The sequence below is a fragment of the Manacus vitellinus genome, unplaced genomic scaffold, assembly GCF_001715985.3.
Source record: "Manacus vitellinus isolate BGI_N305 unplaced genomic scaffold, ASM171598v3 scaffold_11_pilon, whole genome shotgun sequence".
NCBI lineage: Eukaryota > Metazoa > Chordata > Aves > Passeriformes > Pipridae > Manacus > Manacus vitellinus.
The window spans coordinates 5,714,133-5,786,221 of NW_021938895.1; the positions used below are offsets into that span (position 1 = coordinate 5,714,133).

Genomic DNA, 72,089 nt, shown 5'->3' on the forward strand with positions numbered 1-72,089 from the left:
TATTTATAATCTCATTCAATTTCAGCAATACTTAAAGCTCCTAAGCGATAGCCTGTAAAAATTCTTAGACACCAAAATGAGAAAATAAGCATGTTCTGAGACTTTATAAAATATTGTTATACTTTGAAATCTGGGAGAGTGCATCTTATAAATATTTAGTGTGTAGCATTAAAATCTGAACCAGCTGTCCAAGAGAGCTTAATGTTCAGTGGAAATAAATAGGCATATTTAGCACAAGTCACCTGCTCTTTTTTTGATTTAGCTATAGGAGAAGATGAGTTTCTCGCATTAGCTATGAGAGGAACCTAGGTTCCAGATGAAATACATGTATTTCTGTTATAAATGTTTGGTCAGAATAATTTAGGTGACAAATATAAATTACAGATATCCCAAATTAGGTGAAAATAATCCTGCTTTAATTCCATACCTACCGATAGCTAAATGCCATTAAAATATTGCCTGAGGTGGCAAATCAAAAGAAAACAAAGCCATAGCAAAGTGGAGGTGTTTTAGTATAGTGTCTTGCTATACACTATTTAGCAAAGTGTCTTGCTATAATGTGGAATCTTCTGGTGCAAGATGTCCCTCTACAAGCCTAGGAAGTTTCAAGTAGTTGAAAATAAAATACCCACGCTTCAGTAGGAAAATACCCTCCCAGGTTAACCTTTAGCAGAGGACCACAAGGACTCATGGCACTGAGGAAACTAATTAAATAAACAAAGAATCTGGTCACACTTATTGGCTTTGATTTTTCTCTGTCCTCAGGTTGTGCTTTTGTCAAATGACAACCCCATAATTCAGAAACTTAACAATGTGCAGAGACTTTAGTTAGGCTTGCAGTGCATTTGACAAAAGTTAGTAGGTGAAGAACCATAATAAGGCACTTAGTTATCCTTTTGGGAGTTTTTTAGGGCACAAAATATCCTTATCTACTTATGGAACAAGGAAGTGGTGTTATATAAGGGTGATGAGAGTGTGTCATCTGTAATGGAGCCTGCCTTGATATCCCTTCAAGTTTTTTCCATCAGGTCTAGTTCTTATTTAACTAGTAAAACAGATTCTGTCAGTCAACCATAACATGGCAAGCTCCCTAATATCAAAATATTATTTGTGTAGTTTCTTCTTTTTTAATGCCTTGATTTTCTGTTAGGTTAACAAGTTTATGCTGCGTTTCTTTACTTTGATCTTTCTTCTTTTTATGTCATGCACTTTGCTCCTTGACCCCTTCCTCAGTCAGACTGAGCTTGGCTTGGCAAGTGTCTGTGTAGCAAGGACTACAGTGCATGGAGATGATCTTGAACTCAGTAATAGTGGTTCTACTCTCAAGCAGAGCCAGAGCAAGGCAGAGCTCAGAGTACCTTTGCTGCCAATCATTCATCCAGCTCCCAAACTGGTTTTTGCTGCTTTGTTATCATGACTGAGAAAAATCTCAAATTGCCCTTCCTTTTATTTTACTGTTAAAACCCGAAACTGGTACTTGGATTGTAGCAAGATGCTAGGAAATTATTATCTTAGCAGCTTTACTGATGCAGAAATAATTAATGCTGTGTATTTCTTTAATGTCTGTAATTGCAGAAATACATTGTGCTAAAATGAATGCATATTCTAAGACAAAGCATTCTTGATGGCACTCTTGTTTTCTAGGAAAAGCTTGCTTCCATGGAAGCAGCTACTGCTCTGTCCAAGAAGCAGTTGTTCTAAGCCAGTGCCTCGCTCCAGGGTTTCAGATGAATTCCCAGTAAACACACGGCAAACATTTTGCATGCAGTGAAATGGTATGTCAAGAATTATTACCTTTAAGCAATTTCAGATACTTGAGGAAATTTCACCATTGTGGCTTAGAACTCTGAGAACTGATGTATTCCACAGTTCTCCAAATACATTAGTGAACACAAAGCAGCTCACCAGTTCCTTTTAAAATGCACCCCTAAAAAAGAAGTTACCACGAAAAGTGAAGTCATTCAACATTTGCCCTAACAGCACCAAACGTTTTTAAAAAAGTTAGACTCCCAAGTCTGTATAAAGTATTGAAAACTAGTAGGCTGATTTTCATTCAATTAACTTTTCAATCAACTTTTTAAGATTTAATGTGGGCTACCAGATTCTGACAAAAAAAATCTTCGTGGTGCTTATTTTAATTGTTTAAATAGGCAATCATATTTAGCAGTTAGCAACCTCATCTTAATCACTGTCCTTTCAACATCTTCACTCAGATCTTTTCTGTCATTAACTTTTATGACTGTCTATATCGAAACCAATAAATACGTAATTTAAGAATGTCTCTCTTTTAACTGTGTTTATGACATAATGACTTTTTCACTGTTGAATTTATGCCTGTGCTAGTGAAACACAATGTACGTGTTTTCCCCCCACATCACTTGGAATTCATTCCTTGGTTGATATAAGTAGCTAACTGTAAGCCAGTGGAAAGAAATCTTTAAAGTATTCATAAAAATTTTCATGAGTAATGACAGCATAATAGATTAATAGACATACACACACACACACACATATACACAAATATGAGAATAGTCACTACTTTATACCAGTAAAGTATCAACATTCAACATTTAATGCTTTATTTGCCTGGCCATCACATTTCACAAATTAGAACAGAAAAATAAATTAAAGTTCGAAGAGAGTTTAGTGAATTTTGCTGTCATTCAACAGTTCATTGAAATACCTTATATTCCTTCTAATTCTTTTCTTGCCACAGAATGGTGTAAATTATATTCTAATAAGCAGTGATTAAAAAAGTTGGTTTTCTTAATGAAAAGCCCCAGTGAAGGGAAAAAAATTTTACGAGCATTTTGAGATAAAAGCCAGTGAAAGGTAAAATGGGACCTGGCAAGGTGTGAGTGTCAAGAGAGGTGGCCAAATCTGCTGAAGGGAGTTGGGATGATCATGGGTGGCTTCTGACAATGTTGAAATTTACATCCATGGGAATAAATCTCCTTAAATCCTGCTCACCACTTACTCCAGATCTTATTAAATAGTTTAGAGGAAATTATGTTAAACATCATTCCTCTACATTAATTAATAAAATGAAATGTTTAATAAAAACTGTGTTTTATACAGGCAGAGCTTTTGGGAGCAGGCTGACTTGCGTGCATCAGATAGTTTGGAAGAATAACATTGTCACACTAAACTAGATGCCTCATTGAGAACTGCTGTTTTCTACCATTTCCAGTCACTGTGGAAGAACAGGTTTGTTTTAATATTCTTTTGCATTATAAAAGCATTTATTTTTGTTGCAGGTGCGATGAGGCAAATGTATTTAGTCAAGGTAAAATTTGACTAAAGATTTTAAGGGAAATAATTTCTCAGAAAAAAAAATTTATCCAATTGTAGAGCAGTTGCTTTGGCAGAAGTCCCAGATTTATTACGATTGCTTGTATTTTTTGTATATAGTGGTAATCCTATGTACACCCTTAATTGCAGAAATTATGGAATCTATACACAAAGGGGTGATACCACTTAGGCACCCAATTTCCATTCATAAGTGGTTCTTGGTGTCTTTGAAGGTCTTGCTTTTTATCTTCCTCTATGTTTGTGCATTCCCTGACATAGTCATGTATCTAATAAGAAAATACAGGAAGTGCAATACTGGACCTGAGTACTTTTATGTCAGAAGACATTAATAATCTGTGTTTTTCTGCATAATTGTCAGTCATTGATGCGGTTCTTATTTTAGAAGCATTCCTGACATCTTTGGTGTAGGTTTTTAGTTAATTTTTTGTCTTTTTTTTTTTTTTAAACCCATTAGTGTGTGAGGAAAACTACCATCTGATGTTGCAATGAGGGGCTTTACCTTTCAGTGTAATGTTTAACCTTAGGTGTAAATGTACGCAAACAGAAAAATTTTTCTGTAAGAACTCTGTAGTTTTAGTCTAAGAAGTAACCACTGTGTATTTTCATCTTTCTCTTAATTCATTGCTGGTCAGCAAAGTTCTGCAGCATTTCTGAAGCAGAAAACTGGAAAGGACTATTGAAATCCTTAGGATCATAGTTTTGCCTTCTATCACAAGCAATTGTGGGTTTTTTTATGCTGGTCATAAATGTATTAAACGAGGCTCTCAAAATGTGTAGTTTTGGTTCCTTAAATACCAGTATTCTTCTGCTAAGGCTCATAGACTGATGTATAATTTCCAGTCTTCGGCCTTGATGCACCATTGGCTGCTTTATTTTGGGCCTGTAACATCATCACCCTTAAGCCTGTGTGGGTTTTCTCTCTTCCTATGGATTTACAGGGATCAGTCATAACCCTCTCAGACTTTTCTAGGACAGAATTGTCAGGCTGTTTTTTCTTGTCTTGAAAAAAAAGACTTTTTGTTTCCTTATTGGTTTGGGTAGTCCTTCCATTCCCATCTAGTTTGAGTTCTTGTTTGCTGAATATAAAGAAGTGCTTAGAATGTTTCACTTGAAATTCCAGCAGTACCAGGTAAAATAATCAGTAATTACTCCTATATTCTAATGAATAATACATCCTTACCACTAGTACAATACTTTCAGTTCCCTCTATCTGTTCCTAAATGAATTGCCTTTCCCTTTGTACTGCAGAAACTGATGCTATTCCTAAAGTTCTAATTCTTAAGATTATTTAGTTCCTTCCTGGGTGACCTGCTGATCTCTTCTGTGTTGACTATATCCCAGATCCACAGAAAGATATGACAGGATTCAGTCAAAGTTTTAGATTCACTGTATGTGCTGAGTTGCTCCCCATCTCTGATGGCAGTGTCATTGCAAAGTCCCAGCCTCTATCACTGGAAAGTGTTGCAGCAATTCTGTTCCTGCGTGTGCCCCAAGCTTTGATAGTGAGAATTGAGTTTGTTATCAATTTAATTTTCAGACCAAGCTTAACAGTATCTTTCTATCAATTCCTTATTTCCTATCCTTGCTTTGCTTTACGTTTTTCCTTGCAGCATTCATACATTCCCTCTGGGGTTTTGGCAGGTCTCCCTTAAACCTTCCAAGATCTAAGTTTTTTGCTGATATGCTCATTTTTCTTAATCATTGCTAATGTTTTGCTTATTTAATAGTATTTTTCTGACATACTGATATATTCAGTTAGGCTTGGAGTTCTTCATTTCAGGTTTTGTCCTCTTGTTTAATATGGAAATTCCAAAGTAACATTGCACTAAAGAAATTACATTCTTCTTCCACGTCTAAGATCATACTCTGAATTTGATCTTTTTTCCCCCAAGAACTGTTCTCTTTTCATAAATGGTAGTTGTTGGGTGATCATTTCTCAGTTTCCTGGGAATAATAATCAGTAATCTACCTATTTTCCTTCCCCTGTTAAATGTTTATCCTCCTCCTTTGAAGTTAAAAATTTCTGAAATTCCACAAGAGGAATTACTGGAAATAACACCACTTTCTTGACTGTTTTCCTTAAAATGCCATAATCTAGACCTGCTTCAGTAGAAGAAGCAGGATCAGCTAGACCAGCAGCTAGATCCTGCCTAAAAATTAATAGAAAGCTTTTCCTCACATTCATATCTCATAATCTTACTTATAGCTAGCATTGCATACTTTTGTTCACTGCATATATTTTGATGACAAAATATAATGCCTTTGATGGCTTATTAACTAATTCTTGGTAAGGTGCTTCTCAGGCTTTTAGGTCTGACCTGTCCTGGAGTTGAGAGGAATCCCAGCATTTTTCCTCCCTGCTTTTCTTCGGTCCTTAGGTCATGGCATTCCATTGCAGTTCTTTGGATATTATCTTCGTGTCTCCTTGGACTCTACTCTCCCAGGCTACACCTATGCTAGCAAACTAAACAGAACTATGGCAAGTGGGCCTTACTTTTTCTCACAGCTAAATAGCAGAGTCAACAGCACGGTTTTAGGCCAACCTGGCAAGCACTTTCTCAAATAATGCACAGGCACTGCTTCAGACTTCTCTCCAGTCAGGAACCATTCTCAGCACACATATTGCACGTGAGCACTTTGGTGACATGAGAGAATTTAACTTGATGGACATGGACTGTGCTACGACCCTTGGACTCTGACCCAGAAAATTATCCTTGGCCTATTTTATTTCTCAAGTACAAACAAAACCAACTGTACTCATCACCCTTTTTCCCTGGAATTAGTTAAATTTCTGTTCTTCTTTGCCAGAAATTTTCTGTTTGTGTCTTTTTTATTCTCCACTACAGCAAATTTGTTTGTCAAATAAACCTTTCTGTTGCAAGCGGTGTCTTAATTTCTTTTCATGAAAGCTACTGTCTGCATTTCTGAACATCTTTAGGTATGTGAATATTTGAGCATCACATTCCTAAATTATCTGTTCCATTCCTTTTTGAACACCACCTTTCCACTCCTCAGATATTTTTTCCCTTATATTCTACTTTTTAAAATACATAGTGTCATCCAGCTCCTCATACAAACATAATACACGTTCTAGCTTTCTGGAGCTACTCTCTCCTGACCATCATCATCTTCTCTCTCTGGACTCTAAAGAAATGGGGAAAATCCCATCCAAAGTAGCCTGCTTGTGGTCTGTTTGACTGCTGACCATTTGGTGTTTCAATCTAATCCTACTTTCGTGCTTTGGCTGAGTTAGATGTCCATAGCAGTGATTAAAAGCTCAAAGTTTCCAGCACCGACTCAGCTAAGAGCTGGTAAGTCCGTGTATGATTTCATTTCAGAATAATTTTTTACCAAAGCACAAAGTGATGGGAAAATTTCAAACACTTTCCCAACATAAATCTCAGATAACTGAAATTCAACATTAGGTTTGATATTAATCCAATAAAACTGAATAATAAAAATGTTAACCTGAATTTCGGAGCACAGTTGCCATTTCAAAGACTTGGAGTTTTACATTCTAAGCTTTACCTGTTTTAAACTTTACCATCCATTACCATACATTCTACACTCCACATTTTTCCTTAATCTATATTCTATACTCTTACTTGGGTGCATCAGTAATTATTTTACTTAACATACAGAAAAACAAATGTCTATCTATGTAAGCCTGTTGAGAGAAAATTCTATGTGTGAACATAATTGAATCTTTGAAACTTATTTTCTAGACTCAGTAGAACCATGCCTCATGAATTAGTACTCAGACTGAAAGATGGTTTTTTATAGAATATAAAATAGACTTACAGAAACTGCTACACTCTTTCCCCAGCAATGTCAGGTGATTCAGAAAGATATGCTAGAATCTATCAGAAGAAGCTATAGAATTACCTTTCTATGAAGGAAAATTCTTAGCTCACATGCTTAAGCATGAAAGTTTGGATCATTTCAAAACTTTGTTGTCTGTGATATGGGTATCTGCAGGTCATCTAAATGTCTAAGTTTCCATCACAGTCTGTGGAGATCTAAATGTTTAATTAGATGAGTGCCTGATGCTATCTGAGTTTCCCTATGTTCCTGAAGGAATGGCAGTTATGATGTATTACAGAAAAGTGGTTCTTAACCTTTTGATGTGGCAGCTGGAAATCAGACAAGATACTCTAGTATATGAAATTACTTAAGATGTCCAAATTTTGGCAAATATATAAATTGCATCCTTTCTGTATTTTTATATTGTGTCTGCCTGCTTCAGTGTCTTTTGGCTATATTCAGATCACCAGCTCAGTCAAGGAAAGTCTTCTTTTATATCTTTGTAAAAAGCAACTGTGATACTGTCACAGTCCAACTGGAATAGGATATCCAGGAGATAAGCAAAACCAGAAGGTACATAAATAAATAGACTTAAACCAGAGGTGTCCAAAGCTACCTGTGGATGATGTTTATTGCTTGTATTTATTTAGTTAGATTAGGTATTACACTCAGATATTTTGCCAACTTTCAAGTTCATTGAAAGCAAGATTAAATAGACCTCGACATCTAGTATAATTTTTTCCTTGGTGGGTTATCTTCTTTGAGCTTCAATTGCTAGCTGAAAAGGGTGCAAATCTCCTGTAAGATCCATGTATTATCTCCCATCACCGTAAAAATGTCCTTGATATCCAAGGAGTCAAAAATACGTTTGGATGGCACTGTGTCAGGAATGGATTTCAAACACAGGCACCCTCCAAATGTCTTCTAGTACTGCCAGCAAAGTAGATCCTCAGTGATTTTCATCTTTCCTGGTATTTGTAATTGGATTGTGTGCCTTTATCTTAGCTCTTCTTATCTCCTCTGCAAAGCACACAATTACAGTCTGGCTCTGACCTGTGTTTCTCTGATCCTTCTTACCTTCCACTACATGTTCTCTGAGTGGGAACCACAGGAACTGAATAATTGCTCTGTTTTCTTCTATTATTATTGTTGTTACTGTTGAGAACACACCATTGTTTGCATTACTATAGTACTGTTAGGATATTTTGATACTGTTCTCCGTTCTCTTCCTTCATTATGTTACTTATTGCTTTTTTGCCCACCTCTACACCTTGACCATAATCCTGAGTTACTCAACTACATGAACATTCCCTGCACACCAAATCTTTACCATTACAGGGGAATACATCTTATCTGAATTTAACATCTGAACATTTTAGGCCTGAAGTCTACACTAGACTAGGAAACAGCACAAACGTTGCATCATGAGCTTAGGAAATGGGCAGAGGATTATTTCAGGAAGCCCTACAGTAAAGCCCTGTGTGTGTGGTGTATAGGTATTATGCTGAAACAGAAAATAGGAAGCAGAAATGAAAGAATAACACTAGAAAATAAAATTCTTTAAGTGCAATTGTAGCAATGAAAAGTAAGACATACTGGATACAAGGGGAAAGATGGTGAAAGGTTGAGGAATAGAAAGGCAATATGTGGAGCAGTCAGCAGTAGTGTCTGAGAACATCAAATGGCGACAAAGAGGTGGCTTTAGAATTGAGACAAGTCCGCATATCAGGTTGATTAACATAACTCCATTGTGGTCAACCAATTCATTCTTGCAGATAAAGTGACCCTTAGTCATGTCTCTAGGAAACACTTCCTTTTTCATTAAAGTATGTCATAATTGTTGTGTTGTTGTGGGGGGGTTATGCTAAAAAGTATAATTCAGAAATCTTCATTCTTGCCAACTAAGTACTTACATGTTTGTAAAGAACCTTAAAAAAAATTAACTTCTGAAAGTTTTCTTTCTGTTACTAAATAACATCTGAACTTAGTATTATCTGAACAACAGGATGTTCCTTTTTTTTTTTCTGAGCCCTAGCTGCTGTTGAAAGATTAACCTTAACCTGTTTTCAGAGTTTATACCTTATCTTAGTTTTAAAGAGGTTTGGTTTCATTTGAGTGATTGACATAATGAATCATTACATTGTTTATAGCAGAGAAAATTGGACAGTCATGTACAAAAATAAAACAAAATGCTCCATCTTCACTGAACCCATTACATAAGAAGTTTTAGCTTAAGTGGCAACTGTCTGCAACCCATTATTATCCAGAGAGGCATAATTTCAATAGATGTCATGGACTGATTTTCAAACCCTCAGTCCCCAAAATCAAAGCTCTATACAGAAGGAATTCAGTGCCCAATGTGAGACTATGACCACATGATTTGATACTTAAAACTGGAATCATGTTGTGATGTCAATCTAGTCCCTGGGACATCATCAAACGTAGGCAGGGCCAATAAGGGGTAGCATGCATGTGGCCAACACCATTCTTTCTGACTGTGTGATTAAAAAAAACACAACATGATTTTACTAAGAAAAATGCACTAATATTGGAAATAAGTTTTAACCAAAACTTCAGATTTGGAACCTCCTTGATTTTGACAGGAATCAGTGCATAAAAGTGTGTATCCATAGACAAGTGAGGAAATAACCATTCCATATGTAAGATGTTTACAGCAGGACTCCTATTTGCTTTGTGAAATAATAGGGACAAGTTAGTATTCTGAATAAACACACTTCTCTTGTGCTGATTTATGTTCCATCACAGTCACATTTCTTCAAAACTGAATTTCAGTTGCAAACACATAACTCTTACTAATGTGGATTTTAGAAAACACATTTCCTTCTTCAGCAATACAATAACAACAACAAAAAAACCTCTCATCGTATTTATAAGATTGATACTTTTTTTTTAATCCTAATTGATAATATCATAGAACCATAGAATCACAGAATCAGTTAGAAAAAACCTGCAAGATCATTAAGTCCAATGTTTGACCCAACACCACCATATCCATTTGACTGAACACCATCAGGTCCATTTGAGAACAAGAGGAAATGTTAAGCTGAAACAGGGGTGATTCAGATTAGATGTTAGAATTTTTCACTGTTAGGCTGGTCAGGCATTGGAATAGGTTGCCCAGGGAGGCATCTGGATCTGACACTGGATGATATGGTTTAATGGTTTAGGGGTTACAGTGGTAGTGCTAGGTTGATGGTTGGACTTGATGATTTTAAAGGTCTCTTCCAGCCTTGGTGATTCTACAGTTCTATGATTTTATGCCAACTAAACCATAACACTAAGTGCCACATCCAGTTACTTTCAGGATGGTGACTCCACCACTTCCCTGGACAGGCCATTCCAATGCTTATCCATCCTTTCAATGAAGAAATTCTTGCTGATGTCCAACCTAAACCTCCCCTGGATTGGCTTGAGGCCATTTCCTCTCATCCTGTCACTAGTTTTCTGAGAGAGGCATATGTTCATGCGTGGTGTTGAACTCATTCTGCTGAGAACAATGAATTTATTTTTGATTATGGTCACATGCAGGTGTGGATTTAGGTATACATCACTGACCCACCACAGAGAGTACAGATGACAAAAATAGCCTTCTCCCCTCCCCCCCCCCCCCTTCCTTCCTTCCTTCCTTCCTTCCTTTCTCTCTTCATCTAGTCCTCCTTGCTTACCTCCTTTATCCCCTCATTTCCTCCCTTTTGCTTATTAATGCTGTATTTTTATCATCATCTATTAGTGCCTTATCAACTACAGGGGTATCTACTGTTAAAAAGCTGCTTTCTTAAGTAAATGAAAGGAATGAAAAAGTACTCAGGAAAAAGTAAGAGTTCATTGAATTATGCTATAGGGATATAAAGTCCTTAAAAAGATAATACAGTAGAATAGACAATGAGATTGACTTCAAATCAAAGTTTCTGGAATAAAAACAATACATGAAAAGGATAATATTTGTTGCTGCAATTTTTCTGGACAGTAAAGGAGTAATAAGAAATTAAAAAAGAACAGGAAAGATGACACCAGTAAAATAAAAAATTCATTAAATACAGCAAATGCTTTACTTAAAAAATACATAAAACATACATTGAAAATGTTTTAGATTTGACAGCACATTTTACATGACTTGTACCTGTGAAGAGGAAGTATGTAGTATTTCCCTGCACCACATTTTACATCTTTAAAATGTAAATTTAATTCCCATCAGTTGTATGTTGATCTAGGCTGGTATACTGAGTTTTGAAAGGAACTCAGAGAGAGGGTAAAAAGACCTTTCTTCTCAGATAGCTTGTAAAAATGAAGAATTTTGGATATCATCAGTAGAATTGTGCTGCTTAATCAGCAAAATACTCAGGTATATGGGTAAACTGAAGATATTTTAATGATACAATCCATCTTTAGGAATAAAAAGAAGGATTTTTTCTGAAATCTCTGTGACTCTTGGCCTGTCCTAGAATTTAAAATCACAACCACTACAATAATGTTTCTAATTTTGAAAACATTTTTACCCTGGGAAGGAAACAACCCACTGCTCATTAAGGCTATATTTACAAAGGTGACCAGAAAGTGAAAAGCCTTTGATGTCAGTACCAATAAGATGAAGGATATATCCCCTTTCTTTCTAACTTTTCAAAACCTCAAGCCCAACAGGTGCAGTTCATCATCCAGTAATGAGATTTATAACCTGGTCAATATGTAGATTAAAGTTCAGTCCCCACCTGACAGCCATATCTACTATCACTCTTGTGGCTTGGTAGGTTTTGTTTTCGTTTCTAGTAATATCATGCATAGTACTGACTCATTTTTCTTTTCTTTCTTGTATACCATCAGCACCTTAGTAAAACCAAAAAAATGTATATAGATATCTCTTTCTCCTCCTCAGATGAGACATCGGGCAAACCTATTTCCTTAACTGTCATGTGTGAGCTTAGTTCACAGAGACTTCCTTGTGGCCTTCAAGCATCTCAAGTGTCAGAGGGGGCATCTTCTGCAGTATTAATTATCTAACATTAGGAGGAAGTTAGAAGTGATGGCTTCCTATGCTCTGGAAAGCAAGTTAGTCTGTGGTTTTATCCCTATTGCTACTATGAAGGTGGATTTTTTTTTTCCCTCTCTAAGGAGAACAGTGTCCTAAAAAGACTCAGGAATGATCTAGTAAAATTCCATATATTATTGTGTAGAAATTGGTGTTGCACAATATCAATGCGTTAAAGCTGATGGATCAAATTGATGAATCAGCTCAGAGAGAGTGAAGACGACCTGTCAGACTCTTTGACTTTGAGTGATTATTGAACAGCTCTCAAAAGCAGAAAGAAAAATGAACTGTTCAGAGTGGTGGAAAAAATGAGCTCCCAGAACAACTGGAAAATATTTAAATATTACTCCTGGGTGTGTTTGTGAGCAGCAGAAGCCAGCAAAAAGAAAAACAGTAGTTCTATAAATGATAATTCCTACATTCAAAGCTTACATTTAATTGAAGTGCAGAGGGCTAAGTGTTTAACTGTAGTGTGTTTCTTTGAGGAATACAGTATTCTGCAGAAAATTAAGATATGACGGATCAATATTTGAAAAGAAATAATTATTTAAAAAAAAAAGAAACTGTTTCTATTTTAATGAATTCAACTTGTAAGTCTGGAAAACAAATTGAGCCTCTGAAAAGTGGCCAGATGTGGAGATGAGGAAGAGCATCACAGAAAGCACAGTGGTGGTGTGAATTAATTTTGGGAAAGCAGTTGGAACTTTGCAGGCAGAGATTGTATCCTGTGCACATGAAAGCCTCTAGAGACAGCATGAGCTCTAGCAGTATGAAGATGATGGAGGGTTGAGACCATGGGAGAGATGAAGTAAAAAGGTGCACAGAGTTTCAAGCTGGAGTTCTCAAAAACCATGGTTCACTGAACCCCTTATGTCATGACACTCAACTGGAATACAGTATTTTGGCAGGGCAAGCAATATTGAAACGTTACAAATGGACAGAAAGGATGACAAAATGCTGCTGGTTCAATGGAACAGCAGCATGTAATTTTGCTACAGAAATCCCCAGGTTGTCATTGTGAAAGTAAATGGGTTATTTCTTAGTCTTACCTTTTTCACAGATGCAGTGAACATCTGTACCAGAAACAGTATTATTAATACAGTACAAAATCAGTCTTCCAGTGGTGAGCTTAAAAGAAAGTGTTTGAATGGAAAGTGTGGACAAATAAGAAAGAAATGAAAAAAAAAAAATGAAAAAATGCTGGTTTATAAATACATCAAGCACTTCACCATGTCACCTTGTTGATGAGAGAGAATAAAGTAGAGGTTTGCAACATCTTTGTAGGAATCTCACCACAAAATTAAAAACTGAATTTAGAGATCCAACCTACTGCAGTTGAAAAGTACATTTCTTTGCCTAAGGACAAGACAAGATGAAGGAACTGGGAAGGTTTAATACTTTGAAAGGAGAGTATGAATAAAAGGTTCAACAGAAGTAGTACATTTTTTTGTTAGAGTTGAAAGAAGACAGACCCTTTTCCCAGGAACATACTCAAAAGAACTAAATAAATATGTAAAAAGGAAACATTTTCCACTACCTACAAGGAGAGAAATTCTGGAGGAGATGGCTTATTCCAAATATTTTTCTACTCTTGATGCCTCAGCAGGCTTCTGGCAGTGATTCGTAGACAAACAGAGGGTATGTTTATGCACCTCCAACACCTCCTTTGGGAGACAGTTTCCCCCAGTTGTCATTGGGTTATACTCTGCACCATAGGTGTTTCACCAGAAAATACAACCATTTTTCTCTGATGAGAGACATGCTAAGACCTAAACAGATGACACTGTGATCTGGGTAACACAGTAGAAGAGTAAGACCAAGGAGCTCCCAAACAAGCAGAAGTTCTGGTTCTTAACCTGAATGAGTTATTAAAAAAATACGAACATCAGGTAGTGGGTTTATTTCTTAGAAAAGAAGAAAGAAGGAGAAAAAGAGGAGAAAGGAAGGTGAAAGGAAGGAAGGTGAGAAGAAAGTAAAATAGAAGGGAGAGGACAGGAGAAAAAGTAAAAGGATTCTTTGGAATATAAGTAGCTTAGTACCAACCATAACAGGTTCCATGAACTGTCTGTTTTGTTGTCTTGCAAAAGTGTTTGAATGAAAATGAGGTGCAAAACTTAATAAAGTATCTAAATGAGTTAATTTAAGAAGATCTTATCCTGAGACAATGCAATGACCTCCTTCAACTGTGAAAACATCTGACCAGTCTCCAGTGAGAGAAAATCGGCGTCATCAAGCAGAGTAAAAGACTAAAAATAATCCCTCTTTGGAAAAGACAAATGTAGGAAGGAGTTGGTCCAGTTTCAGATGAGTGATTTGATGCCGATTTCTCTGTGTGGTTGTGGAAAAAGGTGAAGTCTGAAAACAGAGTTTCATGAAATAAATTGTTCTTAGTAGAATCAAATGTAGAGTCTGAATTTCATGAGAACTACAACTAAGACTTTTCAAAAAATTGCTAATGAACAATATGGCTTATAAGCAAATTTTAAGCACCTCCTCACTCTCAGAGCATAGGAAATTGAAAAGTCCTTGTCTTAGGGTAAGCACTACTTAGCAACAAAACCTCAGTGTGTTGTCAACATTATTCTCTTACTAAATCCAAAGCACAGCACTGTACCACCTATTAAGAAGAAAATTAACTCTATCCCAGCCCAAACCAGGGCACTGGGCAATACAGCAGTATAAATCTGTCACAGTAGATTGGTGCACTTATGTTACTTCTGTGCTTATGAGCTGACTCATAATTTTGGTAATCTTTATAGCCTTGCAGTGTGATATTAATACACTCAGGTTCAACTTCAGCCCAAATAACCACCTGAAGGCAATGAGGAGACACAGGCAAAATAGGGAAATAACCAACTCTGAATGCTGAGCATTCAAGAACTCTATTTATCTGCAGTGCTACAGTGAACAAGTAAATAGATTTTAAGAAAACTTTGATGTTTGAATGCAGAAAAAGATCAAATGCTATGGGCAAAATTATATCTTCATGCAGTCTCTTTAGCAGAATCATACTACAAAGTAAAATTGTTACATATAACAGTGCATATTGAGGCAGCTGTGGACACAAAAATAAACAGAAAACAATGTTGTTTTTTTGAAGTAAAAAATAATAATCTCTTATTGGTTTATTCTATCTGTGATTGGTATAAGCCAAGGACAGAAACTGAAATGATAAGGTCAAAGAAATGCTTTCTTCCTGGTGTCTCCAACACTGATGAATCCACAAAAGAAATTTCTGCAAGAAATCTCTGTGAAATTACATACTCCTGTTAATGTCATCAGACAAAATCCTGATTGCATGGAAGATGCCTTCCTTATTGGAAAGTGCATCCCATTGTACATCAATGTTTACAATTTGGTTGAACTGATGTTAGGAGTTACATGATCACAGTGCATCCTGGGAAACGTAATCCATTATGTCCAAGAGAGAAAGGGTATGAAGAAATTTGAGATTTAAAAGATAACTACCAATGGTGTATGGTAAAATAGCAACATTGCTAGGTTAAAGAAATTACTGCTTAGCTAAGCCAAAATTTGATTTTTGATTCAACAAGCTAGGGGAAAATATTTTGATTTCTGAATGTCAAAACATTTCCATTTGATCAGATATATGGAAATTAAATTTGGTGAACAAAATGTTCTTAACTGTTTCCACAGTCAATTTTTTTTACTGCCTTTAGTTTTGATAGGTATAAATAGAGAAAGAATTCAAACTACTACATTTCTCATGATATAAACCCAGTCTCCATATCCATAAAAAGTGGGGGGGTTTGTATTTTAATCATTTTTATCTTCTTCATTCAGAGAAAATTTAGTCTTTTTTTTTGTATTTTTGCATTAGCAAACATATGAAAATGAATATAAAAATAAGGAAAAAAAGAATTATACAGAACTTACTTTCAACATGGACATGACCTGATTTACCTCAATACTGCAAGTAAATTTTTTTTTAGGAAGGTATATGACAAATTTTGGTACAAAGGAAAAAACCCAGCTTTCATTCTCCTTCCTCTAATTGCACAATACTCTCATTTTCTCAAGTACTCATGCCCTTAAGCCTCTCAACATCTATACGACAGCACTGTTAGAGTCTGCAGCTGAGGGATCTTGCTTTTAAAACTCTGTTTAAAAAAAAAAAATCAACTGGAAGTTGATTTTTCAAAAAAATGAACTGGAAGAGTGACTTATCTCCAATACATGCTCAGTCTTCTGCCTTCAGATAAGCCTGGGGCAGCATGCCAGTGTTTGAGAGACAGTGTCCTACCAAGGCCCTTTGATCTATCCTCTTGGTGGAGGTAGGGAATGGAGATCTGCTTTTGAGGCACCAAAGGCACGAGAGTTTTCTTGCTGTGTTAGAAACAACCCATGCACCTGAGAATGGTCATGTAGGAATTAGAGCTTCTCCCCTCAGTGGGTGGCAGAACCAGCAGCACAACTGGAGTGTGTCTACACCAGTGCACGCAGCATGGACAACATACAGAAGGAGCCAGTAGCCAGTGGGCAATGGGATGTAGATGCCATCATGGGAACATGGTGGGATGACTTAAACAACTGAAGAGAGAGGCAGTGGCATAGCCCTGTATGTTAGGAGTGTTTTGGTCCATCACAAAATCATAGAGTTCATGAAATTACAGAGTTTTCGATTCTCAGAGGAGTGAGGATGGGGAAGTAGCAGACGTGCTCACTGGGACAATTTCAGTCGTTTATGAGCAGTCTTGACTAACTGGAGAATTCCCAGTTTACTGGAGGTTAGCTCAATGATCTCAGAGGTATTTTCCAACCTCAATGATTCTATGACTCCCAGTAACCAAAGCAGAGTGTTGTGTGGAGCACAGTGAGGATCTGGGACTCTCACCTTTGGACCTTTGGCAATTTGCTCTGAGCTTTCTAAACTATTTGACTCAGCTGCTTGCTACAGACTATATAAATGTAGGTCCAAGTCAGAAGGCTCATTCTTCCTCTGAGGCAGCAGGGAAGATTTGAAGAGGGAAGGAAAAAGAGGAAAAGAAAGAGCAGCAAGGGATTTCAGGGCTCACCATGGGCCCTGTGCAGCTCTTGCTGCTCTCCCTGCTGCTCAGCAGTGTTCTCACACGTAAGTACTGCCTTTTATATCAGTGATTTTTCCTGCTTTATTTATGAACCTGTTAAAACAATAATGTTGCAAAAAAATCAACAGAACATTGGCTTATAGAATTAGAAAAGTTCAGTGTGGCAAAGATATCATCCCTTCCCTTCACAGGAATGGGCAATCATAGGAGGATCCCAGTGTAGAAAAAGTCACAAATGTTGCCTGATGTCTTTTGTACAGATTTAATGTATTTTGCAACTTGTATGGCATTTTTCTGTAATCTTGTGCTTTTAAGCCCACTCGTGGAGCTACTGTAGCTTGGAGATACCATGCAGACTTAGCCCAGCTGTTGCTAACCTGTTTTGTGACAAATGTGAAGACAGAGAGCAGTAAAGCAGATTGTATTTGGCAGGCAATACTGGCCTTTGAAATAGAGTTTTGTGTTGAAGGGACATAGTCATCAATAAAAGTAATAAAAGAACTAGGTCAGTAGAGATTTTTTTTTGTAAGATCAGAAAAGACAGCCGAGATCGATATGGTGCTGTGGGTTTTGAGTTATCCTTGCTTCCCAAGAAATGGCTTTTTAGAACAGGACACTGTAATGTTACTTAAGGCTTCAGGGAGCTTAAGGACAAAAGTGCATCTGGGCAAATTGTGCAGGTCTGGTTTTATATGTAGATCTACTTAATCATAAATATATCTCTGTTTAACTAGTATTCTGTTGTTGGCTGATGTTATACAAATTTATTGTTATGCAATAAACCTTGTTTTATTGGTTATTAATAATTTTATTAATATTATTTTAATAGTAATAGTAGTATTTCTGTTGCTATTGGTGCTACTGTGACAAATGTTAGAGTCTATTTCTATAGAGTGATCTACCTTAGAATTCATAGAATGAATATTCGGAAAGTGTGTGGGGAAAAATACTGGCCTTCATATGTGATATCCCAAAAAATGATATAGCATCTAATGAATGCAGCAAATTTACTAGATTATGTTTAATTTAATTTTGTTTTTAATAGGGTCATATGGAACATACCTAAGACTGATTAGAAAAAATGGGTCTTCTTAACTTGAATAGGCTTTTCCTACAAAGAATGCACTCTCAATATTCAGAAAATATTTCATAGCAGAGAATTTTAGTACTAATCTTCAAAGGTGTTCTTTCTGAAATGTACAAAAACCAAAGTGTAGCCATTCATCCATTTAACAGTATTTTTGTGTGCTCAAATTGACTAAAATTTAAAAGTAAACTGTGTTATGTGGTACATTCATCTGTCTACCTCTACATTTTGTGCCTATCCTTTGCAAACTGTCTATTTACCTAACACAGGGCTTTAAAAAATACTTGTCAACCTAGAAGCTGACCCTTCTCAGTTTAAATCAAATCAATTTAATTCTGTGATTAAAGACCCTATTATGGGATTTTGGTTCACTGTATCAAGGCAACTGCTTGTAACTCCCTTTAGATTTGACTCTGTACTGCAAATGTTAATAGTAGCTTTGTTATTTACATCAGTCTTTCAAACTACATCAGAAGTTGGTATGAATTAAAAAGGTCTTACTATGAAAATGTAGTATTTACATTTATATATTCATAGCCATTGAATATATTGTATATAGCTATAAACTGCTTTGTTGTATAGCTATAAACTGCTTTTCTAGCTTTTAATTCTTGGGTTTTTGTGGTTTGTTTTTTTTTTTTACAGAAGAAGAAACACCTGAAAGTGGAAATCCAGGATGTTCAAGTAACTGATTTCTTGCATTTGCTTTTGTTATATCACTATTTTAACTGAATTCATTTCTCAAAGCCTGACTTTTCCAAATCTCTTCATCTGAAATAACTGAAATGAAAGTATTCGACTATCCATAAGGGTTGATTCGAGTAATTGTTAAAGTTTCCCAAGATTGGACAAGCTTAGAATGAGTTTCTGAACTTTTTTAAAGCTCCCATTAAGAAACTACTTTCCACTGGGTTTTTGGTTTTTCTTTTTTATTTATTTGATTGTCAGGTGCAAATTCCTTAATCTGAAAATCCCTGTTTACCAAATGTGAACCTTTAACTGTGAGGTTATGTACATTACACTTTACTGTGGCCTGAATTTTACATTTTATTTAGCCTTCACAGTGGCTGCTAAGCCCACAGAATTGCACTTGGATATCTAGCTAAATACCTGTAGAATAAATCATCAGCTCTGTTAGCAAGGACAGCAATTTCTTTAAACAAGTGAAGACTCAGGAAATGCTGACTTTATGCCCTATCTTTGTAATGAACTCTGACTGGCCCTGACTGCTTGGTTAGATACATAATGTTCAACCACAGGGTCAAAGTACTGAATGAATTGTTTTGTTCTTTGTCTTCAGGGGTTTTTTTTCCTTGTTGGGTGCTTTAGCACCATCTCCAGGCAATTGGGTTTACTTCAGATGCCTGAACCAACTCAAAGACTTCTGAGTTTCATTGCCAATTACTTGTCTATTTTTGATCCAGTAAATTATTTTGTATTATCATTTCCAATCTTATAATTTCCCTATTAATTTCTGTTTAAAAGCAGGATATGAAGCAATAATTAGCCTTTTACTTTAGCATGGTAGATACTGGTGTTGCAAAGTTCTCTGAGAGTGTACAGTTATTTTCCAGGATAGCCAAAAGTGACACAAATAGTGTTAAATTTTTAATAAAATTTAATTTTAGAGTTAAATACATAATTTAATTAAGTTTTCAAATGTTTTTAAGATGTTGATTATGGTATGACAGCTAGTATTAATTATAATAATTCTGTTTAGCAACTACATGAATGTGATCTCAGCTAAAATGTTATTAAAGTATGTAAAATTTATAAAAGTGATAGTTCAATGAGGAAATAAGATATGCATAGCACTATTTTGTTCCCCTCTCTAAGTATGAAATTCTGTGACAGGCAAGGTTATATTGTCATTGGCCTCTGACAACAAATATTTTATAAAAGAAGAAGAGTAATCTGCATTCATGCAAGTGTAGGCAGGCAAAATCATACAGATTTAATAGTGGGCATTTGGATTTACACCAGGATTACCTATCTTTTTTTTTTTTCTATAAAATAGATCAGGACTCTATTAAATAACCACAGAGGAGCAGTTTAGGAAATTGCTTTTCACTCAACATCACAACAGAGCCACAGACCCAGTGAGTTGCCCAGCCTAAACTGAGGGAACAGCAATTTCTGGTTCAGATTGACCTAAACTGCTTCATCACTGACACTTAGAGTACCTGATCATCCTTTTTCAGTTTAAAACAATGCCTGCACTTGCAATGGAAGTGAATTGGGTTTGAGGGCATTGTTTGGCCTATCTTATGCATTCCAGATACCAAAATAGTATCTTATAGTTCTGTATTTGACACCGAGACTGTTTTTTTCTTAATGTCTCTATTACCCCACTCATTCCTGCTTGTGGAGTTTAAAATTACAGATGAAGGCAACAGGGAGAGATTAAACACAGGTGAAGGTCATTCCTTTGAGGAAGCCTATTAGGTTTTGGGGCTTCCTTTGGCAGAAAGAGAAACACCTCTTGAAATACTCCCTCCTGCCTTGTTCTTAGTCATAATTTAAAGCTTTTCCCTTGTTGGATGCTCTTCATCTAACTAAAGTTTATCTCCATTAAAAATAGTCTACTCTATAAAATTTTCTGATTTAATAAATGAATTAGAGTAGATCATATTTCAGGAGAGTCTGGAGCAGAAAGATCGTGTGTAGATTCAAGTGAAATGGTATTGAGGAATTCTATTTTGGATGTTCTGTCTCTTCGCTTTCAGTCTCAATCATGTAACTGGTAAAGCAGCTTCTTGCATTTTCATTATGATGGAAAAATCTGAGCTGAAATGAATCACTTTATTACCAATTGGAAAACTACCATTTGATTGGCTTAATTTAGAAGCAACAGGGTAATTTTTAAAACAGTTCCACACCTTAAGTTTTCTCCTGGTTTTGTCATTTGCTTTAATGTGGCATGATTTGAAGGCCAAATGGGGTTATATTGGCAAATCCCATCAAACAGAGCAGTGGACCCCAAAATTTAAGCTGCCCCACAAATTTGGTCTTATGCTTCAGAAATAATCCAGCTGATATAAAGGCATCACGTTTTTTTCTGAAAGCTATTTTGGAAAAGGAAATAGTGGCAGGATGAGTCTTTGTGTTTCCTTTATCTGTGGCATTCATTTTAGTTACACAACACTAAGCATGTATTGTAAGGATTACATCTGCATATCCTACCTAAGTCATAAAACCACTCGTTTTCCCAATTGCAGAAGATGCAACCAGATTTAAACCCCTCCGAAAATATGTTTACTCATATGAAGCAGAAACATCAAATGGGATCACAGGAACAGCAGATTCTAGAAGTGGTTCAAAGATCACTTGCAAGGTAGGCAAAGAAGAGTAAATACAACTGATTGGGACTGTATACTGAACAACATGGGAGCTGGCAGCTGGGGAGCATCCTTCAATGTTTTTCCAAACAAGACCATTCTTCTGAAAGGCACATATTGACTTAGGCACACAAAGACTAAGCCCTTCCTGTCCTAGACAGAAGGCATTGAGGATGGCAGAAGTCCTTCACACCATTGTGCCAGTGCATTTCAAACCTGGCTGTACTTTTACAAGAGAGAGAGGCAAAACTTGGAAGTTTAGTTTTCCTTGGCTCCCAGGCTGAATCTACCGATGTCCATCAAAAAATTCTAGAAGTTCAATAACAACAGTGCATTGAAGCCATGAAGACCACAACAGCCTGTTGATGGTGACAGTCAAGACAATGCCAGGACTGTAGGAGTAAAAGGTCCCATAGGCCATTAAACTACTCAGTATCCCTTCATTTTGTCCAAAACTTTCTCATCATTGTGTTGTGGGGTTTTTTTTTTCTTTAAATTGAGTAATTGGGAAAAATATTTTTTATTTAGCACACACAGTTTTAATAGAGTCTAAACACTGATCAGTGTAATGGCTCAAGTTTTCATACAGTTCTAACATTCTAAATTCTCAGAAACTAAGTTGCTTGTTTACCATGTATGTCACATACTCCATGCCATTAGCCAAGCAAATACCTGCTCGCATATCTTCTCCCTTGAGTTACCTTAAGCTACTTAGAGCACTTAGGAATTTTTTCCAACAGCTGCTAGCAGGGGGATTCTGACACTTTACAAAATCAAAAGAATTTTCAAAGTGGTAACTGGATGATCCTGGAAACATGATCATGAAAAAAGATAAACATATTTGTGTTTTCAGGTTGAACTGGAGGTACCACAGCTGTGCCGCTTCATCCTGAGGACAATGCATTGCTCCCTGAGGGAGACGTTTGGTGTTGACTCTGAGGGAAGGGCTGTTCTGAAAAAGTCCAAGAACTCTGAGGACTTTGCAAGTGCCATGTCCAGGTAAGCAATATCAATTATCATCAGTACTTGTGACCTTTAAATGGAACAGGCTGCAGCGTTACAGTCTACCCTGACTCTGTTTTCTAGGCATAGAACACATTTCATGATAACATGGTAGATTTGAAAGCTGGTTCCACAGCAAAATTCTCCCTGATACAACTTACAGTTAACATGGCATAGTTCTCAATTGCTAGTAGGGAAGGCTTTTTTAGACACAGAATTTTCACCTGGAATGTTTTTGTCATTTCTATCATCTATATCAGGAAACTGTTGTGTAGTCTCCAAAAGATTATTGCAAGTGTGATGTTCCTTCTTGTAAGCACATTCTCAAATGGCTGCATGCAGGCAGTTTAAGATAACTTTCCTTTGCTAACTTGATGCAGACTGTGCAATAGAAAGGCATTTGAGACTGAAGTCCAGATTTCCAATCCCAGTCTTTAATGACCTATGCAGTTTATCTTTTCCTTCTTTATCTGCTTTTGTGACTAATGGCTACTACTCCCTCCACCCAACTAGTCTCTAGTGCTTGTCAGTGCATACTTTAGTCATGCATCTTCATGCTTGTTTCAGTGCCTTAGTATCCATCTTGTTTCACAAGCCATAAATCTAAAAACAACTTGAGACAGTATTAAAAAACGTAACCATCAAGGTTTTATTTAAAGACTGCAACTGCTAGAGAATCATCCCATCATTTTGTAGCCTATTGGAGTAGTTAATAATTACCTCATTCTAAAAATTTACTTATGTCCTCTCTGAATTTATGCAATTCCAACTTCCAGCCACTGCTCTTGGTATTTGCTTGTCCTTAGATAACGTAATCTGGTGATATCATAATGTCCTTGGTTAGAATTTTGCTGCTTTAATAGCAATACTTCCTATTAGTAACAGCAGTGAATATTAAATAATGATAGCCCAGCAGTTTATTGATAATGTTCTTTAATGTGTTTCTTTAATATTTCATTCTAATGTTGTTATTTTGGGTGCCAGGCATGAGCTAAAATTTAGTATTCAGGATGGAACAAAAGTCAAGCTGTATCCAGAGAAGGACGAACCTCTGAATGTACTGAATCTCAAGAGAGGGATCATCTCAGCTCTACTTGTGCCAACAGAAACAGTAGAAAATGAAAAAACAATTTCAATGGTAGGTGTTTTGAAAGTATTTCCTTTATTTCCTTGACCAATGGAAGAAAGCTCACCTGAGTAGAGTTACTCCTGAACATCATTTCCAAAAGGCCTGGAAATTCTCATAAGAAAAGGTGCCTTTTAACTAGATCAGAAAATGTCTGACAACATGAGCAGAGATGCTGATTTCTTTCTTCTTTCCAGGATACTGTGTATGGAAAGTGTGACAGTGAAGTTGAATTCAAGTCCAGAAAAGGAAATGTTGCAGAAGATATTTCAATTACGAGGTACCTGAAAGGCTGTGACAAGTTCAGTCCCATCAGAGATCATGTCAGCCCTATTGCCATTGTGAAGGGACTGGTAAGTATATGATGTAAGATTATATGATATAAGATTTTTCTCACCACTATTTAAAATGATAAAACTACTACAATGACTAAGTTTTGTATATATTTATATTTGCTAAAAATTTAAATGGTTTTTCTGCACTATTCCATTATATCAGACTGTGGTTTTGTTGGCAGTCAATAGAGAAAAAAAAAAAGATACAGAGAGCTTTTCATAGATGAAGTTAGTACTATTGATTACATGGTAACATATCAGATCATAGCCAAATTTTTAGTTCTGTGGGTCAAAATTTTCAAAATTCCAATTTCATGTAAAACATAAAAAACCCATACCATGAAGTGTGTGTGATGTGCAGGAGGAGAGGGGTCTAAATGTGGTTAAGCACACTGTTTGTTCTACCTGTTAATCCACAATGATCAAATGCAGTTGCTTGCATGGAAATTGTCAGATTTCTTTCTGGTATAATGGCATTTTTGCCTTAGAGTGTTTTAACTTAAAAAAGATAGGGTTTCATATAATGCTGAAAACACATTTTATAATTTCTACCACTGCTACAGTTTTTTGTAGAAGTCTTTAAAATTTGTATAATAAGAGTGAAATTAAAAAGAACATCAGTTGTTACAAGGGGACTGAACTACTCGGAAAATTACGAATTGGTTTTATGAAGGAGTCCTTTGTTGTAGGCAGCAGGGGATCAATCATGAAGTAACTACTAACCCAAACATCTTGATAAGGCCTGAGGGAAAATTTTGGTGGGATTTTTGCCCGTGAAGAGACTTAAGACTAAAGATTATTACTGGCACAATTTTGTCTTTGTGTGAGAATAATTCCAGTTATTCACCTTTTTTTCCAATATGCTTTAATTTTTAATATTACAGTAAAACTGTGTCAGCCTTTAAAACTATGATTGTTTCCTATTTTACTCAGTAAAATGACTGCCAAACGATTTATTTTACAGAACAGCCCATTATCTACCCTTCTAAAGAGCACTCAGTTCTGTCATTACAATATTGATGCAAAGAAAAGGCATATAAGAGATGTTGTCTGCAGTGAAAAACACCTGTTTCTGCCTTCCTCATACAAGTAGGTTGCTCACTATTTATCCTTATCCTTTATTCATAAATATTTGTTTTAAATGATGATGTATTACATTCTGCCCTGATTTCATCTCGAAATGTACATTTTGTTTTTAAGAAGGCAGGAGACATATTAAGACCTCTCAAGGGTACTTAGACTCAACTAAAGGAGTGAATTTTTCTTTGTTTCCTAGAAATCGCTATGGTGTGATGACAGAGGTCAACCAGACCTTGAGGCTTGAAGATACCCCGAAGATCAATAACAAAAATTTTGATGGAGGTAGAGCTGCAGTTCTCTATTACACAAGCATAGGAACAAAACACAAATACAGAGATGATTTTTTTAAACAGTGAATTAATTAAAGATGCCCCTGAGGGGACCAAATCAATTCATAATTTTTAAAGAAATTTAGTGAGGAAAAAGGTTGGGCAGAAAATGGGAAAACCTGAGAATTTTAAAAACCCCTCCAAATTAAAATAATCTTTAATTTTAAAATTATTCTTAATAAATAAAAATGTATAATTTGCTTGAAAAGAAATTCTAATGTTATTGGAAATTAGTTTAACGAACCCATTTCTGCTACCTATAATATCTTATACCCATAATTTCTTATACCCATAATTTCTTATGCAACTTTTATCTTCAACTGCTAAATGTAAGCAATCCATTATTACCGTATATTTTATTCTAAAACCTACCTTTTGACTTGTAATTGTTAGTCATAACATATTTCTCCTAAAATATATATTAATTAAAAGTTGAAAAAGCAAACTATGCTAATATAAAAGGTGTTAAGGAATTATCTTCATGAAAATGTAAAACAATTTATGCAAATATTCAACTTTTGGGGAATTATATTTAAATTCCATTCCATTATTTTTGTTAACTGTTCAGCTGTTCAACTTTAACAGTTATCATATAAAATAATCTACAAACTTTGTATTTATGCTGAATGTAAGATAGATGATAAAAATTAACGTAGCTCCTTGATAACAAATGCAATTTTTTTTTAATTGCTAGATGAACTGGAAGAGAAGGGACTTGCACTGGAAAGTACAGATGCCAAATTCCCCAAGCAGGGTGATGTTGTTCTGAAAACCCTTCAGGAACTGCAGAAACTCACAGCCTCTCAGCAGAACCAGCAGAGAGCAAGACTCTTTTACAAATTTGTTTCAGGGCTTAGAAATTTACATAACAGCACTCTTGGCTCTCTTGTACCAAAGATGATGGAAACCTCAAGGTATGGTACAACTGTGCATTGTGCAAGTACACCACATGTCAATGTTGTGGCAAAACCTTTCTGTAGTTAATTTGCTTAGTGGTTTTAAATTAGAGGTGAATTAGATATATAGGGTGTCTTTCAGAAAGATAAGTGTCATCAGTATTATCCAGAGAGAGAAATAAAGAAGGGAGAATAAAACTGTGGATTTTACATTTTTCTATCAGAAATGCTCAGCTGTTGATTGGAGCTTGAATATTAAATATATGAGAAAAGTAAAAGAATTCAAATAGATCTGAAATTTTGTCTTCTATAAAAAACTAATATTGTTTATATCATTCCCCCATTAAATATTCCAAATTTACTGGAGAAGTTGAACTGGAGTATAATACAGCCCAGTACAGCTCCTCCACCATCCCAGCTGTGTGTGCTAGGAGCAATCCTGTGGATAGTTATTATAGCCAAAGATCTTTCATGCAGTTTTGCTCAAGGACAGTGGCTGTAATTCCAAACTCCCAAGTTTGATTTATAGCAAAGAACAGAGTTTTGAAGGTGAGACTTTGGGAGACATGGAAGAACACTATTCTTTGGTCTGACCCTGCCCTCTGCTCCCCACCCTTACTCTTCTGTCTGGACTCGAGTCAGTCTACACATATTTTATGTCCTCAGTTTGTAGAGGAACTAGAGCCTCAGTCTGGTTTGATTATATTAGTTTATAATATTTAAAGTTGTGGGAACGTCTGTTGTGAAAAAACAACAAGGTATGCCTGCGTAATGGTGATATTCTTAATACTTTCTTATTGTTTTTATTTAATTGTGTTACTACTATAACTTGTAAAACATAAGAATACATATTTAAACACCTTAATAAACCTGTCAAACATTTGTTTCAAACAGTCAATATGCAGCAAAAACTGCAAACAGGGAATTAATTAGTCAAAGTCGTCTCTTCTCCTTTCAGTTCCATCACTGTTCAGGCCCTGACCCAGTGCGGGACTCCAGAGTGCTACAGTGCAGTCCTTCAAATCCTGAGAACTGGAAGTGTGAATCCACTTGTGGCAGACCTGGTGACATACACCCTGGGACTATTGCCTTCTCCAACTCCACAGAGAATACGGGAAATTCTTAACATGGCCCAGTATCAGCCAAGTAGAGCTTCTTTTTATGGCTTGAGTCATTCTGTTACTAAGTAAGTAAGGACAGCATGCAATTGTACAAAATAACCTCAAGGTTGCAATGCTTAAAGTAAACCCTAAGAGTGCTCACCTTTCAAGGATTTTTTTGTTGTTGTCATGTTGTTGCTCTTCAGGAACATAATATAGACATTTCCCATTTTCTCCTTTTGTTTCTAATGTGTTTCTGTATTTCTTTAGGTTCTACGATGAGAAGAAGACTGTGACAGAGGAAATCACAGATGTTGCAGACTTCATGGTATCACTGCTTGGCACTGATTGTTCTGGGGAAGATGAACTCACATACCTCACACTTCGGGTATTTTTATTTCCTTCTTTCCTTATATAGGATGTTATTATAAATTGTAGTGCATATCTGCTTCTCTTGGTGGAAAAAAAATTATTTGTCACCTTTCTGTGTCTTCATCACTGACAGGCTATTGGAAACATGGGTGCAGTAATGGAAAAAGCTAAACCCAACGTGAAATCTGTTCTGAAGACATGTATCAGAAACGAAGCTGCATCACTTTCAGTGCAGAAAGCGGCCATCCAGGCATTCAGGAAAATGACAATTACTGAAGAGGTAAATTGGGTCACAAGAACCAGAATAAACTGTCCTCAGTTCACCTTGGCTGTTCACATAAGTTACTGAATATGCAAAAACATTCTCATTGTTTCATAGTTCCAATATCTCCGCTTCAGCTGTCTCCAGCTTTTTTAGAACTCTTTTATCTAGTTTCCATACACATATCTGAGAAGTTCTGCAGTCTTCTTACTCAGTGGCTGTTGTTTTTTTGAGAAACAGTTGCTTTGTATAGGTAATTTAAATGGAAATTTTGATCTGTTCCTGTTAGTGTCTTAAATGGAGATGACTTATTCAAAGGTGGTGTTAACTAATGAATTCTTCCAGATTTAAATGTATTTAACTAGGAAAAAAATCAGGTCTCTATTTTATACTGATATTTTGTTACCATTATTGTACTGGTTAGATTTATGTTTACGTTACCGTGACATTACAGCATCTCCTACAGAATGGGTGCAATTATACAGAGTACTTCAGCTCAGTATAGTGAGCCAGTTCATCATTGTAAACCTTTCTCTATTTATATAGGACCGTTCAGCACTTCTCAAAGCATTCCAAGAGTTGGATGTACCTACAGACAAGCGCCTGGCAGCCTATCTCATGCTGATGAAAAATCCTTCCCCAGGTGATCTTGCAAAGATTTTGAGAATCCTCACAAAGGAGAAGAATGAGCAAGTGAAAAGCTTTGTTGCCTCACACATTGCCAACATCCTAGATTCTGAAGAAATAGGCATTGAAGAGTAAGCAAAATTTAGTTGTATATTGGTCTCTTAGGAAAAACAAAGTTCCAACCATAACTGCAGTGGTAGCTGTCTAGACATGAAGTTTTTCTTGTGTTTATTTGAATAAACATATCAACTGAGTAAACTATGACTTTGTCAGAGCAGTACCAGATTATAGTCTTTCCCTTAAGCCTTGTTTTCTGTTAATATGTGCAGAGAGCTAACCATTTGTAATCACCTCAGCTGTATGAATGACTGCAAGTGGCATAAAAAAATTAAGACTAAATGAGTGCTTGGAATATATACTAATCATGTTTTAATTGCTATCCTCTTCCCTAGTCTAAAAAGCCGAGTTGAAGAAGCTCTGAAAGGAAACGAGTTTCCAACAGCCAAAGATTTCAGAAAATTCTCACAAAATTATCAGATTTCCAAAAGAGTTTCTGTACCTGGAATTGACCCCATCTCTGCCAAAGTAGAGGGAAATGTGGTATTTGACCCAAACAGCTATGTTCCAAAAGAGACCATGTTAAAAACCACCCTGCATGTGTATGGATTTCACCCAAGTGATATTTTTGAGGTACAACAATTATCGAAAACATTTGCTAGTATTCAGCTGTTTTATTTCTCGTTTCTGTTTTCTTATAACAACTTTCTGTGAATAATGTATTGTTTTTACAAGCTTTGGGAGAAACCTAAGGATAACTATGACTACAAGGGCACTTTGATTTGATCTCAATGGGCTCTAGAGCAAGCCATCTGTTATGTGATGTCACTTGCCACTGACTGGATGGACGACCCTGTTGAAGTTATTAAAGGGCTCAGCTAGGGTAAAATAAACCCATTTGTAACAAATTGACTTCATGCTAATGAATCATTACTGGCACATTGAAGTACTCATAGTAGATTTTAAATGATACAACCTATGTGGGGGGTTTTTATTGAAAATCAGAGATAAAAAATGAATATATATAATATTATATATTATATATTATATATTATATTAATATTATATATTATATATTATATATTATATATATTATATATTATATATTATATATTTTATATTATATATTATATATATATATATATTATAATATAATTATATATATTAATATATAAATAGTATATATATTATAAGTCATTAATATAATAATAATAAATATATTATTTTGTAATTATTATAAGACATAGTATTCCATATCTTCCCTTAAGTGTCATAGACTACAGGATACACTTTAAACACATTGTTTGTTCCCAAGAAAGTCTGTTTTGTTGTAAAGTTCCAAAGAAGTGAGGGAAGTGTCTCAGTTATGCGTTGTCCTTCCTATTCATTTCAGCTTGGCTTGGATGGAAAGGGTTTTGAACCAACACTGGAAGCGTTGTTTGGAGAGAAGGGATTTTTCCCGGACACTGCAACCAAGGCCTTGTACTGGGTTGATGGCAAAGTGCCAGAGCAGGTTTCCAAGGCACTTTTTGACTATTTTGGCCTCTCCCAGGATGGGAAGCAGGATCAGGTACAGCTTGAAAATATTTTCTGTGCAGCACAGCATTCCTATTTTTACACAGTAATTACAGCATTTCCCTCTTTTTTCTATATTTGCCTTCTTGTCTTCTGGTGAGCTAAAATACAAACCCTTAGTGCTATTTAACAATGTGTTTTCTTAATTGTATTTGGGAGGGGTCTTTGCCTGGAGACAAATCTGTAAGAGCACATGCAGAGTAGCTGACATTCACTAAGTAACTGTTCTAGACATGTGATCTTACAGATTTCTTATAAATCTGTTTTACTGCTTTCTGACTGAATTTTCAGGATATCATGAAAGGAATAATACTTAACCTCGAAAAACTGATAAAAGAATTGAGCAACAAGGAAGCTCCTGAGGGAAGAGCATATCTGAGAATCCTGGGAGAAGAACTTGGGTACATGAAACTCAATGATTTCAAATTGCTGGGAAGCTTGATTTTAAAGAGTGCTAAAACTCTTCAGATTATTCCCGAAATGGTACGTTTCTGATACACCAATGTGCATTATTATTATACTATGAAATTTCTAATTATGAAAATATATGCTAATATTAAAAATTCATCTTTGTCATGTTAAATAGAAAAGAAGATATAGTACAGTTTAGGAATATTTGGTAAAGCTCTTCTTTCATTGAAGTAAAAAAAATGCTTTGCCGTTGACTTTGGGAAAACCAGAATTCGCCTTTATATGTGTATGTAAAGGTAGATAATACCAGTGTACTGAGGCAGGTAAAAAAATCTCGTATTTATTTAAAGTTCAGATTTTGCTAAACAGTCTTAAGTACATTTTTTGAAGGAAGGAATCTGTAGAATTTAGATTCTCTACTCCATATGAAATTAACTTTTTGATTATAGAGTTGCAACCATTCCCTGATAAATTTTTAAAGTACAAAATGCTCATATTCCAAAGTGTGTATTTGTTATTGTTCATTTCCTTGTTTGATTCACAGATTGCACAAGCCATCTCAAAAGGTGTTGACAGGGATTTATTTGTCCACTACATATTCATGGACAATGAATTTGAGCTTCCAACTGGAGCAGGTTTTCAACTGAAGTTTGCTTTGTCTGGAATAGCAACACCCGGGGCCAGAGTAGCTGTGAAGCTTCAACAAAAAAGCGTAAGTCTCAATAGCTGTCTATATTTATTTCTCCTCCTAATAATCTACAATCTCATTTATGGATAAAACTGTAACAACAGTAAAAATTTTAAAGATTACAAAATGTTCTTGATATGAAAAAACCCCCTCATTAGAAGTCTTTGGTTAATTTGTGGATGACATTTAGATTAAATTAAGAAGTAATGCATATAATAAATTAAGTATGAGACAATAAAATTTATTAATTAAAAGTGTTTAAATCACTCTTTAAAAAATAATCCTTTTAATCTCTGTTAATCTCCCTGCTCTCAAATTACAATGGTAAAAAAGCTGCAGTTTGTGAATTTGCCGTTCAAGCCAAAAAATTAACAAAACATTTTTTGTGGCCAATTCAAAGTGAAAAATTTTATTATCAGTTCAGAGAAATAATGAAAATTGAGTCAAGAGAAACATTTCTTTACCTGACAGGAAACATTTTAAAATTGTAACAATGAAAGAGCATATGGCACAAAATTAATTATCCAGTTAAAATTTTAAAAAGTTAAATATTTCCCTTCTTTTTTACACTTCTGTAATTTCTTTTTCTCTAATTTAGTCAATATTTCATAAAAATTTCTTAGCAGTTTCAGTTCATCTAAACTTTCAATTTTCCACCATGCATAAGATTTAAATAATAATAAAAAATAAATGCTGAAAATTAGCACTGGTTGCCCTTAGTTACCTTTGGAATTTTTCCAGAATTTTGCATTCTGTCACTTCTTTCTGTAATGGCCAAAACAAAAGCTTGCAAAAAAGCTGGTTTGTGTTTAAAGAAGTTCAGATCTTGGATCCATTTCTTTTTTTGTCAAATAGTTTACTCATTGTTTTTAAAAATTGTTAATTTTTTTTTTTACAATGGAAAACTGGCTCTTGTCTTCAGATTTAAAAATACATGCAAGTATCTCCATGTAGAAAATCTTTCTGAAGCATGAGTATTTTTACATTAAAGTAGGTAAGGATCCTTGGCATTACCATCTTGCTGTACTCATTACATTACAGTTATGATATATGTGGTCCCTCTGATTATGTGATATGAGAATCAGATTTTTTGAATAGCAAAATCAATTATAGAAAACTTACCTCAAGATTATAAAGAATTTTATGTTTGCTTTAAATAACCAGCAAGAATTGTATTGGGCAAATAAATAACCCATTTTGTTTTTATTAAATAGATGCAAGCAGACCTCATTGCTAAACCTTCAGTAGCAATTGAGTTTGTAACACACTTGGGAATAAACATGCCTGAATTTGCCAGAAGTGGTGTGGAGATGAATTCTAATATATTCCATGAATCTGGAATTGAAGCACATGTTGGTGTAAAAGCTGGACAACTGAAATTCAGCATTCCTGCTCCAAAGACTCCAGTAAAGCTCCTCAGTATCAGGTAACGAGAACTTTCAAGGCTGTCCTCTTCCTTCTCTTCTTGGCTTTTGTTGTGGTGGAATTGAAATGATAGGGCAGGTATGGAGAAATTTTCAGTTCAGAAAAATCCCATACATTGTAAAACTGGGATAACTTCTTTCATAAGATTGGCAAATAGCCCAAATAAGTGACGACTTGGAGTCATGGCTTAGAGATTATTTAATTTGTCATTATTTTTGAAATTTTATTCAAGACTTACCATTTCAATTATTTTATTTTCTTTCACATAAAATTATTATAATAGCAATATTATTTTAGATGGAATCTAAATGGACTACTTACACTAATTTTAGAGAAAGCAATGGCTCAATACATAATATTTATCAATAATACTAATAAACACATTGATCATTTAACCACCAAATGTTATTTCATTTAGCCCCTACATTAATAAGTGAGTTTTATTTAGAAATAACCTTGTTAAGAGGACAATGTCTGAGCACCTGTTCTGGGAATAAATGACTGACTTTTCTGTTCCAGCAATACACTGCATTTGGTGTCTCCAGCCAAAACTGAAGAGATTCCACCTCTGACAGAGAACCAAGAAACCTCAACTTCTTGCGAGCCTTTCATGCCTGGTCTAAACTTCTGCACCAAATTATTGTACTCTAATGCCACTTCCACAGAGGCAGCTCCATATTTCCCCTTGACTGGAGAATCCAGGCAAGTCGTGTCAACCTAAACTACGTTTATTTTGTGCTAACTGCTCTTCGTTCCCAGGGCCTAGTATCTACAGTACTCTCTTATGTAAAGCTTACCTTTTAAAATCTTTAAAAACAGACTAACGTCAACAGATCAGAAAGCTGTTGAGAATTATATGATTTCATCTATTTGAGGTCATGGACAAAATAGTTATTTACAGGCCATTTGTTTGCTCCTTCTTTAGATTTGAAGTTGAAATAGTGTCCACAGGTGAAGTGAAGGAATACTCTGCAAGTGCAAACTATGACCTACAGAGAGAGGGAAGTGACCTGATAGACACCTTAAAGTTTGCTGTCCAGGCAGAAGGTAAGAATCTGAACAAACCAATACAGTTAAGCTCAGTTTTGAAGTGTGTCGTTTAATAGGAAAGAGATTTTTATTAATAAATCATAATAGAATGTTTTACAGTATAAAATAGAATACCATTTTCACACCCAAACAGTCCAACACTTTAACTGCATTTTCTTATATATATACAATCCCAGTGCAAGATTTTCATGGTGAGAGACTGCTTTTGTATTTTATAATTTAACTAGAAGTGTGAAGTTGTTGAACGGAAGCAAGGAAGTGGAGATGTTACTGGGTTCTGTATAAGGAAGAGAAAAATACTGTTTCTGAAAAACATGAAAGTAAAGCATACAAATCATCTGTAGGATCATTTAAATAATAAAATAGTGATGGCATTAGTGGATCATGTGTTTAAGAAGATGAGAAGAAAAAGGATGACCCAGTTTCTGATTCAGACTCATCAAATGTTGTGTTAGATCTTTAACGTGATATAATTTTAAGTTGATCCTTTTTTGTTATCCTTTTAAGAAAAGTCCAAACAGATTCCATAGTCGTGAATGACCAAAGTACATTATATTTTCTAGGTGTAAATCAACATGAGGCCACATTGACCGTCAGGTACAACAGAGACAGAAAGATTTTGACCAGTGATGTCCACATCCCAGATGTTGATGTTGACTTTGGTACAAACCTCAGAATTACTGATGAATCCATTCCTGGGAAGAAAGCATACACCTTTGTCTTAGACTTTAACAACAAGAAGATTCCTGAAGTTACTCTTAGTGGCCAGATAAGGTAACATAGAAAACCATTTAGAATTTTACAGCTGCCTTTGAATAAGACTGAAAGTTTTATTGAATGTAGAAATGTGGGGAAATTTTATCCTATTTTGGAGGAATTTCTTAAACAGAGAAACATATAAGCTTCTCATTAAACCCCTCTTTAAAAAACTTTGAAATATTTAATTTGTAATAGATCAAATACATATATATGATACACCAACTGATCTTTCTTACTATATGCATATATATAATTTGTATTACAAGTTCCTTGAGCTAGTTCTTCCATATTTGCACACACATGACTACAAGAATGCATTGTACTAGTGTTATTGCAGGTGTTATATCCAAGGATATAAACAAGGCAAGGTTTGTTCAGAGAGGTATTATCTTTTACTGGATGTGTTTGGCTCTAAAAACGTTATTACATCTCCCCATGAAGAAATCTAATGGCACTCAATAAGAAACAAAACCAAAAATAACTGAGAGCTTCCTGTAAAAATTCCCACGCTTCATGATGAGAATATTTCCGGGAACACCTACAGGGGAGCTAACAAAAATGTTCAGCCTGCCAGGGTTTCTAAAATTGTCTGCCTCACAAGCCCATATTGAAATGGGCTGATCACATTCTTTAATAAACCTCAATCTTCCATGGAATTCTGTGATCTTGATGGTGCCCCAGGGAGTCTTTGTCTTTGCTGTTCATGCAGAATTGCCTCTGATATCAGTGGGAGCTTTGGACAGATGTCAGGGACCTCAATTCCCTTTCATTTGCACTAACATAATATTAGAAGTTTGCTCAAGTCAACAAAGTTACAGAGATATAAAATATATGGGAATAAAGGAAAATGAAGCCCAGTGGCATAATATATTTTGTCAAGTGTTTTGTTTCTATGCAATTCATGGCCACGGTCTGTATCCTTAGTAGAGAATTCAACTAGAGTAAGGCATTTCAGAATGTGGTTCTGGTACATCATTACCAGGACAGGTACATATTTCCATCCTTTTCAGTCTTATGAAGTTAACATATTGTGTGTATCTGCATAGTAGTATTATAATAGTTTACCACAGGTTTTCCAAAGTAACTAGCAGAAGCTGAAAACATCCACTGAATTGGAACAGAGTTTATGATTTTGATTCAACATGTTATAACACCTATTATGCCTCTGCTATAGATTTGTATGCTGAAATTGTTCCTGAAGCATAAGTAAAAAAGTATGGTGCAATATTTTTATTCACATTTGCTTTTTTCTTTCACAGATATGCTGGAGTGGAAGAGGCAATGTTAAGAGGCACCATTTCTATTCCTCGCCTGCAAACTGAACTTAGAAGTGAAGCATTGGCTAATTATTCACCAAACAAAGCATATGTTCAGATCAACTCAGCTGCAACAATTCATGGAAACTCAATTTCAGAAAGAGTTCTTCTCAGATATGGTAGGGGCAAAAACATGATCCACATATACAACTTATAAATTTAAATGTATTTTTACATTGGTTTATAGTATATCTCTCAACAGAATAAGAATATGACTGATTTTACCCTTTCCTTTTAAATTCGTGATTTTCAGATTCTGAGAAAGTTGAGCTAGAGTGGAATTCAGGTGCCACTGCTGCTGTGAAAAAATTGTCTTCTGGCTTCCCAGTCGACTTTTCAGACTACCCAAAAACTTTAGAGAAGTACGCCAACGAACTGCTGGATCGGAAAGTGGCTCATACGGACATGACATTGAGACATATTACGTCACAATTTATTGTGGTATGGTTCAACCTACAGTACATATTGCAGCTCCACCACATAGCCCTGCTGAATTCTTGCCTCCCCAAGGAAACCAAAATAGGAGCTACTTGTAAAAGAACTCATCAGATTGAATAAGCTGTACATTTCCAACTTGGATTGAACCAGTTTATCAGATATCTAGGGCTCAGCGTATGGATAGTTACAATGACTTCTAGATAATTTTACTGGGAAGTCCTAAAACTTGTTATTTACTTTGAAAAACTTTTCTCGTTGCAGGCAACCAATACTTGGCTGCAAAAGGCATCAAAAGATGTCCCCTATGCCCAGATTCTGCAAGACAAACTAAGTGGACTGCAGGAACTGAACATTCAGAAATTTAACCTGCCTGTTATCACCATTCCTGAAGAACTTTTCCTGAAAAGGTGGGGGGTGAAATTGAGATAGTGACACAGGAAATTTAAAATAGTTGTTTGCTCATATTTTTGTGTTATTTTATTTTACTTTGTTTTTATAAGACAGCATGGAATTGCTGTAAACAAGAGGATAAAATTGGAATCATAATGAAGAATTTTAACACCAGAGAAATTAAATTATAGGGAGGAATTAATGCATGTCTTTAATGTAGATTTGACTTTACAGCAGTCACTTATGCAGTATGTGAATATAACATGAAGTATTGTATTATATTGTAAGAGTACTAAATGAAAATGCAACATTCAACAGACTTTAAGTCACGGAGCTACTGAAGACATATTTCCTATAAATCTGTGTCCTGCAGCTCTACAGACTCTTTATCTTTGACCATAACCCTAGTAGCTCTACATTTTCCTGTGCAGTCCTATAGGACAGTTCTTCCATCCCCTACACATACTGGTTAACCTTCTCCAGTAGAGTCACCTGACCTCTTTCCTTGTCTGACTTGCATTTTGTCTGCCTTAGGTCTGTTTTTCCATGTATTATATTATGGTAATATGAATGTTAATGTATGTTAATGACACACAACTCTATTGCTTCCATTGTGTTCCTGAGCTAAGTATAAGCAAGGAAGAAACTGTTTTTCTCCTATATTCTTATCATCCGTGATAATAATAATAATAATAATAGAATTTTTTACTGCTCAGTTATGTTGCTTTTTAAATTTTTTATGTAAAGGAACAAATTTCAAAAGTGTTTACTTAATTTTCATCCTAGGATGTAGCTCTAAGTGTAAAAAAGAAGATTTTGCAATACAAAAGACCACTTAGGCAAACAAGAAAAGTATCTTTGCCAGCCTATTGTTCATTCACAAATTAAGGCCAAGTTTCCTTCTGTTTTGCCTTTTTGTAATTACACTTTTTCCCCACAAACTTTCCAGTTGACGATCCATTTTTTCCAGTCCTTGCTCTTAGTCAAGTGGTCAGATTTTTGTTACTTCTTACTAAGAATAAAATAAATGCTGAATATTCAGATTAAACTTTTGAAACACTTATAACCAGAAAGACAATTTTTTAATAATTTAGATTGTTACAGTATCTAATGCTAATAAAAATTCCTAAATTTCTATAAGAATGCCTCGCTTTTTTTAGGAAGATTATAATTGCCTTTTTCTGGTACTCAACATCCTACAAGTGAGGCAGTGTTTTTGGAGAATTTTTTTTTACTTGACCTATAAGTCTCCCTGATTATGAAATGAGGGGAAAAAACATTGACAGAATTCACTGACACCAAAAATGCTTTCAGTACGTCTTCTGATGAACGAGTGCTTAAAAATATTGATAACAGATATCATTGCATTTCTCTCTAAAACTAAAGTCAGGACATTGGTATAATCATGGTAAGTAAGCTCAGTATAATGGGCAGGGTAGGGAATCATGGAATTTTCTGTATATGCTTTATGAACTTACAGTTTCTAACAGAGTTATCTTTATTTTCTAGTGAAGGCCGGATCAGACACTACTTAAATAAAAACAGTTTTGTAATTGATATTCCATTGCCCTTTGGTGGAAGATCATCCAATGACATATGGATGCCACAGACTGTTAAAACACCTCCTCTGGTAATGGAGTCAATGGGAATAAGTGTGCCATCTCGGGAATACAGAATTCCAACATTTAGTATTCCAAAATCCTATCCCTTCCGTGTGCCTTTACTGGGCAAGTTGGAGGTCTCTGCTAATGTGTACAGCAACTATTACAACTGGACAGCAGCGTACACTTTGACCAACAGCACCACAGAGAGAGCATCCGGCACAAAAACTAGTTATAACATGAATGCTGACTCAGTTTTTGATCTACTTTCCTACAGTGTAAAAGGTAAGAATCTGTGCTAATACTGCAATACTGGCAAAACTACTTTAATTGCTTTGTTTTCCCTGCATCAGGTACAACACATGAATTTGTCTATGCTTGTTTAAAGAAAGGTGTTGCATAATCTCAAATCACTTTGTTTTTAAAAATACTATGTGTGTCTGTTTACTCAGGCAGTAAAGGTGAAGTCAATTTAATTCAAAAAGTGTTTTAAGGTCCACATTTTTCTGGATATTCCTTAATGAAGATAATGCCCTTCAAAACTGCAGGCAAGATTCTACAAACACTTGTGTAGCTGACAAGTCAAGTGTTTTCAAAAACAGGTGTACATGTGCATGCGTAGATATGCCCAAAATTTATTTCTCAGTCTATTTATATGTATATATGTATATATTGATATATATATGTACACATATATATGTATACATATGTGTGTATGTATGTATATATATATATATAATTGTCTTATAGTTGATCTATGTCCATGGATTGCCGTAAGATGGTATTAAGTTAGTTACCCTAAAATTGCAGTTTGAGTTTTCAAATTGCCAGAGGACAAACTGACTTCAGTTTTTTCCTTAACTCCTCACCATAACTGAAGAATGATAAAGGAAACATTAAAAAACAGGAATGGGCTATTCTTGAAAGTCCGTCTTCTTAATTTAGGTTTAAATACTGACATAATTTTGTGTCATTTTATAACATTATATGTAGTAATGTAAGGACTTAATTTATTCATAGTTCAAAACCTTAGCTTCAAATATCAAAAAAATAGCCATTTTTACAGAACTATTCAGGATTTATCAAAACACTTAGGCCTTTAAAACAAAATGATGTAACAGTAATTGCAATTCAAGCAGTAGCATAGAAGTTCAGTGGCATCAGACAAATTGTTAGAGACAAAATGGTATAGATGACACTTATCTTTCACCTCCTTTTTCTTATTTCAGGTTCTGGAGAAGCATCATATAACAAAAATGGATTCATCGGTGCATATGAAAATCACCTAAAACACAGAGTCTTAACATCAGTTCTGAAGTTCTCTGGCAGAAAGAGTTATGAACCTGATCCAGTTGCAAACTACACCTTATCACTTACAGCATCAAGTACTCTGGGTTCTCAGCTTTCATTTTCCAGTGATATTATTTCTGAGAAGATAAATAACATGAATATCAATAACGTCAAAATGGAAGGGCAGCTGGTAGTGGCCCCTTTCTTTGCAAGAAGCATTTACACTCTATCAAGCACATACAATGAAAAGAGACGGGTTTTAGAAGGAAAATCAAATCTGAAGATGGATTCCTCTTACTTTGAGGCTACCAATCAGATGTCTGGCAGATACAGTGATGGTTCATTTTCCATTACTTCAGTTTCTGATGTACAAAGCGGACTATTAAAGAACACAGCTTCACTGAAGTATGAAAACAGCCAGCTCAAAATGTCATCTGAAACCAATGGGAGGTATCTGTATACTGCAGGTGTCCATAAGCTTGAAATAATTTTGTCAAAGAAGCTGGCAGCACTTCGATCTGAGTACCAAGCCAATTACGAGCAAATCCAGTATTCTGCCTTGTTTGCAGGTTCTCTCAATTCTCAGGATCTTGTTTTCAACACGGATGTATCCCTGACTGATCAAAGAAATCGAGCTGCACATAAGTCGTCACTCAATATCAATCGGTACGGTCTGGCCAGCAGCGCAACCACAAACGTGCAGTTTAGTCCACTGGCAATGCAGAGTGAAATGAATGCCAAGCTTGACAATGCGGGAGGCTCCATGTCACTGTCCTCTTCTGGGCGCTATGGTAAAAACAATGCAAAATTCAATCTAGGTGGGAGAGTGAGCCTGAGAGAAATAACTCTGGGAAGCGAATATCAGAGTACAGTTCTGGGTATGGACAACAAACATGTTTTAAACTTCAGAGTTAATAGAGAAGGACTCAAGTTTTCAAACAATTTGCAAGGATCATTCAAAGATATTAAGCTGGAGTACACAAATGACTTGAATATTCCCGGCTTATCCTTAACATTTGCTTCAAAGTTAGATAACAGCTTCAGCACTGACAAATTCCACAGGCATGTTTTTGACCTACAACTGCAGCCTAGCTCACTTACAGCTAAACTAACCAATAATCTTAAATACACTAAAACAGAAGTTTCCAACAAAGCAGAACTGCTCCTTGAGCCTCTGAAGATGACCTTGGGTGGCAATGTCAGAGGAGCCCATGGAGCAGATGAAGTAAGGCACACCTACACCCTTACATGTGCTGGTCTAACTGCAGACTTGAAAACAGATACAGTGGCAAATATTCAAGGCGCAGCGGTGAGTCACAGAGTTAACCTGGATGTGGCGGGACTTTCTTCCTCAGTTACTATGAACACAAACTGTGATTCCAAATCTCTCCGTTTCAGCAATGCTCTGCGTTCCACTATGGCCCCATTTGCTGTCACCGCTGACATACACACCAATGCTAACGGAAAGCTGCTTGCTATGGGCGAACACACAGGAGACCTGTACAGCAAATTCCTGTTTAAAGCAGAGCCTCTTGCTTTCACTTTCTCCCATGATTACAGAGGATCTACCAGCCATACCTTGAAGTCTAGCAGAAGATACACTACGCTGCTTGACAACAAAGTTCATGTGCTTTTTACTCCATCGGAGCAGTCAAGTGCTTGGAAATTGAAAAGTCAACTAAACAATAATGTATATACACAAGATCTCAGTGCTTACAATGATGCAGAAAAGGTTGGTGTGGAACTTAGTGGAAGAGCTTTAGCAGATCTCTCTGTAATGGACACATCAATCGTACTGCCATTAACATCTGAAGAAGTTAATTTAATTGATGTATTGGGCCTCAGGAGCAGCGTGTCAGAGCCTCAGGAATTCAGCATCTCTGGCTTTGTGAAGTATGACAAAAATAAAGATATGCATCTTATTAACCTACCCTTCTTGGAAAGTTTGCCAGTTTACTTTGAAAAGCTCAGAGGCACCATTCTATCCACGCTGCAGGCCATACAAAGTTACCTGAAGAACATCGACGTAGAACAACATTTGAGAAAATACAAGGCAACTTTGGATAAACTCCCACAGGACATTAATGATTATATGGACAAACTGGATATGAAAAGCAGAGTTAGCAGCATGAAAAATAATTTTGTTGCTTTCACAAAGGACTACAGAATAACATCTGATGATATGCAAATTATGCTGGAAAAAGCCATGGAAAATCTTCAAGAAATACTGTCTCAGCTGCAGATCTATCTGATAGAAGTTGAACAATACATCAAAGACTGTTATGAGCAGTATGACATTAAAGCACTTATTGTACAGCTTCTTGATCAAATAGTTGAAACTATGACAGCTCTAGATAACAAATATAAGGTAAGAACAACTGTAATCAACATCATTGAAAAATTACGGGTTTTTTTCCGACAATATGATCCTAACAAAATCGGAAGCAGCACTTTGGCTTGGATTAAAAATGTAGATGATGAGTACAGGATTACAGCTAGGATACAGGAAAACCTAGAACAACTCAAGATTCAGATTCAGAATATTGATGTCAGAAGCATTGCAGAAAATTTGAAACGGCAGATTAAAACATTTGATACTAAAGAAATTTTAGAAAAATTTAAGCATTCCTTGCCAATCGAAAAAATTCATGAAATTCTTGAACAAATCAAAGACTTTATTCTAAATTGGATAGAGGAATATGAAGTATCTGAGAAGATCAGCGCTTTCCGAGGTCATATGCACAAACTGATTGTAAAATATGAAATTGATAAGCAGATATATTTTTTAATTGACAGAATGATAGAACTGCTTAACAAGTACAGAATAAAAGAAACCGTCCAGAAACTGACCATCTACCTGCAAAATATTGATGTGAAGTCATGCTTTGATAAAGTTGTTGCTTTTGTTGATGATGCTGTCAAGAAAGTGCAAACCTTTGATTATGAAAAGATGATAAAAGAAGTCAACAAGTTCCTTGACATCGTTATTAAAAAGCTCCAGGCTTTCGACTATAACCAATTTGTTGATGACACAAACAAAAAAATCCGGGAAGTGACCCAGAAAATAAATGAGGAACTCAGAAATCTAGAACTTCCACAGAAAGCAGAAGCACTGAAACAGTATATGAGAGATTTTAGAGCTGTGATTTCAAAATACATGGAACAACTAAGGGACACCAAGCTCACTGCGCTAATTAACTGGTTCAGGGAGCTCATAAACTCAACAACATTTGCTAATCTGAAAGCCAAGATAAATGAACATCTGGAAGACCTGCGAGATAGGATTTCTGAAATGGATATTTCCCAGGAATTGCAGTGGTGTCTTCAGAAGATAAGCCAGTTCTACAATTCTGTTGTCATATACATATCTGACCAATGGAACATAGCTTTAAAAAAAATTACTACCTTGGCTGAAGAGTATGATCTGAAAAATTGGGCTGAAAATTTAAACCAGTTTGTTGAAACAGGATTTATAGTCCCTGAAATCAGGACTGTTCTAGGCACTATACCTGCCTTTGAAGTTAGCCTGCGAAGTCTTCGGGAAGCAACATTTCAAACACCGGACTTCTTTGTTCCACTGACTGATCTGCATATCCCCTCCTATGAGATCAATATTAAGAAATTAAAGGATATGAAAATCCCAATGAAATTTACTACCCCAGATTTTAAAATTCTAAATGCCTTTGAAGTTCCTTCTTTTACAATTGACTTGATTGAGATTAAGCTTCTGATTGTGAGAACGATAGACAAACTCATGTCTGGCGAATTTCAGTTACCAGCTATTGATTTCTATTTGAAAGATCTGAAGATGAGAGATATGCCTTTTTCCGACATTACTTTCCCAGAAATACAAATGCCTCAGTTTCAAATACCAGAATTGTTGATTCCAAAACTAAATCTAAATGAGCTCCAGATTCCTAATGTGAAGATACCAGAGTTCCAGCTTCCACGTATCCCACATACTGTGGCTGTCCCTACATTTGGCAAATTGTCTGGTGCTTTCAGAGTTACCTCTCCGTTCTTTACGCTGTCTACACAAGCTGAGCTTCGTAATGCTACAACATCTGCAAACAGTCCAGAATTTGTGACCTCCATTTCAGCTCAAACAACGTCCAAATTAGACTTCCTAGTTTTTAGTGTTATTGCAGATTCACGTCTCTTGGCCCCTGACATGAAGCAACTGAACCTTAAAAATGCCATGAAAGTCAACCATAGGTTCCTTAAAGTTGATCACTCAAATGAAGTGGTATTTCTAGGAACTTCAGTATTAGGTGAAGCTGAAACCAGAGCAAACTTACATATAGAGAAAAGTTTAATAGAACTACAGAATAATTTAATGGTCAAGCTGCAGAGAAAAATTTGGATGCAGAGTGGAACAGCGTATTCCCACAGACTGAATATTCCACAAGCCGATTCCTACAGCCATGCTGATCTGTTCAGTAATATGACAACAGAGGTAGAAGCAGGACACATATCATTTACCTCCACTGGTAAAGGAAACTGGAAATTGGTTTCACCTCTTTTCTTTGATGAAGGCACTCATGATTCACATGCTGTTTTCAAGGTTGAGGGCCCCACTATTACATTTTCTGCCAACAACAGAATAAATGATAAACACCTGAGAGTCAACCAAGCTATGAGATTTGAATGTGGTTTCCTAAATTATGCAACACTTCAGATTCAGTCTGAAATTGAGTCACAGCGCGTGGGACGTAGTGTTCTGAATGTGAAAGGCACGGGACAGCTTGGAGAAATGAAAGTAGAATTAACAGGCTCTCACAATGCTCGACTCCATGGACGGATTACTGGAACTGTAAATAATGAGCTTTCCTTCTTGGTACAGCCTTTTGAAATTCACCTTTTAACAAACAATGATGGAAATGTGAAAATCAGCTTCCCTATGAAAGTGACTGGCAAAATTGACTTCCTGAATAACTATAGGTTTGCCCTCAGTTCATCTGTTCAGCAGATCAGCTGGCAAGCTACTGGCAGATTCAATCAGTATAGATATTCCCATAATATGTCTGCTGGCAACAATGATGACAGAATTGAAGCTCATGTCGAAATGAATGGTGATGCCAACCTGGACTTCCTAAATACTCCTCTAACCATTCCTCAGATTCAGATCCCCTACACTGGACTCAAAACTCCTCAGCTAAAAGATTATTCACTGTGGGAACAGGTAGGCCTGAAGGAATTATTGAAGACAACAAGGCAATCCTTTGATTTAAATTTGAATGCTCAGTATGAGAAAAACAAAGACATGCATGTAATCACCCTTCCTTTAGCAGCAGTGCAAGAAGTACTTAATAAAAACATCATTTTGTTCAACAAGCATTTTGAGAAAGGAAGAAATGCTGCTTTAGATTTTCTCACAAAGTCATATAATGAAGCCAAAACAAAATTTGACAAATACAAAATACAAACATCACTGAACAAACTACCACGGACTTTCAGAATTCCGGGATACACCATTCCAATTGTGAATATTGAAGTTTCTCCTTTCACTGCTGAGATGCCAACCTTTGGTTACACGCTCCCAAAAGAAATAAGCACAAGAGGATTCACAGTCCCGTTTATTGGCTTTTCAGTTCCATCTTACACACTAGTCTTACCTTCTCTGGAGCTTCCAGTCCTTCATGTCCCACAGGATCTACGCACTTTAAAGCTTCCTAGATTCAGAATCAACAGCCCAGCAATCTTAATTCCTGCCATGGGTAACATTACTTACGACTTCTCATTTAAATCCAGCGTGATCACTTTAACTGCAAATGCTGGGCTGTTCAATCAGTCAGATGTTGTTGGACATCTCAGTGTCTCATCCTCTTCTGTCATTGATGCACTGCAATTTAAGCTGGATGGTTCAACAAGTTTGACAAGAAAAAGAGGGTTGAAGCTGGCCACAGCACTGTCCCTGAGTAATAACAATTATCTAGGAGGAAATCATGATAGCAGTATTACTCTTTTAAAGAGGGTCATGGAAGCTTCAGTGGCAACAAATATAGAAATGGATACACCAGTTTTAAAAATTAATTTCAGCCAAGAACTTTCTGGAAGTACAAAATCTAAACCCACTCTTTCCTCAGGCATAAAATTAATATATGATTTCAATACTTCCAAATACGGCACCAGTGCTAAGGGAGAAATTGCTCACAAATTTGCTTTAGAGAGCCTTACATATTACATATCAGTAGAAACTTCTACAACAGGGGATATTGATGGAGTATTTTACACTGGAAATGCATTTTCTGGAAGTTTAGACCATGAGGCAAACACCTATCTAAATGCTAATGGGGCTCGGTCAGCTCTCAAGTTTGAGGCCCACTCTAAAGCAGATGGACTCTGGAACAGTGAAATCAAAGAAATGCTTGCAGTTGAAGCATCTACCCGTCGTGTTTATGCAGTCTGGGAGCACAACGGGAAGAACTATGCACGATATACACCTCTTTTCACAACAACAGGGGCTCAGAGATGCAAAGCAACCTTGGAGCTGGCTCCTTGGGAAGTATCAGCAGATCTTCAGATTCAAGCCACTCAGCCAAATTCCTTCCTGGACACAGCATCAGTTAAACAGGTTGTTGTAGTGAAAATCAGTCCCGCAAACCAGAAAGTTGGCTGGAAGGGTGAAGGCCAAATTCAGTCATTATCCCTCAGTCATGATATGCAGTTATCAAATGAAAAATCAAAGGCAAAATTTGATGTTTCTGGATCTTTGGAAGCATACATGGACTTCCTCAGAAACATAAGGTGCCCCATTTCAGAGAAGAGCTTATGGGATATCTTGAAGTTGGACGTCACTACCAGTGCTGACAGGAAACAGTATTTGAATGGCTCGGTATCCCTCGTGTACACAAAGAGTGAGGATGGTTACTTTTTCCCCATACCTGTGAATAAGCTGACAGATGGTTTCACTGTCACTATTCCTGAGTTACACCTAAAGGCTCCAAGCCCTGTTCTCAACACTCCAGAGTTCAGACTTCCTTTCACCACTCTCCAGGTCCCAGCATACACCATTGACCTGCGCAACATCAAAATTCCACAGACGCTAAGCACAGTGCCATTTGATATCCATTTACCCACACTGCCAAAACTAAGATTCCCCAAAGTGGATGTAGGAGCCAATTATATTACATTAGAAGAATATAAAATGCCATTTTTTGAGATGACAATACCTGAATACCAAATAACGGTGTCTCAATTCACTCTTCCAAAGAGTATTTCACTTGGCACTTTCCATGTAGATCTGGATGAAGTAGCTAATAAGATTGCAGATTTCGAACTGCCTACAATTACAATTCCTGAACAGAAAATTGAGATTCCCCCTCTCAAAATATCCTTGCCTGCTGGAATTTACATCCCATCATTTGGTGCCTTGACCGGATCTTTCCAAGTTGCTTCCCCTTTGTACAACGTCTCCTGGAGAGCCGACTTGACAAACAAGAAGGACTCTTTTGAATATTCCATTGACTCTACATGCAGCTCAACATTGCAATTCCTGGAATATGACCTGAATGGTAAGACATTAAAATTCTATATGCCATGATTTGGGGGGAAATACTGTATACTGCACTTTTTCAGATTTATTTTTTTCCCCAGGCTTTGCATATGAAGGTGTTGTTCTCTACTTAGCATTGACATTAGATGATACTTCTTTTAGCAGCAACACCATTTTTTCATAAATTATTATCAGAGTCTCAGTCAGTCATCTTGAAGAAGATAGATATAGATATAATTACATATTGTGAAAAAATAGGAAAAATGGGAAATATCTTCCTAGCAGTTTCTTACTTTAAATTGTAAAACAGCATAGCATTCCCCCATTACTTATGGTAATACATGTAAGGGAGAGAAGGCAGGTTGACTTTTTAACTGTTTCAATTCAAATGAAGAAATACCTGTTTTTTTCCTTAGGAACTAAACGGATTTGATTTCAAAATTTTTTTCAAGCCAGAAAATTGAAGTCCCATATAGCATTGAGTTCTAGACTTTATAATAATACTAAAAATATAGATCAGAATAAAATTCTAAACTCTCAAGAAATTAGAATACCCACTTATGATCTGCATTAATGCAAAATATTGTATCCATGTTGAGATAAAAAAATGTGAATTTTAAAATACTCCAGTTGAACAAATATTTTCATATCTTTTCATTTGGGACATTTTGGGCATTCAGTTTCTTGAAGCAGAATTTTACATACCAGTGAAACACCTCACAAATGGCTGTCCAACATGCATGTAGTTTGTATTGTTTGCTGGTATGTTCTGGTAATACACATTTGAAATCTTTTTCACAGTTGTTTCAAACTATAAATACAAGGAAGATATGCTTGTTGTGAAGACCACTGGCAGCTTTTCTCATCGTGACATGAGTGCAAACTACCAGGAAGATTTTACTCTTTCGGAAATTGGGTAAAGATTTGCTCTAATAATATTGTTTCTAATAGGTATAATTGCCAATGATGTGTTGTTACTTTGATCCCTAATGTCCCAGAGGGCTTTGCTGTAATTAATAAGAATCTGTGTAGCTACCCTGTCATTATTTCCCTCTCAAGTTAGCTTGAAAGCTGTTCTCTCTCAGCATTCCTAGAACAGCTTTTCTCAGCAGCCACATTTCAGAAAGCTGCTGAGATATAAACACAATAGTTCATATTCAGAGCAGTTTTAGATCTGATCATCAACGTAGTTTTTTTCCCACTGGATCCCTCTGTCATCACAAGCCATTACTGAGTAATTTTTATTCACGAGCGCTGGCACTAGGGTTTACAGAGTTGGCCTTCTCACTGCCTGTTTTGATCTGCAAGTATTTTGTTGATACATCCAAGGGACAGAATCTGTGAAGGCAAGTACAAATGCAGAAAAACAGTAGTGCCTATGCTTGTGTTGGTGAAAAAAATTGCATTAGCTTGTAGAAATCTATAGAAACCTGATGGTGGTACAGCTACAGGTTTTGTTTTGCTGCTGTAATTTAATGAAAATTCCCAACAGAGCTCAATATAGTTTTATCTAAAACAGGAAAGTTGGAGTGACATGAACTTTTGAATGTGTCAGGCTAAATTCTAAGAGATGTGGATAGCAAAACTCTACATTTTCTTTTCATGATAAAGACATTGTTTGCATACATATATATAAAGTAATAGGTGGTATTTTATGCAGACATAGTGCATTGGATTTGTACTTTGTGCATTTCTTCATAGCTGTGTATTTACTGTTGTTGTAGAGCCATGGAAAACAGTGCATCACTAGATATCATCAGCCCCGCTTTCACAGATGTCCATATGCGTTACCATGAGAATGAAAGGAGGTCATCCCTCTCAGTATCTTCACCCTCAGCTGGGACCCTGGGTTATGTCATTGAAGTGGATGACGAAATTCTCACTGGCAGAGTTTACTACCAAACTCAGGTAAGCTTGATAGAAGCAATAAAAAGCAGAAAGGTTCAGTGTGGTCAGAGGAAAAGTTTCCTTTAAATTTTGTGTGTGTTTATGTTGAGATATAAATTAACCACCAAATAAAAAGTATATCATCAGTAATTAAAGTTTTTATTTCCCACCCTGGCCTTTCTGCTACTAAAAGTAACATCTGCGTGAAGAGGCTGTTTCAGCTTCTCCACACAGTCATGTTTATCCTCTCCTATGGTCAAGAAGACACACTCACTGAAAGTCAAGAAAGTGCAAAGTCAGTTTTAGATAAGCCACCCATCAGGTTTAATATGTAGCCGTCAGGCTACTTAGAATTAAAATAAAAACTAAGTGGCCATTATAGGAATCAGGCCAATGGAAGGTGTCAGACCATCTGTGAAGTGCCTTTCTTAATCCATTAATATGTTACAACACATAATGAGAATTAAAAACCTTACTAGATTTGCTAGCAAAACATACTTCTTATTATTGTCATACTACAAGAATTTCAGAATCAAAATCTTACCTTCCAAAATGATATACTAATTTAGGGTTCGCAAGTGACTCATAATTCACTATTTACTACTAAAAAATGGTAAAATTTTACATGTAAATAGATTCTTATTTGAGGATTTCTTAATTACTCTGTAAATTGTCTCATTTATTTAAATAATTGCAAAATTAAATCTTTTAATATTTCTATATGAAAAAATTCTTTTTGAATTCACTTTAAATCATTTCAGGAATGAGTAAAAAGCTCATTTTCCAAAGTAATTCACCTACCTTATGAGACATGATAGGCATTTAATACAAAAGAAGGAAAAATCTTATTTAAAGTCAAATTTTAAAAAAGACCAGACTAAGTTATGTTCTGGCCCTGCTGTTTGAAGAAGCTCAAAGTAGTTTGTCTTAATATATGATAAAATTAAAGATGCAACAATGAGAATATTGAAATATGCTCAGAGATAATATTAGATTTGTTGTATATACAAGTTACATTTTTCTTATCCTGTTTTGTATTTTCAGTCTGCTCCTCAGAAGGACATTGACATATTAACAAGTGAGATATCCTTCAAGGAACCTAACTGGACTCACATGAAATTCAACTGGAACAAAGACGCTGCCAAAGACTTGCTGTTGGGTCTGAAAGAAAAAGTGCCTAAAATGACAAATGCAGTCTACAGGTATGTTAATCGGTATCATAAGGAGCATATGGGAATAGAAATTAGTGCTGCCACCTTAAAGATGAAGAACATGATGCAGAATAATGCTGACAAAGCATACACGTTTGCTGTGAAACAAATAGATGAAATAGATTCTCAGCTTCGCACAGCTGCCAACGAGGCCTCTGGCAAATATCAGGAGTTGAAGTTCAAAGCTAAAAGGCTGTATCGAAGAGCAGCAGATCAAGCTGAACAGTTCAACTATCAAAGAATAAAAGCAAAACTTTTGGATGTCACAATTGACATAATAGAAGATTATCACCAGAAAATTAAACACCTAATTGACTCAGCCATTGAATTCCTGAAAACCACAAAATTCCAGGTCCCTGGGCTGTCTGAAAAGTACAGTGGTGAAGAAATATACCTCATGACTACAGAGAAGGTAGCAAAAAATGCTGATTTATGCCTTTCAAAACTTCAAGAGTACTTTGATGCCTTGATTGCAGCTATCAATGAGCTGGAAGTCAGACTTCCTGCTTCTGAAACAATTCTTAGAGGTCATAATGTACTTGATCAAATTAGAGAAATGCTGAAAGACTTACAGGACAAAATCAGGCAGACATTTACTACTCTTCAGGAAGCTGACTTTGCAGGAAGACTGAAGCAACTGAAAGAAGTAGTGCAACAAGTTTTTCAGAAGGTAGAAGAAATGGTTAGAAGCTTGCAATCCAAAAATTTTGAAGACATCAAAGTCCAAACACAACAGCTGTACAAAGATGCAATGGCTTCAGACTATGCACAGAAACTGATATCCTTGACAGAAGATGTTAAAAAATACATTTCTCAATTCAAAGATTTTAGTCAGAAGACTTTCCAGGACCTTTCAGAAAAGCTGCACCAGCTGCTCCTCTATATAAAGTCACTGCGGGAGGAATATTTTGATCCAACTACACTTGGACAGTCAGTGAAGTACTATGAGGTGGAAGACAAGGTACTAGGATGGCTGAAGAATGTAATAGATGTTCTTGTGGATTGGCACAACAAGAATGTTGGAGATCTTGCTGACTTGGTTACACGCCTGACAGACCAAATAAGAGAATTGGTGGAAAACTACAGCCAGGAATATTATGACCTTATAACTGATGTGGAAGGAAAAGGAAGACAGAAGGTCATAGAACTCTCATCTTCTCTTCAGGAAAAAATCCGATATTGGTCTGCAGCTGCTAAAAGGAAAATCGATGAACATAACAAGCAAGTCAAAGAAAAGCTCCGGGAGATCTATGGGCAGCTTACTCATTCCCAAGAAAAGCTAATCAGTGAGGCCAAAAGGTTAATTGATCTAACTATAGAAAATTACTCTGCATTCCTGCAATATATCTCAGAGCTTCTTCGTTGGTTTGAGCAAATAACAGCTGAGAGCATAAAGCCATACATAGCTGTTCGTCAAGGAGAGCTTAGAATAAATGTGCCCATGTGACTGGCAGTCAATTTACCAAATGCCCCAAAACAGCAGAGAGGAACTCAGAAACAAAGTGGAAATGATGCACATACTGATTCAGCAAGCCTTTGAGAAAGGCTCCAGGGAATGGGAAGAAATGTAGCAACTCACTGATGAACAACTTGCCACTGAGCAACTGGTCTTCAGCAGGTTATAGAAAATATTCGGCAGCACATGAAGAACTGAATGTACATGCAGAAGAGGAGAAGTAACGAGTTTGTACCACAATGTATTTAAAAAAACCAGCAGTCAGTATACTGGGGCTTCAGGTAGATACTGTTTGAATCTGAATTTGTAAATGAAAACTTAATAATCTACACTAGGTTATTTTAATAAGCTTAATAAGCCAATAAATGAGTTCTTTATTACATTTTTGTGTCATTTATTACAGCTACTTTTACTTGGACCATAGTGCTTAATCCAACAGTTGTCAAGGTCAATGGGAAGTCTTTTCTTTGATTTCATTGTATGTTGGATCAAGCCAATAATGTGCAATACATATTGTAAATAGTCACAAAAGCTATGAAGTTCATAGAATAAACAGGTTTTAAGATAAAGGTCACATTCATAAGCCAGTTGAAGAAAGACTTGGAAACACATCTAATTCGCAGCATAGAAACACCTTCAGAGATAAATATGAGAGAAAAAGAAGAGGAAAAGAGCATGTACAAGATAAATTCTGGAAAAAACATCAAAAATTGAAAAATAACATAAAAATATAAGCATATGTAGAAATCTGACTCCTGGAAAACTCCAGATAATAATATCAATGTTCTGTTAAGCAAAGTTAATTTATGCCTATATCAGTTTTCAGAACAACTATGCCAAGAATTTTAGATGGGTTTTCTTTCTACTGGCTAATTTATGTTTCAGAAATACAGGGGTTTCTCACCTGTTTCCCCATGATATTTCTGTTTTCACATCAAATTGTCTATCTTTTACTTATTGTGAGTTTAGTTAATTGTCACAGTTTCACTGGCATCATGTATAATGGAAGTCAAAAAGTTTTCCCCTTCTAGGCTGAAACCTCAACCTCATTTAAATGAATTCTCAGTTTAATGATGAATTTAGAGAATTTTGAAGTCACTCACAAAATAGGACTGCTTTTGAGTGGAAAATATGTGGACCTACTATGGTTTATTTTCAGCTGTTGGAATACTATATAGACAGTCCTTGAGAAAGGCTTGCTAAGGCTGAAACAGTATTGCCTCTTTGAGAATAAAGTCTTTGACAAACACCACTAGAAATTTTGTGTACATGTCTGTTTTGATGCAATCAGTTCAATCCTGTGATATGGTTGTCACTTGTTCATTGATGGGAAAGCAGTCTGTTTTCATCCCATGGTATGATGAAGTACATACATGGCAGAATGGAGCACCACGACTTTGACATCCCTATTGATAAAGAATATTATTACCTGAGTAACTCTGCCAGTAATGATTCTTATCAGATAAGCTACATGAACCCCAAAATCAGAATCTGACAAGCATGGTAGGATACACACACCTATCTAGGTGTCAGCAGAGTGGGCATCTCTTAGAAAGTAAGGTAAATCCATTTCCTCCTCAGAGCTTTCAGCCATCACAATTGCAGCAATAATTCTCAGAATAAGAGATAGAACAGTCCCCTGTGAACTGTAAAATAAGAAGTTTTGATTCTGAATAGAACTAATCCACGTACGTCACCCTGCCTGGGGGACCTAAAGGTATAAAAATCCCTGTTTACATGTTCCGTTGAGTATCCCAGTAAATAAAGATGTGGCCTGCAGAGCCCTTTCACCTTCATTCACAAGGAAACTGAAGCCTATGGGTCATCTGATCTTTATTTGATGTCAGATTGCACAACTCTTTTCCCTGAATTTCACAAATGTTTAAGCACAACCAGATTTCTCAGACACTGTCCGATTCTTGCTTCCCTTCGTCATGACAAACAGCTCTGTGAAACAAAGGACAGTTAAATAAATTATGAAAGTTATGGGAGAAGAGAGATTTAAAGTTTTGTTTTCTTTTGTTTTTCCCTCATGGCTGTTTATTTCTGTCCATCATCCATAATTCTTGGAAGGATTATTAATTCTAAAAAAGGATTTACGTGTAAGAAATGGGTTAACTGAAAAATGAATATGCCAAATAGCATAAATACTGGCTCTTTTTGGCAAGAGTGAAGCTTCCCAAGAGCAAACACAATAGTTTGCACACTAAACTGTGGTTAGAGGTTAGAGGAGATTTCCAAGCCTTATAGCAGCATTGCCGCCAATTGGATTAAAGCTCTCGGTGCAGTGATCGATGTCACAGCCGTCTTGCAGTCATCCCACAGTTGGTTTGGGGAGGGCCTGGAAGCACAACGTTGCTCTCAAAAATGAGGTCTTACTGGAACTTAGCTGTTTTGTAAATCCCCACAGCAGAGAGGCCATCCCAAGCATCACTTTGAAAAGTCAGGCAATATTTTGACGCAGGAAGGGGTTGTTCATGTTTGCGTGTGTACGTCCCACAAGCATGAACAACCAGGTTTAGCTTTGATTTCCATAACTTTTCTTGTTGTTTGGTTGTTGTTGTTTTCTTCCAGGACACAGCAAATTTTAGCCTTATTTTCCATGTGATATGTTACAGAAATATGGACAAACCCACAGTTATTCAAACTGTGTTGCAATTAATTCCACTTATGAAATATTTGCAATACAGTAATTTCAAATATTATTAGTTCTATTTTGGCCTCTTTTCAGTCTTGTTTATATAATAGGAAATACTATATTTCATTAAATTGAATTGTGTGGAAGATAACAGGGTATCAGTAACTATCTGGGGCTCAGTGACACTGCTTCTTTTCTTTTTTTTTCCTATAGTCTTCATCATCTGAATTCTCATAAATGCCAGAGAGGCTTTTCTTTATAATTTACAGCAAGTATCAGACACAGAGCAGAACTGGTTGTAAAAGTTTAATTAAGTGAAACATTTTAACAAGAAATTGAGAGAACAATATGCCCTGCTCTAACTAAGTGATTGTAGAAATAACATTGACAAGAAACGTGTGTGTTCCTAAATGAAAAGCTTTTGCAGACGTATGACAGCAAAAATGTTCCAGAATTTTAGATTATGCAACCAACTAGAGCTGATCTTTTATTAAGTGATTTAAAATTACATGTATAATTTGCTTCGTATACAGAGGTTCTACACACGTATCCACATCCACACACAACATCATCCGCCTCTGTCTCTAAATTATGTTATTGATACTTTTAGAGCAACTGCCATTATGGCCTACTGATACCTTTCAAAATTTATATTAAAATATTTAGTTGTTCAGTAAGTGACACCAAATTCTGTACTACTCTTCTGCTGGCAGATTTATTGCTCAGGTGGGAAACCAGAATTTATTAAAGGCCATACGGACATACAGAATTGCTTGTATTCCATTTCTACACAGCCAAATCCTGCCCCAAATGAAATCGATAGCAAAATGTCTATTGGCCTCAGCAGGAGCAGGCTTTGGCCAGTTAGGTGTATAACTTGAGAAGCACTCTGGGATCCTGTAGGACAAAACTATATTATTATCTATAAAACTCCACACAAAAATATCGTTGAAAAAGCATGCAGACAAGAAAATTAATCACTAACAAATTCAAGTCAGATCAGAATGAAGTTTGCCTGTGCAACACTAACCAGAGCCTCTTTTATAAGTTTTTAATCAGTTTTACCTAGTATCGCAGACAAAGTGTGCCAGGGCCAAGAATTCTGGGTTCTGGTCCCAGGCCTTAGACATGGAAGTATACATATACCTCTCATCACCCTTTCCCTTATTTCATTATCCATCCAAAGCATTAAGGGAAACTGGAACCTTGTAGAATAAAAGCCTATGCTGGAAGTTTGCAAGACCAACTGAGCAAAGCCTTGAGCAACATGATCTAAGGTAATGCTTGCCTCGCTTGGAGCATTGGGTTGTACTAGAGACCTCGCCAGCAACCCAACAACCTGAGTTACTTTGTGATTCTCTTGTGACTAAACTGATACAGCTCTAGGTTGCTATCCCTAAAACTGTACCTAACACTGTAACCCTTCGGTAAATGGTTTATGGGTAATTGGCTTCATCATCATTTTAATATATCCACATAAAAAAAAGTTTTATGACATCCCTGCATGTAAACATATCTTCATTCTGATTGCAGCCATGAGGCACAGTCCCCAGTACCACACTCAGGTGCGACCAGCAATCTGAATACTTTCTGTCATGAGCTTGCCTCTGTTCTGGCACCACGCACTGGAGTATTTCTGCTACAGTCTTTATATCCAGCATTCAACAGCCCAGTTAGAGGATTGCCATAAGTTTTGAATGCAAGTGAACTGGTATGATGGAGGCGCATTTCAAGGGCAAGAAATGGAAATAGTGTGGTCAAGGCAAACTAGATCACATCTGTCCATCTTTTATCTCTGGATAAAGCAACCCGGGTTCATCAGAGATGAACTAAGGGGAGGTAGGTGTCAAGGGGAAGGTTTGATAGGCTACAATTTCTGTTTTTAGATTGGCAGTAAGATATTGCAAGAGCTCTTCTACCATGTTTCTCTTCCAGCTGTCTCCTCTCCAGGAAATAGCTTCATCCTTAACCATATATAAAACACACAGACCCCCTGGCAAAGTGCACAGTTCCCAGGGTGTTTCCTGCCAGTTATCTCATATCTTTTATATAATAAATAATTTCCTTTGAAATTCAATGCGTATAATATTCATTTTTTATCCATCTGGACCATCTTCTGGAGAAATCTTCCCCAATTTGTCTTTAATATTTCTGGATTCTGGGCCCAACAGAATTTGTGAGTCCAGGGGATTTCAAACTTGCTTTAACCTTTAGTGCTGGAAATCTTTTCTTTCACCTACTCTTGCACAAGAAGCAACACCTCACTGTTTGTCTTACTGATAAGAATCTCTCTGCAGTGGGGATGGGCCAAGGCATTCCCTCGCCTTTACTTTCTTTAAAGTAATTTTTCTCTGTTATCTTGCTCAGCATTTGGATATGGAGTTGTATCCACAGCCAGCCAGTAAGTCCTACAACACTGGGTATGTACCTGCATGAATATAAGCTTCCAAAATTAAGTGGATAGGATAGTTAACAATGTAGGACAAATTCTTCATGGCTGATGTGATCATTCCCCACAATCATATCTCATACTGTTCATGTGGTTCATACTCACTTTGCAAGCATCCTAAAATACCCTGAAGCATTCCAGAAATTGAAATCTTCTCAGTTGGTTCTGCATCTTTCCTCTCATAGATTTTTCATGTCAATTTAGACAGAAGTACTCCTCTGCCTTACCAAACCACAGACACTTTCCCAATATGCAGGAACTGAACACAAAAGCATGTTATTACCATTTATATTCTGCAATGATCTTGGTAGCTGTTAGACTAACAAACAGCAGCATTAGTTCTTCTCACAATGGCTGGAGAAGGGTCCTCTGCTAGTCTGGGCATTGGCAGAGAGAGAATCAAGCACAGTGAGCAGCACTGCCACCACCAACTTGGGGAAGTAACAGAGGTCATGCGAGATGCTTTCACCACTCTTCTGTTGTGAAGAATTTGTCAGATGTTTGCTGTAAGCAGAGACCCACCACAAGTTATAACCTAATATTGATTTCCCAGCAAGTGAATTCAAGGGGACATGCTACAAACAATCTTGAATTTATGGATAAATCTATTAATCTATACTGCCTTTGGGACTCAAGGAGCATGTTCTGGTCTCTGAACAAGTGATATGAGCTAGCTCAAATGTTATATAGCCTATAGGAAATGGGACTTGGAACAGCTCTCTGTTCAGTGTCCAAGTTTCCTTAAAGAAGAAGCCAAAAGCCATATGCAGCATAGATGCCTGGGGGACTTGAGGCTTGATCTGAAGCAAGGAGTGAACCAAATGGGCAGCAGAGAGAGCATGAAGAATGAAAATGTTTACTACATCTACCCTACAAATGGCATGGATAGACACTTAGAAGAAGCTACTGGGGTGAGTAAAGGTGGTCTTAATCAAGGCAATGCATGGGGAAAAGTATCAGACCTGCAATTCTCTGAGTGCTACCAGCCACTTCCATAATTAAGCTACTGAAAGATGCTGTGGACTCCTGGGTTTCTGGGCGACCTGGTCATTCCTACTTGGACAATATTCTGCTCTTATTTGTGCTCAGCTTTGACCAAGGATGGAAAGCAAATGCTTAGCTTCCATAACATACTTTTCTTTCCCCACACATTTCCCCTGGTAGCACTACCTCTACCATAGTTAAGATGTATTCCGATGTTGTTGCCAAGTAAAAGAAAAAAGTTAACATACCTGCTATTTTACTGTAGTATATTTTCTGGTAGTTACTCTAATTGCAGGACTTTATTTCTAAAAAGCTTGAAAATGTTTTTATTCGGAATTGTTTTCTGTAGAAAGTGGTTGTATTCAGTACTACCACTGCTCTGAAAGCACTAGTAATTATAGCTCCATAGGTAGGTTTTATCTATGAAAGTTTTTTGTGCTGGAACACTCAGAAATCACTTCATGTACTAATATATTGTTTTGTTGCTGGTCTCATAAACAGCCCCACACAGCACCCACCAGTGACTCTAAAAGGTCATTTGTTTCTTTCCTTCTAATAACTGTAATATTCTTAAGTTCTAAATCAGTGGCTAGACTGGGTGGAAGCGAAGATCCAAAGCCTGTTACAAGATGCTATTAGACACCTATGCTAAGGCCACCAGAGCTGTAAGAGGGTGAATTTATGCTGATACTTTTGGTCTGTGTTTGGCCCCAGCCACCTGCAGTAGTTTATATTCTCCCTGCCAAGTTCACTGACAAAACAGTGAATTCATCCTTGGAGGGAGAACTTCTGTATAAACTGTTTTAATTGGTGTTCTGTGATTGGCTAATTGTCCTCCAAGGTCTCTCTAAGTAGAATTTGAGGAGGAGGAGTGTCAGTGTAGAGTCGTGAAAACTGATAAAGACACAAGGAGTAGTTATGTGCAGAAAAGAAAGGATGAAATGAGCTGCAAAGTAACACTTTGTAGAGGAGGATGAAGTAGCGCCCCCAGACTCAATTAAGACAGACCCCCAAAGCACACTGCACGTGCATGAAGGGATTGCCAAGGTTTTCACGCGTGCGCAGAAGAGATGCACTGACATAACCGGGAGGTGGGACTGAGGGCCTCTGGCTGGGCGGTGCTGGCCACACCCGGGACGTTGTGGTCACTCAGTTAATTGTATAAAAGTAGATAGTGCCTTCTTGGAAAGGAGCTAACTTCACACCAAGGACAACGTTGCCTTTTGGCAGGGATGCCTGCCAGTTTGTGAACTTACTGACTCCCCAAGGATGCAGCTTCTGCTATGGGTAATTATAGGCATGCTAGATAACTTTATGGGCAACAGCTGGGTAACTGGGGAGGTCGTGCTGGGGGCTTATTTCTCTCCTCCTTCCTCACTTTTAGGTTTGTTCATTTTGTTGGCCACATCTTGGTAATAAATATTGGTTTTTGTTAAGCTTTTGACGGTGTCATAGTTTCAAGTTTCAGTATGTCTCAAACTCTCTCTAATACAAGAGCAAACTTCTGCATTTAGCCAGAAAGTCCCCTTTTCCCAGGTATATGCTCACTCCCTCACACTTCACACTCCCATTGAGACTGCATCACATTATTCTGCAAAAAAAAGGAACAAAAGTGGAGTGGTGGTATCACTGTCTCTGAGGTTCAGCTTAGGCATCAATTTAATTTATTTCTAGATTACTACCTTTGAATGTTCTCAAAGAGATGTTGGATAAAAAAAGGTCTCACAATCATCTACTACCTTTGTGTTGCATGACACTTTGGACAGATATTTCCCATTGTTTGCTGGCTGTCTCTCCATAATGCTCTTTCTCTATTGTTACTATATTTGTTTCTTTCTTTTTCTCTATGGTAATGACTGCCCTATAACTATTTACAAACAATATGGACAGTTATGCAAAAGCATTTCATTTTAAAGCTGCAGAACAGGAAACCAGCCAAATCTGAAGGAACACACATCCCTCACACATAGCCCATATTACAGAAGTACAACCCCACCTCGTCTCTCTCTCTCAGACACATCTGTCTGTACGTGCACACATCCATGCAAACACACGCACACGCACTTTGTACATTACTGTCAAGTTAAAAGCCTAAAGTTAATCTTTAATCCTTAGGTCACCCCCCTCATTTCAGCACGTTGAGCCAGCCAAGCCTTCCCAACATGCCTGTCAGCAGTTAGGTGACGTAAGTCTTTCCACTCAGGTCCCATTAATTCAACATCTTCACCAATGGTGTTCCACCAGGCTCATCATCTAAAGCTTTGACTTTTTTTTAAACACAAAACCAGAAAGTTATATTTTTTAGATGCTGCAGTGAGGCAGCTTGCCTTTTTTTTTTTGGTCTCTATTTCAGCTGAAATGTGCTGATGAATTTGAGGTACAATTTTGTGAAGTGATCTTATTTGGTCTTATTCAACATTGGCCAGTTTCTCCTCCAAAAGACTTGAGCTGAAATTTTCCAGTCTGTTTAGAAAAACTTTAAAAAAAAAATGTTCCTTAATATTTTGTTAGTCCAGTAAAGACCTGTTGACTTCTTTGTGGCCGTGTGTATGTGTGTATCACCTGGACTCTATGCATTCCCTGTAAGGTTTCCACTGAACATCACTATCTTTTTGCTTTTTATAAATCTTCTTAATATATGCCCCATGTCTGATTTCCCTTAAAACATGATACTCATTACAGAGACAGGGTCGAGTTTTAATAGTTCATGTTCTGGATTGGGGTTCAGTTCCTAGGCCAGTTTTGGATCCACTGTATCATTCATTCACCTCATTTTCTCATATATTAGTTTTCCAGCAGAAAAATAGGAATTGTATTTCTCTGCATTTCAGTGGAGCTGTCAGATAAAACTAACTCATGGCCTGGAGATAATCTGATAAGTCTCATAGCGCTGAAGACCTTGAAGTAGATAGACACACTGTAATGGCAACAAGAAATCAAGATACACGTATTGACTTTTCTCTCCTATCATCATGTTTATTGTTTTAGAAACTTGGAGTTGATTTCATGTGTTAAATCACTCAGAAACACTCTAGTCCACCCCAAAACCATCATACATACCAGGCATCAAACATATAACACTCTCATACAGATAAATGATCCGAGGAATGGACTCAACGGCTGCTAGCAGTTAATTTATATCGTGGTTTCGCTATAAACTTTTACCTTTGGAAATAATCTGCCACCCGTTTCAATTTCTGGCTACCACATAATGCACCTTTGTGAAGTCACTTTTCTGTCTAATAGAGATGTTTCTTTTTATGGGTGAACATTTTTTTAAAAATAACAAATAGTAATCTCATTTACTGTTCACAAAGAGCATGCCACTTAACCGTATGTAACCAAGTCCCATTTCATCTGGTTTAATGTTTAGCAAGGCATGCAAACTAGTCAATATTACAGAGAGAATATGATTTATTTAATAAAATTACATTACTTCTTTTTCCATTAAAAAATCAAATAATTGCAACAAAAAAAAAAATGTTTAAATTAGAAAAGCATAGCCTGCAAAGATTGATACCGAAAAGTCAGCACATATTGGAAAGTCTGATGCTAAGCTCAGCTGCTTCTTCACCCTGTTTCCACTTCTATTCTGGATCTGGTGTGCAGCCAGTGTCTGTTTCTGAAGTCGAGTACTCCCACAGTGATTACTGATATCCACCATAATGTAGTTAGCAGATAGCCCATTTGTTCCGCTGTGGATAAGGTTGCAACAGAACTTTTTAAGCACATTTTGTTCCCTTGGGGAGGATAAAATGTAGGATATATATAGATAAAATATGCAATGTGCAATGTCTAATATATACTTTTATATGTTATATCTAACTATCTGTACTCTCTCCCTGTGACAAGAAGTTGAACAGGAGTCAACAGTATGGTCTTTTGCCTGAGAAGGCTAACCACATACTGGGAAGTTGTAGCTAGCAGGTCTGTGAAGAGATCCTTCTCCTCTATTTGGCATTTGTGAGACCACATCTGGATTACTGTGTCTGGTTTGGGGATCCCCAGTGAAAGAGAGCCATGGACATACCAGAGCAAGTTCAGCAGTGGCCAGCAGCCTAGTCAGGGGATTGGAGCACACAGCATGCAAAGGTGGATGGGTTTACTGAGACTAAAGAGGAGAAGGCTAAGGGGAGACATAATTTCTGTCTTCCATGACTTATTGCATGATTACAGAGAAGATAGTCAGGCTCTTCTCAAAGCAAAAAATAAAAACAAAAGGTAATAAGTAAAAGCCATATGAGGGATAAAAAAAATTACCCTGTGAATAATCAGACACCAGCACAGATTCAGGAGAGGTTGTGGAATGTCCTTCTTTGAGGGTATTCAGAACTCAGATGGGCACAGTCAAAAGCAACTTCATCCAACTTCGAAGTTCAACATAACTTCCAGGTTAGTCCTACTTTATGTAGGGTGTTGGATCAGATGACCTCCAGGGCTACACTACACCCTGAGTAACTTTATTTCATGATAAGACCTAAACACTATAAGCACCTCAAAGAAGTGAAAGGCTGTGAGTTCACACCTATTTAGTGACCAAGATTTCTTAAAGGAGAGCTTAGTTATGAACGTCCTAGACACAGGAAAATCTTTCAGTGGAACTCACAATCAACCATACAACACAAATATGTGTTAAATGTGGCTTCGGCAATTCTTGTGCTCCCAAAACTATTCAGTGTAATGTAAGTGAAGGAAGTTCATGTTTCCCACTCACATTGAAAGTCAAAGAAAATTGCCCTAGATGACATTTTGTAGTCATAGACTCCCTGCTTTGCTGCTGTTGTTTATCTTCAACACATGTAGAGGCTGTTTTTGGGGAAATATAGCCCAATAAATATGATCTCTTGTTTTGATGTAATGCATTCCTTTTACTCATTGATGTCTTTTTGAGATTAATCTAAGAATGTTGCTCTTGCAGTCAACCAGATAAGGCTTCTTTTTTCTTCTGGGTAAGGGAGGGGTGGGATGTCTACAATTTTTTTGGCCAGAGTAACACTGATACTTTATGCAATTGAGCCTTTGTTCTTAAAATAAACATGTAAACTTGGCTTAAAATAAGACATAGTAGAATTTGTTTGTTATTAGAATGCACTTGTGATTAGCAGAACCATTAACCAGCAGCTGTCCTTATGCACTGTGTGAGATGACCACACTTTCCCCACATATTTTGTAGGACAAGAATGGCATGTGCTATGATGCTGAGGATCTCACAAATGCTGAGGATGCCTTTTAAATTACATTTACTGCTCTGTGTTTTTCCAGCCAAAGAGGCATTGTAGGAAAGCAAGGAGACAGAGCAAGAAAAAAGCTTATGTTCAACTATTTTTACCTCTGAGCTTGCCTTCTGCTATCAGGCTGTGAAATATAATTTGCTTGGGATGGTGCCCTCTCAGAAAAAAACTACGCAATAAAGACCTTTCATGCAGACATGTACATGTTTCTGAGAGTGTCTGTATCACTGCAGTGTGTACACAAGAGGTTGTGAACCTTTTCAGAGCACCATAATTGCTTCAAATCTCTATTCTTTAGAGTTGTTTATGCCCTTTTCATGTTCCTTCAGATACTGCCCTAGAAGTGTCTGGTAGAAAGTCAGGGGGGATTTCTCCATGTTGTACCCTTGGATTAAGCCATTGGTCTGCTGCCAAAGGGCCCAATGAGTGACTGTCAGACCATGGCTCTGTGCATTAAATACTTTGACAGAATCAGAATCACAAATTGGTTGAAGCTGGAAGGGACCTCGGGAGGTCATCATGTCCTACCCTTCTGCTCAACCGGGGCCACCCAGAGTCATTTGTCCAGCACCATGTCCAAACAGCTTTTGAATATCTCTGACAATGGAGATTCCACAGCCTCCTTGGCTATTTGCCAGTCACCCCCCACAATAAAAAAAAATTGTTTCCTAGTGTTTAGGGTGAACCACCTGTGTTTCAGTTGTGCCCATGATCTCTGGTCCTGCCAGTTAAAGAGGGTGCAACACTTTGCAGTGAACCAAGGAGGTGGAATCTAACATGTATTTTGTTCCGGTGTCCAACTGAAGTGCACAACACAAGGCAGTCCTGGGCAAAATCTCTGTTTCATGTCATGGAGAGAAAGACGTATTTTGTAGTTCACACTGAAACATCCTCAGTGCCAACAGTAACTTGTGGATGCACGATTTAGATTCTTGGATTCCAAAGGTGTGAAATATTACCTTCAGTTAACTTGATAAACATTTTTCTTCCAGAATTTAACCTTCAGACCCACAAATCTCAACAGCAAACAGCAGCATAAGTCCTTAAAACTGGGCAGTGGATAGGATGTGCTGCTTTTAATTCTCTTTTAACCTATGCTCATCTACTGTTCTTTAAATTTCTACTACAGCTGCTTAATTTCCCTCCACTGCATTATCACTTGTCATTTATTATTTGATTTTTTTCTTCTCACTTTAGTGGTAGGAGATAATATCCATGTCACAGTGATGCACCAGCCCCGGTGATGTCATGGCAATTTGTCTCTAAAAGAAAGTGCGATTGCAATTAGGGAAAATATCATTGGTATGTAGTTTTTAGAGTGCAAAACTCTTGTACAACAACAGTCAGAAAACCACAGATTCAGGAAAAACAGGGTAGTTCATGGAAGCCAAAGAGTAGCTTTAGGAAAGAGTCATTATCCAAAATGTCATTCATGATTAAGGGCATCCTGTGCTGGAGAGAGAGACAGAGACAGTGAGAGCTCTGGCCTTAGCTTGGGCCTTATAGATACATGGATGCAAAGCGAGGAGGGAGAATCTTCTTAAACCAATCTTTTCCCCATATTCAGTACATGTACAGACCTCACATCATGGCTTGACCTTCAGTGGTCCTAAAACACTTGAAGTACATTACTTTTGGCAGCTCTACAGTGGGTTCAGCAACCTCCAGCAAGAGCCAGTAACAAATTGCTCAGGTGCAATAACATCTTAAATCACCACAGCTGCTTGTTTGGTGTGTGTGAGTCACAGGTCCAAGTGGATGAGTACAAAAACCCAAAGGTTAAATCTATATTAGTAAACTAAATAGTGTCAGGGCCATCAAGCCATCTGGAACAAGCTGATCGCATCCATAATATTAAACTCTCTTAACCTCTAGCACAGGACAGCTGCCTGCATGTTGCCTACTGGCAATGGTCCCTGGCCTGAACTAACTCACAAGACATACCTAAGAATTGTTTGGGAGGTCGTTAGTTGATCAAGCCCAAAACCACACCAAGGACTGTTCTAACAATTGAATAGTGTGGATGAGTAAGTTCCAGTGCCTGTGCCCATGCCTTGACACTGTTTACCAGAGTACATGTACCCATAGTTTTCTGAACGAGTCACTAATCCATCTGCTGTCCCTAAGCATTTTGGTCTCTGAATTTATATATTTAAAACATATGCAGCCTGACAGTACTTCTTTACTCTACACACTCATAATTGGTGTGTTGGCATGCTGCACCCAAACTTTCCTCCATAAATATACATTTTTTGATGACTGCAAATGAATACATCTCTACTTGGAATAAACCCCCCCATGTTTGGTCTAGCCAAACATACGTTCAGAACTGGAGCAGTCTGGAATGCACATCTGGAATGTGTGACGGTGTTAAGAGATCCTGGATAGCAGAAGAGCAACAAGTTGGGCTTCTGAAGCACAGCACTTATATTTATTGCACAGGCTTTGATTTTATCTGGTCATCAAGCTTCTACACACACCACTGTGGTGTGAAGAGTCTTGGTGCTTTTTAACCCAGCAAATTTTGGTAAAAGTCAGCAAGGTCTCTGGTCCTGGTCCCACAAACATGTGCCAAAGGTGGATTTCTTGTACATCACCTCTCCTGTAATTGCCTGAAGATTTTTGCATTGGTTTGAGCACTGCCTGTTGTATCCCTCACTGCTTCTATGTTTCCCATGGACAAGACCATGGGGAATTGTAATTTAGGGACAGCAAATGCAGAAACCTGGAAGTCTAGAAAACAAGTCCAAATTATAACTTTCCTCCTTTAAATTGTTGGCTTCTTCTTTGCTTTAACCTGCTTCCCTTCCAAATAAAACATGATTTTTTGGAACATTAACATGCTTTCTTATCATTCAGTTAGTCCATTCTTATTACCGATCCTTAAGCAGATCTCTGTTCTTTAGATATGGAAAAAATCACCTTTCACAGAAAAGCCATGGATAACAGATTGCTTCTCACATCCCTGCAAGAAAGATTCAGGAGCAGGAATTTTCTACTGTTTAAAATTTTTTTCTCCCAGTTGCTTTGATAATTGTTAGTTTTAATGTGGTATCAATAAATCCAATTCAAATCTGGAGCAATGTTGTCTTGAATAAATAAGAAAAATTTCAAAAATAACCTTTCTTCAGTACATGTTACAATAAACAGAGTCATGTTATACTCAATAGTAATTATGAGGTGACCCTATAAATTATTGTACAGTGATTCATGTTATTCTATAGACTTTAGGTCATACACTTCATTTCAAGCTGAAAGTGCTGCAAAGGATATATTGGGCTCTGGAGGAAACAGGGAAAGAATATAGTGTACACTTCATATTGGTATCATGGGAGACCTGTCTGTGAGAAAGCACTTTGCAGCAAAATATACTGAAATTACTGCAATGAACCTCAGCTAAAGAAGCAACTGAGTGCATGTTTCCCTGACTTGTGAGAGGGAAGACCTCAGCTTGTCGGTAGAAATGGTGACTACAATTAAACCTCTACAAGTTTTTTGCCTGTTCAGCACTAGACAGAAGATTAAGCATAATAACACTAGCATGGGTTTGCCTCAGAACATGATTTATGATGATCCGACACTGTATAATAAGAATTGATATACCTCATCCTCTCATTAAATTCTCTTCAGTCTACCTGAAAACACTTTCTGTAGGAGGCAAATAAAACTAAATTTCAGAGGTGGGAAACAAGCATGTGCAACTAAAAGTGGACTAGGTGTCCCACAACCACTTAAAATCTGAGAAACCCAACTGTAATTGTGTTGGCCAAGGCACATATTGTTTCTGTACCTAACCTGCATCTCCTAGAGAAATGAGTGCATACCTGTGAGGTCCTGAAGCAACTAGACAAACCTCTCTCTGTTCAGTTGACTGAAAAAAAAATAAACTTTGGGAATCAATCAGAGCTGGCAGAAGGAGGAAGAAGCCACCACTAAACTAGGAAATCAAGTTTGCTTATCACAAATTCTTCAATGTTAGAGTTTACTGATACTGTGTTTTGCCTTTGATTTTAATTAGCAGCAGAGGAAAGTGTCTCTCTCCAGGAAAATGTGCCTCTATTACTGAAGATGAACATGACTGGTTCTCTCTCTACAAACACTGGGCACCCTCCCTTTGCTTCTCAAATTTACAACATTGAAAACAAGACTTTTTTCCATGTCACTTCTGTCTGGCCAGTCCCATCTGTGGGATGCCCGGATATTGCTGAAGGGGAATTGGCTGCAGATAAGGTCAATGACTCCAACAAGATCAGTTCACCCCAGCTGGTATCTTCCTGGTTTTCTCACACCTCTAATCACATCACCAATGTTCTGGTGTAGAATATATAGCAAGGAAAGGACTGCCCTGAGGATGGCAGCTGGAGTGACCTCTCCCGGAAAGGGCAGTTCATCCAGCCTAACTCTTGCTTCCCACTCCACAGCATGCAGCTCAGGGGAAGTGAGCTGTATGACTTTCCCTGTAACAGCAGGCAATCTTGAAGGGCAAAGGAGTGCAGGAAGGCTACATACTCTGAAATAAGGAGATCCTAAAGGTGCAGGAGCTGGTGAAGTGTCTGGAGCCCAAGTCTTATGAGAAGCTGCTGAGGGAAATGGGGGTGTTTAGCCTGGAGAAAAGGAGGCTCAGGACGGACTTTATCACTCCACTCTCTACAGCTACCTGAAAGGAGTTTATGCCAGGTGAAGGTCAGTCTCTTCTCCCAGGTAACAAGCGATAGGATAAGAGGAAATGACCTCAAGTTGCACCAGGGGAGGTTTAGGTTGGATACAAGGAAAAAATTTCTTCATGGAAAAGGCTGTCAAGCACTGGAACAAGGCTGCCCAGAGAAGTGGTTGAGTCACCATCCCTGGAGCTTTTTAAAGACTTTTAGATGTGGCACTTAGGAACATGGTTTAGAGGTGGACTTGGCAGTGTTAAGGTTCATGGTTGGACTCCATGATCTTAAAAGTCTTTTCCAACCTCAATGATTCTATGATTCATCACTTCCAGACAGATTTACTTTTCCCTCTTCAGAAGGTCAATGAGTTTAGGGCAGGTGTGAGAGCTGCTGCACAAAACAGCCAAAGGGTTATGTAGTGCACCTTTCAGTGTGTGGTCCTGCCAAATATTTTCACATGGAGTTTCAAATTGGCCCTAAAGTGGTTTCCAAAACAAGATCAAGTAAATGCATTGGAAACTACTGCTGCCATCATTCGAAGAGCAAACAGCATCAAAACACTGAAACTGTGGAGTAAAATGTACCATATGTTCCTGCTGCAACCACATCCAGCCTTACTTCTCTGACTTTATTAGCCCAAAAGATCCAGACAGCACATGAAATGCCTTGGTGGAAATACACTGGTCAGTCAGAGGATGGCACTACAGACCCAGGTCCACTGCCTGCCTCCTGCACTCATTAAAACTTCTACTTGGCCGTTCATTATCCTGGTTTCATTCTCCATCCCAGTTTTTCCCTGGTTACCTGGTTGGAAACTGTACCCCCTGATAATTCATACCCTCACGCAGACAGCCCATGGCAAACGTTGCTAAGAGAGGGACTGCCACCTGTTAAGAATCCATGGTTTGGGGATGCAGTGAAGTGTGCTCCTTTCCCACACTAGTATTTTAAAAGGTTATAGATCATGTGTGCATAATAGGCAGAACATTAGGTCACTTGTCTCACTTACAACAATAATCCATTTTGATATGGGTCAGGTTGACACAAAGGGTCCACCCATACCAGATCTATTGACAAAACTGATCCCTTTCCCCCAAACTAATGAAATTTTCAACTAATGGGTACTTAAGTTAATAAAGTGTGCCACACATCTGCTAGAAGCCATTTGTAAAATAAAGCACTGGAGTTCAATTTTGAGATCATTGACATAATGTTTGAGTGGCATCCCACAGGGACTCAGCATGGCACCAAATTAAGGAGAGTAACACAATAAACGTGTGAGAAATAACGTTAGTATATAAACAGTAAGTAGGAGCTTCTCTTTCTTTAAAGGAAGCGTAATACTACTTGGGGCTCATACCATCACTAATGAATTGAATGGGACAAATCCTGATCTCCCCTTGCAGCCAGTGAGCATTTGGACAATGACTTCAATAGGACCAGGATTTAACCTGGGGAATTATTTTGACGGAAATTGGCAACAAGCTGGTTCTTATAGCTAAAAAGTACCTTTTCACTGAACTTGTACATGACGCAAATTCTCAACTCCACTCTATTTTGTCCTTTCTTTTGTGGAGGAAATTGCAGGGAAAAAAACATTTCAGCAGAGCCCAAGAGATTTACTTTTTAAGTCCTGAAGTTACCTAACTTGACACAACTCAAGCTAAAACTTCTCTTAGCAGCAACAAAGCTCTCCTTTTCTGCAGCCCTGGGGATAAGACACAGGAGCTGTTCTAGAATATCAGCTGAATTTTAATAGTCCTATTTCCTGTGCCACTCACTGCAAACCAAGGAGCTGCATGGAATATCAGGGACTGTTTGATCATCTCCAGTGGCATTGCTTTTTTAAAAAAAGGTACTTTTCAAACATTACATTGTTATAATTGGCCAACATTTTTGCATTATGAACACTTTTCATTGTAAAATTACATTGAAAAATGAAAAACAAGCAAGTTTTGACAGTATCACTCATAATCAATTTTCTTTTTAAAAAGGTAAAACAAACATCTGAAAGAACTCAACAGATTTTTTTTCTAAACAAAGAAAAATCATCTTACTTTTTGCGGTACTTCTGTCATATTTTGAAGAGGAAAACTAGAAAAATGGCTAGGTTAGTAAAGCTAAAATTTCAATTCAAAAAGAGCGAAAGGATTTACAGCTCTATTTACTCTTTTTCTCAGAGTTTATATAGAGGATAGATATGTTGATCTTGTAAAAAAGATCTTTAAATCTCCTTGTTAGTCTATTCTTAAAGTAATTTTTCAGTGAAATAGGCAGTTGCCAAGTGATGTGAAAAGGTTATATGGAAAAATTAGCAGAGTTTATGCCTTGACTCTGCCACAGATTAATATTTGCTGTCTCATTGCAGACAGGAAGAAACCTGGCCATAGACAAGAGCTCCAGGGCTGCCTTTGCTTTGCAGATCCCGCAGTTCAAAATGCTGTTAAGCTGTGATTGCATTTACAACAAACCTTGGAAATCATTCAGTGTACCTTTTTTACTAATAAAGCCCCACCATTTTTAACCTGTTTCATTCGTACCCCACACAAACTAACACTGCAAACGAGCTGCTTTCCCTCTTTTCCATCAGTTAGTTGTCCTCCATTTCAGCTTTTAGCTTTGGAAAACAGGAAACAGATACCCATCCAAGTTCATGGGCTGAGCCTAAATCTGGCCTTAATTTAAATGTGGTTGGAGCCCCCTTAACCACCCCATACTGGAATACATTCACTCTCATCCCTCAACACATACATATGCTGTTCCAAGAATAATGTTTCTCACAATATTTCTAAGCTTTCAACACTGAGTTCAATTGTCTTTTACAGTACATATATGGCAGGGCAGGGAGGGAATAGATGGAAATGTGCAGAGGAAGATCCCACTTGAACATCACTGCTGTGAGACTGTTTTTTCCAAGCTGGTTCACTCCAGGATACGTTCATGCAATGATGCCATTTCCCAAAGCAAACCATTTCTGTACTCCTCGTCTTATAGCATGCAAATATATGGGAGCCTTCTCAGCAATTACAGTGGGGTTTGAACTGCATCCTGATTTTCTCAAAAAAAATAACTCCACTCGAGTGGGTTGAGGTGTCTATTGTTTCTGTGTGGCAGCTCGGGCTGAATGGGTGGATGGACACAGAGTGAAGTTTAAGTTCAGTGAGGGCCACATCCACACTCACTCGGGTCACTCAGCTGCCAATCTTACCTGTTCTACCCTACTCTGAAATATCAATCTCTCCAGGCATGAGAGTTCATCTGTGCAAAGTGCTGGATATTTGTCTTACCGAACCCCTCAGCATCTGAATTTAGCAATTTGGAGTCATCTGGCTCTGTTGTCATGAATATTATGGGCTGTTGCAGAGGAATGCATCTGGAAGCCCAACTCTCGCTCCCATTTCTCATTCAGACCTCCACTGATTTTGGCTGATTTGTACCATTACAAATGAGAGAAGAAGCCACCCTACAGGTTATAGTTCTGCACTCTACCACAGTGTGACTTCAGCTAGCATCTTTGGGGATGAAACTACTGTAAATAAGGACACAGTTGGACTGTCCTTTGCCTGCTTGGACTGATCCTGGCACCTGAGGCTATGGAAAGTAATCTTCCCTCCCAGGCTGCAGAGTCAGCAGTTTAAGTTTTAGCAAAATCTTCTTGAAATTGCCAAGTAGAACTGATTTAAAATAAAAAAAATAAACCTCTATTTCAAATGTTTTCATTTTGAAGTATTTACCTTTTCCATTTTCTTGATTCTTCCCCATGTTTTTAATTCAAAAAACATTATGGGAACAGCCACCAACATTTTTCACTTATCAAATAGAGGGATTTTGACACATGATATATTTTAACATAAATTTTCTTATGCTTTCTATAAAAATATATTTAGGTAATATTGGGGAGATCAGAATTATTTCCTAGTCAAAACTCATGCCAAAAAGTCTACTTGCTCATGCTATCATTTTGAGGAAAGAAATTGCCATCGTATCTATTATCAACTTTTCCTTTTTAGGGAAACACCTGCATAATCTGCACAAAGAAATCTGGCAGAACTCCACTTCAACCTCCTCATGTCTCAGTGTTACTATTACAGCCTGAGGTTAAATTCTGCTGGCAACACATATTTATGTTCTGGAAGCAATTTTTTGTTAACACCTATGGTAGCTCTTAGCATCAAGTTACTTAACATGATAATTAGTAGAAATCACAGCAGTGGTGCTCTCTTTTATGTCAAATTCTTACCACAAAACCAAAAAGGGAATTAGCTACATCAAATGAAGAGAAGAAACACCACCTAAGTACTATTTGGAATGAGGAAAAGAA

The 72,089-nt window shown here is 37.0% G+C and overlaps 1 protein-coding gene across 1 annotated transcript; it reads left to right on the plus strand.

The window, feature by feature from the left end:
• Positions 1-17,090: 17,090 nt before the first annotated feature.
• APOB (apolipoprotein B) lies at positions 17,091-53,070 on the plus strand. The gene is made up of 29 exons (XM_008931301.4): positions 17,091-17,252; positions 18,941-18,979; positions 21,514-21,629; positions 22,487-22,632; positions 23,620-23,773; positions 23,959-24,114; positions 25,061-25,185; positions 25,373-25,458; positions 26,200-26,419; positions 27,360-27,587; positions 27,772-27,889; positions 28,007-28,153; positions 28,682-28,893; positions 29,215-29,452; positions 30,213-30,389; positions 30,686-30,877; positions 31,350-31,517; positions 32,708-32,919; positions 33,438-33,620; positions 33,844-33,965; positions 34,532-34,742; positions 35,987-36,162; positions 36,297-36,484; positions 36,743-36,888; positions 38,381-38,757; positions 39,702-47,276; positions 48,059-48,173; positions 48,982-49,165; positions 50,189-53,070. The coding sequence occupies exons 1-29, from the start codon at positions 17,198-17,200 to the stop codon at positions 51,800-51,802; spliced, it is 13,680 nt and encodes a 4,559-aa protein (XP_008929549.3). The 5' UTR covers positions 17,091-17,197; the 3' UTR covers positions 51,803-53,070.
• The last annotated feature ends 19,019 nt before the right edge of the window (positions 53,071-72,089 follow it).

Excerpts from the sequence above, each read along its gene's own strand:
- APOB (XM_008931301.4), top strand. The coding sequence starts at position 17,198 with ATGGGCCCTGTGCAGCTCTTGCTGCTCTCCCTGCTGCTCAGCAGTGTT. Across the intron at positions 30,390-30,685 it reads AGGATGGGAAGCAGGATCAG|GATATCATGAAAGGAATAAT; the intron begins GTACAGCTTGAA and ends CTGAATTTTCAG. Across the intron at positions 36,163-36,296 it reads AAGAGTTCTTCTCAGATATG|ATTCTGAGAAAGTTGAGCTA; the intron begins GTAGGGGCAAAA and ends CGTGATTTTCAG.